The sequence below is a fragment of the Alligator mississippiensis genome, chromosome 6 (genome assembly GCF_030867095.1).
Source record: "Alligator mississippiensis isolate rAllMis1 chromosome 6, rAllMis1, whole genome shotgun sequence".
Taxonomy (NCBI): domain Eukaryota; kingdom Metazoa; phylum Chordata; order Crocodylia; family Alligatoridae; genus Alligator; species Alligator mississippiensis.
This window is the reverse complement of record NC_081829.1, coordinates 68,294,253-68,365,865: the sequence shown is the minus strand read 5'-3', so window position 1 is coordinate 68,365,865 and position 71,613 is coordinate 68,294,253. Positions and strand designations below refer to the sequence as shown.

Genomic DNA, 71,613 nt, shown 5'->3' with positions numbered 1-71,613 from the left:
AATTGGACAATTGGACCAAAAGAAATTTCATGAACTTCAACAAGGAGAAGTGCAAAGTCCTACGCTTAGGACAGAACTATCCCATGCACCAGTACAGGCTGGTGACTGACTACCTAAGCAGAAGCTCTCCAGTAAAGGACCTGGGGGTTACAGTGGACAATAAGCTGAATATGAGCCAAGAGTGTGTCCTTGTTGCCAAGAAGGCTAATGGCATACCAGGCTGCATTAATAGAAGCATTGCCAGCAGATCAATGGAAGTTATTTTTATTTTGCTTTGGTGAGGCCACATCTCGAATACTATGTCTAGTTTTGGGCTCCACACTACAGAAAAGACATGGAAAAATTGGAGATAGTTTATCAGAGGGCAACAAAAATGATTAGAGGGCTGGGGTACATGACTATTGAGGAGAGGCTGAGGGGACTGAGCTCATTTAGTCTTCATAAGAGAAGACTTGGGGGGGGGGGGGTGTTGATAGCAGCCTTCAACTACCTGAAAGATGGTTCCAAAGAGGATAGTTTCATAGTTTCATAGTTGGTAGGGTGGGAAGGGACCTAAGCAGATCATCAAGTCCGACCCCCTGCCATGGGCAGGAAAGGATGCTGGGGTCAAACAACCCCAGCTAGGTGGTTGTCTAGCCTCCTTTTGAGGACCCCCAGGGTAGGGGCGAGCACCACTTCCCTTGGAAGTTGGTTCCAGCTCCTAGCTGCCCTGACTGTGAAGTAGTGCCTCCTAATATCTAGCCTGAATATACTCTCAGTCAATTTATGGCCATTGTTCCTTGTTACTCCCGGTAGTGCTCTGGGGAACAGGGACTCTCGCATTACCTCCTGGTCCCCCGTGGCAAGCTTATAGGTGGCCACCAGATCTCCTCTCAGCCTTCTTTTGTGGAGGCTGAACAGGTTCAGGTCCCATAGCCTCTCCTCATAGGGCCTACCCTGCTGCCCCCTGATCATGTGAGTGGCCCTCCTCTGGACCCTCTCAATGCTATCCACATCCCTCCTGAAGTGCAGCGCCCAGAACTGTACACAGTACTCCAACTGTGGCCTGACCAATGTTCATAGAGGGGGAGGATCACCTCCTTGGACCTGCTCGTGATGCATCTATGGATGCATGACAAGGTGTGGTTAGCTTTCCTGACCACGTCCCCACACTGGTGGCCCATGTTCATCTTGGAATCAATAGTGATTCCAAGATCCTTTTCTGCCTCTGTGCTGAGGAGAAGGGAGTTCCCCAGCCTGTGGGTATGGTGCTGGTTCTTCCTCCCCAGGTGCAGCACCTTGCATTTGTCCGTATTGAAACTCATCCTATTCTCATCCGCCCACCCCTGTAACCTGTCCAGATCTAGTTGTAGCCTGTCCCTCTCTTCTAGCATGCTCACCTCTCCCCACATTTTAGTGTCATCTGCGAACTTGAACAAGGTGCTTTTCACCCCCTTGTCCAAGTTGCCATTGAAGTTATTGAACAGTGCAAGCCTGAGAACCAAGCCCTGGGGAACCCCACTGCCCACGTCCCTCCAGGTCAAAAATGACCCATCCACCACCACTCTCTGGGTGTGGCCCTCCAACCAATTTGCGACCCATCTGATTGTGTAGGCGTCGACACCACAGTCACCTCATTTTTTAATGAGGATGGGGTGAGAGATAGTGTTGAAGGCCTTCCTAAAGTCCAGAAAGACTATGTCCACCACGACACTTGCGTCAAAGGATTTTGTGACCTGGTTGTAGAAGGCCGCTAGGTTGGTCTGACAGGACCTGCTTCTAATGAACCCATGTTGATTGCCTCTAAGCATAATCTTCCCTGCTGGTCCCTTGCATATGTGCTCCTGTTTAATTTTCTCAAAATGCTTCCCCAGGCCCGAGGTAAGACTAATGGGCCTATAGATTCCTGGGTCCTCTTTCCTCCCTTTTTTAAAACTGGGGACCATGTTGGTCCTTTTCCAGTCCTCTGGCACCTCACCAGAGCACCATGAGCGCTCATAAAGATGTGCCAGGGGTCCTGCAATGACTTCTGCCAATTCCCTCAGCACTCTGGGGTGGAGATTGTTAGGACCTGCTGATTTGAACACATCTAGTCCCTCCAGAAGTTCCCTGACTAGGTCCTCACTGACCCTGGGCCCAGCTGCACCTCCCCTAGGTCCATCTGGAATCCCAGTGGTGGGGAATGTCCCTGTCCTTGCTCAGAAAAATGGAAGCAAAGAATCTGTTAAAGAGATTAGCTTTGTCATCTGGTGCTACCACCAGATTACCAAGCATGTCCTGCAGAGGCCCCACATTACTTGGTACCTTCTTTTTACCCCCTATGTATTTAAAAAAGGACTTGTTATCTTTGTTCTGGGTCACTAGTCCCAGTTCTATCTCTGCCTTAGCATTCTTAACAACCCCACTACAGTCTTGAGCAATGGAGGTATAGTCCTCCTTGGTGATGGCCCCTCCCTTCCATTAGGTGTATGCCTCCTTTTTGGCTTTGAGATGTTCCTGGGTGCTTTTGGTGAGCCATGGGGGCTTTTGAGCACTCTTGCCCACTTTGATCTGTGTGGGGATTGTCACCCTTTGGGCCTGGAGGATTGTCTCCTTAAGGAATGACCACTCTTCTTGGACTTCCAACTCCCCTCCCCTCCCCTCCCCTCCCCTCCCCTCCAGGACCTCAGTGCCTCCATGACTCGTCTCCTTACCTCAGTGAAATCCACCCTCCTGAAGTCCAGGGCTGCTGCCTTTCTGCAGGGCTTTGACACCTTGTGCTGGATGGTAAATTCCAGTAGGCGATGATCACTATCGCCCAAGTGGTCAAGCACCTGCAGTCTTCTTACCAGGTTGTCACCTTTTGGCCAGGACCAGGTCCAACAAGGCATTTCCCCTAGTGGGACTGTGCACCTCCTGGGTTAGATGGAGGTCCTGTAACTTGGCTAGGAACCTACGTGAGTGGTCAGACCTGGCTGACTGCTCTTCCTAGCAGATGTCTGGGTAGTTTAGGTCACCCATGATGACCACATCCCTTGACTTAACTGCCTCTGTGAGCTGACCTGAGAATTCCCGGTCTAGCTCTTCCCCCTGGTTAGGTGGCCTGTAGTAGACCCCCACCATTAGGTCTCTTTCCCCCCGGCCACCTTGTATTCTGACCCAGAGCACCTCAGTCTTCCCTATCTCAGACCCAGTGCTGTTTGCCGAGGATGTGCATTGCTCTTTAACGTAGAGCGCCACACCCCCACCTTTCTTCCCTGTTCTTTCCTGCCTATACAGCCTATAGCCCTTGATGTTTACCATCCAGTCGTGCATTGGATCCCACCAAGTTTCAATGAGCCCCACTATGTCTGGGTTTGTGTTAGCTAGCAGGAGGGTGAGTTCCTCCTGCTTGTTCCCCATACTATGAGCATTAGTGTAGAGGCATTTAAGGCCTCCTGATGGTGTATGCACCTCCCCCACAATCCCAGGACTATCCAGGCCCCGTCTCTGGATGGAGCTGGACTGTTCTCAGTGATGGCAGATGACACAACAAGGAGCAATTGTCTCAAGTTGCAGCAAGTGAAGTTAGGTTAGATATTAGGAAAAAGTCTCTCACGAGAAGGGTAGTAAAGCACTGGAACAGGTTACCCAGAGAGGTTGTAGAATCCCCGTCCTTAGAGGTTTTTAAGACCTGGCTAGACAAAGTTTTGGCTGGGATGATCTAGTTGAGGATGGTCCTCCTCTGAGCAGGGGGTTGGATTAGATGACCTCCTGAAGTTGTTTCCAACCCTAATTTTCTATTATTTTATAATTTAGTCAACTGACTCCCCTCAGCTGCCTGAATATTAAAGCCACTGTTGTGGAGAAGGAATCAAAGCTGGGTGCTCCTATCCCAAGCTGATGTAACAAACAATGAAATCACTTGACCTGAGACAACAAGGTTCCAGGGTGAGCTCAGCCAGGCAGCAGCATGGGCGAGGGGGGCTCCTCAGAGACCACGTGATACAGGCCAATGAAGCCCTCTCTGGAGGCAGCCATTTTAGAAAGGGGGAAATGGCTCCTCAGAGACCATGCAATAAGGGCAGATGAAGCCCGCTGTGGAGGCAACCATCTTGGGGAAAGGAAGAGCCTTGAGAGAAGCACAGAGGCTGAGGGAGAGCTGGGACCTGGCGTCTTGTCCTCACAGCTGCTGGAGCCTAGGAAAGTGCGGGCTGAGCTGTGGTCTGGGGGGTTGGGAAGTCCAGTGCAGTGCCTTGCTTGATCCCTTTCCCCTGGGAGCCCTGCCCGGATGAGCACCCGGCCCTTCTGGAGACCCCCAGTGAGGAGGACTCTCCTCCAGGCCCCCATGTGTCGTGAGGTGCACTAGGGGGGAGGGGGACCAGGGAGAGGTTGGTCTAGCTCCCCATAAGAGTTGGGTGGGGGGCAGAGCTGGGGGATGTAGAACCCCTTAAACAGGGCAGGAACCCCGTGAGGAAGAGCTAAGACCCAACGGAGGGAGTGAACTTTGACTGCCTGGCGAGCGGGGGTGGGCGGCGTGGGCAGGGGATTGCCAGAGTCTCCAGCTCCCTGTGTGTCAGGGGATGAGGGTCTGGGCAGGGTAAGCCATCTTACAGGGATTTCAGAGGAACACCCCCCTGCAGCACAGCCCCCCCCGGGGCACGTCTCATGAGACCCTCACAGCAAGGACCCACCCACGGTTCCCACAGGAAGGGCATGGAAGCAGCTCCACCTCCCAGGCATCTGGTCCAGGCTACCCGTGTACACAGATCATCTGAGGCCATCATCATGTACAACATTATTGACTGAGGGTGTGAATAAGTTTCTGACAGCTTATCAGTTGTGTATTAATTAGTTTCTTTTTCTTTAACCCTTTGTAAATAAAGTACACATTGTTGTGAATTGTGTGATGTCTAATTGGAGGTCCGGGGACACTAGGTGCCTGCCTGTGAAGGGAACGTCCCTCACTCCAGGAGAGTGGGGGGCTCTAGGCTGTGGGCACCTCCAGGGATCTAGAGTTGGGTTGTGACTTTGTGGGTAGACCCATAGCCATGGTTACACAGAAAATACATTCACCTCAATTTTGAGGGGTTGATTCAAGGGGAGAAGGGGAAGTGTTGTGTGTTGTAAAATACAATACTAGCACTATTGAGAAAATTGCCACCATGTGTCCCTGCCATTGGCAGCCAATACAGAAAAACAACATTTGTGTCTTCTTCTCCTATTCTGAAGACTCTATTTGTTGCCCTGTGGGGTCAGACCAATGCTCAGGATCTCAATATTGCACTGTTAGACAGGAGGGTTATGGTGTACAATTGCACATGAACACACTCAAAAATCAATTAGGCTCATACACACACACACACACTAGGCACATGCGCCCACAGACTACGGACTCAGGCACACCTCCTCCCCCCCCCCTCAAAATTACCAACCTAGGCACATACACACCAATTACCAATTCAAGCCCATACACACTATACACACTGAAAATTAGACAACAATCAATTGTCAATACCCACACACTGAGTATACATACACGGAACACTAATTCATGTATCACGCACATGATGACAAACATTATATAAATGTTATATATATATTCACCAGTTCACATACGTACCACCCACCTACACATACACACAGGTGAGTTCCTAACATGGATGGTACAGTGTGTGTATGTATGTGCTGGGAGTACCTAGGGGAAGGTTAAGGTGAGAGAGAGTTAAAGTGTAGGGAATGAAAGTTGCCAGAACCAGGATTAGAACTGGTAGACTAGAGAGAGAAGCTGGCTGAGGAACTGAGGCTTGGGGTTACTTTAGGTTAATTGACATCCAAAGATGCATCTCAAGCCGGTCCAGAGAGGTGATACTCCCCCTCTATGCGACATTGATCAGGCTGCAAGTGGAGTACTGCGTCCAGTACTGGGCGTTGCACTTTAAAAAGGATGTGGCCAGCCTGGAGAAAGTTCAGAGGAGGGCCACCCATTTGGTGAGAGGGCAGCAGGACAGGCCCTATAAGGAGAGACTAAGGGACCTGAACCTGTTCAGCCTCAGCAAGAGAAGGCTAAGGGGGGACATGGTGGCTGCCTACAAACTCATCAGGGGAGATCATCAGCAAATAAGTAGAGCCCTTTTCTCCCCAGCACCACCTGGGGTGACAAGGAACAAAGGTAATAAGGTGATAGAGAATAGGTTTAGGTTAGAGATCAGAAGACGATATTTGACAGGTAGGGTGGCCAGAATCTGGAACCAACTTCCCAGGGAAGTGGTCCTCACCCCTACCTTGGGCAAATTCAAAAAGAGTTTAGATGACCACCTGTCTGGGGTCTTGTGAACCCAGCATTCATTCCTGCCTGTGGCAGGGTGTCAGGCTAGATGATCTGTTCAGGTCCCTCCTGACCCTAGCTACTATGAAACTATGAAGTTATGACATTAATTGATTAAAGGACAAGGCCCAAAGCCTGCAGAATAGGGGAGCGATACTGGAGAGAAGCCAGCACACAGGCTGGAATCAGAGCTGGAGCAGCAGGGGAGCCAAAAGGTAGGTGAGGAGAGGGAAACTTGGACTGGGGGGAACTGGAGGGACTAAAGGGGAACTGGGAGCTGGCTCAGGGAGCTGTGGGTGCTGGAGAGGGACTGCCAGGGAGCACAAGAAGCTACATGGGGAGAGGCTGCTGGTGCTGGGAGCTGGAGAAGGGCTCCAGCTGCTGGGGAAACTGTGGGGCAGCCTGGAGGAGTTGCAGGGAAGTCGATGGCAGGCCAGAGGGCTGCAGGGCAAGCTGGAGAACAGAGGGTGAGAGAAAGGGCAGGAAAGGTTGGGAAGAGAAGGCAGAGAGAGATAGGGAGTGGGGAGGCAGAAAGGAATGGGGCCGGAAGCCTAAAGGTGGCAGAAATGGTGGGAAAGCAGGAGAGCCTGAGAGGTGGCAGAAAAGGGGATATGGAATTGAGAGGAGATTGGGAAATGGCGGGGTGGGAGGGGAGGGGAGGGGAGGGGAGGCTGGAGCCGAGAGAGAGAGATTGGAATTTAAGATTGGGAAGGGACCGGGATTCAGTAAAACACGACCTAACTTGGGGTTGTAAATGACAGTAGTTTTACTGAACAGGGGAGATAGTGACATAATATCTTATTGGTTCCTTTGCACCCCTGTCCCCCCTCACCACACGCACACACAATAGCTTGGTGCAGGAGCTGAAGTCCAGGAGGAGAGAGAGAGAGAGAGAGAGAGAGAGTCCAAATTGTAGGAGGAAGTGTGTGGGTAATATCTACCTATCCCAGGCTGAAATTTGGTCCTTGATGGCCAGACAGCATCTCCTTCAGCTCGGTGTTGTCCAGAGGCAAGGCCTCTGGGGTAGATAGGTGGCATGACATGGAGCTTGTCTGGTCTAGATGGAAAAAGGCATTCCCACTGGGTCTGTCTTCACTGCTCCCTTTTATAGGGGCAGACCTTCTATGACCCTAGTGGTTGGAGGCATGCCCAGGCAATGATCATCTCCTGGTGCACTGAGCATGTGCATTCCAGGTCAAGACATGCAGTTTCAGGTGTCTGTACTGGTGGGTTGGGTGGCTTCTGCAGCAGTCTTTGTCTTTCAAATTTTGAGCCAGGGAGGGTCAATGCAGGGTGATGTTTGGGTCGTTGAGTTGATGGTTTGGTCATTCAGAGGGACCTATGTTTAGACCTACTGCCATGGTCTCTCAAGCACCCTCATTTACCCCCATTCATTCAGGAACAAATTTACATAGGAGGGGTAGGTATGAGTCATAGGTTACAACATCAGGGGACACAAGATGGAGGCTTGACATTACAAGATGGAAACTTGACATTACAGACACAGGCCTAAACCATACAGTATTAACATAGAGACACTTAAGACACAATAACCATATGGTGTAATACATTATAGTAATCTGACACACACAGCAAAGCACTATTACAATAGCTCATGATTACTATAAAAGGAGACTTATGTACACAGGGTTTCAACTTAACTTATATATATAAGGAATAGAGGGGAGAGAAAAAGGCAGAAATGATGGGGGAAGGGGGATGTCATATTTTTAAGTAAATAAAAAAAAAGAAAAACCTGGGGGGTTTGTTACGTATTAATGTCTAAAATTAAAAACTTCCCCAGTCAAAAATGAGCGCATTTTTGTTTGTTTGTTTGTTTTTAACACATTCAATAAAATAACACATTCCGTACAATAAAAGCCCCTACACTTTGAGGTGCTGTCCCATTCACACGATATTCATGGATTGAACTAGAGCTATACATATGGAGAGGGACATAAATACATCCTCCACCAGTGACAAGCCAGGAGAGTACAAGGTATACATCATAGAGGAATGCAATAGAAGGACTAAGAATGTCTGTGGTCACTGCCCTCAGTAAATTACAGTTAGATCAAATGAAAATAAGACATTTTAATAAGAGCTTAACATGTGGGGTTAGAATAGATACAGCTGAAATGAAAAAAAAAACCAAAACCTATATTTATATCTATATATCTATTTATATCTATAGATATATAGATAGATATTCATAATTTTAACTCATTAATCAGGTGCTAGGATTTTTTAAATCTCATTTTGTTATTGGCCAATGGCACTGTCGAAAAATGATTGCTGGCACTATGGAACAAAGGGGGTTTTTCCAATGTCTTGAGACTTTCACAGTCAACAAATAAACACTGCCTTTATTTTATGCAAGCATTAATAGTTCTAGCACAGTACATTAATTTTCTTCAATTTTAGTCAGTTTGAGAATGACTACACTCAGATGCTTCAGTAGAGCAACTCTGAGAGAAACAGGCAGTAAGGATGATATATTTCTTGAGTTTCTTGCCAAATTTCTATTAGAAGCTTCTATACGCCTTGTATTAAAGAAGAAAAAAAGTAAAATTGCATCCATCTGTTTACCAGAAACCTTCCTCATCTTAGAAAGTACCGTATATATACACCTCAGAATATACTTTATACATACAACTGCTTTGATTTTGCTGCTGTCTAAAGGTTGAGTGATGCGTTTTAAAATTAAAATTTATTTCTCTGAAAGGCCAAGAAAAAATGAAGCATTAAATAAAGTGCAAAGTTGTTACAAATGTGGAACTTTTCCCATCCTCTTATGTAACATGCTTACAGATTTTTTTTATTACTTGTGGATAACACTGGAAGAATCATCTGAGTGCTTCATTCCAGCTTTGGGAATACAGGCAATGTGGTCTGAATTGGAAAGTGAATGGGGGGAGCTTTGCAGGTGCCAGATGAGAACCTCAGAGAAAAAGAAAAGGAATTCTACAATTCTTAGCATTTTGATCTTCATTTACCTAGAAATTCTGTCTTTAACAGGATCAAGGTAACAGTAATATCTTAAACTGCTGAACAGCTGGCAGGATTCATTCAGACGTTGTGTGCCAAATTTTGTGTTAAATCCTCAAATCTTAGAACTGCCTTTCTCCATATTTTCCTAGCAATGGGAAAACCTACTATTCTTCCTCACTTGAGCAGACAGTTACCATAAATATCAGAACTACTTAAGACCTCTATGTTATGTTCAATAATAAAGTTTCCTTTGTAAATGAAATGGCATCAGTTTCTAACAAGTTATTTTTAATTGTATTTCCAGATTAATTTACTGGCCAAGGCTGCAACTGAACTCCAGCTAGCTTTGAGCATCAAGAACAATAAAAAGTCCTTTTTCAGATATGTGGGGAGCCGGAGGAAAAGCAGGAGCAACGTTGGACCCCTGCTGAAACAGATGGGGCAACTGACAACTGACGCCCAGGAAAAAGCCAACCTATTAAATAGGTACTTTGCGTCGGTCTTTCATCAGCCTCATGGGACGCCCATGCCCTCTACAGGGCCGGGAAGTCCGGGTGAGGGTGATCCCCTGCCCTCCATTAATGCTGACTTCGTGAAGGAACATCTTGAGAAGCTGGATACCTTCAAGTCAGCTGGCCCTGACAATCTTCACCCCAGGGTACTCAAGGAGCTGGAGAGCATCATAGCCCAGCCTCTAGCGTGGATCTTTAAAAACTCTTGGCACTCTGGTGTAGTGCCCGAAGACTGGAAGAAGGCCAATGTGGTGCCTATCTTCAAGAAAGGGAGGAAAGTGGATCCGGCTAACTATAGGCCCATCAGCCTGACTTCTATCCCGGGGAAGATCTTAGAAAAGTTTATTAAGGAGGCCATCCTTAATGGACTGGCCGACGCCAACATCTTAAGGGATAGCCAGCACGGGTTTGTTGAGGGTAGGTCTTGCTTGACCAATCTCATTTCCTTCTATGACCAGGTGACCTATCACCTGGACAAGGGAGATGAGATTGATGTCATATATCTTGACTTCAAAAAAGCCTTCGATCTGGTGTCCCATGATCGTCTCTTGGAGAAACTGGCCAATTGTCGCCTTGGGTCCCCCATGATCCACTGGCTGGAAAATTGGCTCCGGGGTCGGACCCAGAGGGTAGTAATTGATGGAAGTCACTCATCGTGGTGTCCTGTGACCAGTGGGGTCCCCCAGGGCTCTGTCCTTGGACCCATACTGTTCAACATCTTCATTAATGATGTGGACACTGGAGTCAGAAGCGGACTGGCCAAGTTCGCCGATGACACCAAACTTTGGGGTAAAGCATCCACACCAGAAGACAGGCGGGTGATCCAGGCTGACCTGGACAGGCTCAGCAAGAGGGCGGACGAGAATCTGATGGTGTTCAACGCCGATAAATGCAAGGTTCTCCACCTTGGGAAAAAAAACCCGCAGCATCTTTATAGGCTCGGCAGTGCTATGTTGGCTAGCACTATGCAAGAATGAGACTTGGGGGTCATCATTGACCACAAAATGAACATGAGCCTGCAATGCGATGCTGTGGCTAGTAAAGCGACCAAAACGCTGGCTTGCATCCATAGATGCTTCTCAAGCAAATCCCGGGACGTCATTCTCCCCCTTGTACTCGGCCTTAGTGAGGCCGCAGCTGGAGTACTGTGTCCAGTTTTGGGCTCCACAATTCAAAAAGGATGTGGAGAAGCTTGAGAGAGTCCAGAGAAGAGCCACGCGCATGATCAGAGGTCAGGGAAGCAGACCCTACGATGACAGGCTGAGAGCCCTGGGGCTCTTTAGCCTGGAAAAGCGCAGGCTCAGGGGTGATCTGATGGCCACCTACAAGTTTATCAGGGGTGACCACCAGTATCTGGGGGAACGTTTGTTCACCAGAGCACCCCAAGGGATGATGAGGTCGAATGGTCACAAACTACTACAAGATCGTTTCAGGCTGGACGTAAGGAAGAATTTCTTTACTGTCCAAGCCCCCAAGGTCTGGAACAGCCTGCCACTGGAGGTGGTTCAAGCGCCTTCATTGAACATCTTCAAGATGAAACTGGATGCTTATCTTGCTGGGATCCTATGACCCCAGCTGACTTCCTGCCCTTTGGGCGGGGGGGCTGGACTCGATGATCTTCCGAGGTCCCTTCCAGCCCTAATGTCTATGAAATCTATGAAATCTCTTCCCCAGATATATACACTTCCCATAATTGCTACTATAAGACCTGAGGGCATGTCCATACATGCAGGCATGTGTGCTTGCAGAAGCTCAAATAAGAGCAGCACAAATTTGTGTTGGGGATTTTTGCCTCAGCACACATACCTGAACATGCACTTTGGTGAGGGGCAAGTTGTGCCACTTGAGGCAAACTGATTCTGCCCAGCTCCTCCCAGATCTGCAGCCAGGGGGAGCTGGAGGCCAATGGGAGAAAACACCTCTTCTGTAAGAAATCTCTACCTGGTCAAACCAGGTAGATATCTCCCCTCCTGCATTAACCTGAATAGCTGTACACTTATCACAGGTGTTGAAGACACTCAGTATCCCACGGTCCTTTCCCTCCCTGACAGTCTACCCAGTACTGTTCAACATCTTTATCAGCCATCTCTATGTGGGTGTGGAATGCACGCTGTCCAAATTTGCTGACAACACCAAGTTGTGAGGTGAGGTGAGCATGCTGGAGGGGAGGGACAGAATCCAGCTAGATCTAGACAAATTACAGAGGCGGGCGGATGAGAATAGGATGGAATTCAACACAGACAAATACAAGGTACTGCATCTAGGGAGAAGGAACCAGCAGCACACCTATAGGATGGGAAACACCCTTCTTGTCAACACAGTGACAGAAAGGGATCTTGGAGTCATTGTTGACTCCAGGATGAACATGAACCGCCAGTGCAAGGAAGCAGTCAGTAGGGTTAATCTCATCTTTTCATGCATCTACAGATGCATCACAAGCTGGTCCAGGGAGGTGATCCCTCTATGTGGCATTGGTCAGGCCACAGTTGGAGTACTGCATCCAGTTCTGGGTGCTTCACTTCAAGACAGGGTCTAGAGGAAGGCCACTCACATGGTCAAGGGGCAGTGGGGCAGGCCCTACGAAGAGAGGCTAAAGGGCCTGAACCCATTCAGCCTCCACAAGAGAAGGCTGAGAGGGGACCTGGTGGCCACTTACAAACTCACCACAGGGGACCAGTGAGAATTAGGGGAGGTTCTGTTTCCGTGGGCACCACCCGGGGTTACTAGGAATAACGGCCACAAATTGTTGGAGAGAAGGTTCAGGGTGGACATCAGGAGACATTACTTTACAGTTAGGGCTGCCAGGATCTGGAATGGGCTCCCAAGTGAGGTGGTACTCTCTTCTACCTTGGGGATCTTCCCCCAAGAGGAGGCTGGACAGATATTTGGCTCGGGTGATATGACCCTGGCACCCGTTTCTGCCTGGGGCAGGGGGTTGAACCATGATTTTTTTAGGTCCCTTCCAACCCTAAGCACTATGATTATGACTGGGGCTATAATGGGGTAGGGGTTCTGTTATAGCTGGAAAGTTGGGTTGGATGGTCATGGCTGTCCTTTCTGGCTTTGCAATCTGTAAATTAACATAGCCTGTATTGATTCATGTCTTTCTTTCATAAGTCATGGGAAGCATATGATCTCCTGCAGTCTTTCATACATCTACAATACATGCATGCACAATGGGCATACTCAAATCTCTTACTTCAGGTCATCAGACGATCATCTGAAGGGGCTAGAAAATAACTTTTTTTTTTTCTCAGTGCGAAATTGGACAAATGTATTCTGGAGCTGAATGCTTCTTTAAAAGCATCAGAGTTTAGTCACATCTGGAAGTGGGACACTAGCTCTTAAGTGGTACAATTTCCTGATTTGCCAGATTTTGGATTTGGAAGTAATGTTATTCCAGATCAAAATGACAAAAGGTATGGGGTTTTTTCACCTTCCTCTGAAGCATGTAGCATAGATCACTTGCCAGGATTATTTGGGCATATCTCATGTAATCAATTCTTTTATGACATGGTGGTACCTTTTAGGGTTGTGCAAAACTTCCATTCTGACATTTTGACAGAACAGTGTTTGGTTTTGAATTTCATTTTGTTTTGAAACCGCGGTTCCATTTCGTTTAGTTGAAACTGTTTCACTGTTTCAACGCTTCGCCCATAAGCTATAATGGGGAAACACGAAATTGCCTATAACTTTGCAATTTCTAGCCTGATTCAGAAACTTGTAGGGATGGTAGCCCCTTCTGAGGCCATGAAGCCTGCCAAGTTTCAAATAAATAGGTGCAGGGGTTTCTGGGAAACTGTACCTCAAGCTCCTGAGAAGCAAAACTCATGTCATGGGTGACACTGTGTGTGTGTTAAGGCGTAGCAGGGTGAAAACTGCAGGCATTCTAGCCCCTGCTGAGGCCATGAAGCCTGCCAGCTTTCAAGGAGATAGGTGCAGGGGTTTCTGCTGGACATCTGACTCCCCAGGTACCTCTCCACTTTTTCCTGTGCTGCTACATCCCCCTTCCCCACCCACCCCAACATGTCCCTCACCTCCTGAAGCCACCATTTCCATTTTCACTGATTGTCTTTCTTGCCTGCATTGTATGCCAGCCACTGGCATCTTTACCATTCCTTCCGTCGAGGAACAGCACACGCACCAATTGCAGGTGCTTCCTCAGCCTGACAAAGGGTTTTTCAACCCAAAAGCTGGCATAGCAGGCAGCTAAGATGAGCTCACCTGGAGCCTCACAACTCCACTGCAACCAGCAAGCCCCAGGCCTGTCAAAGATGTGACAGGTCTAGGCTTTCCCCAGTCAAGACTGTGTGCATGCGTCTGGTAGCTGGAGTTATGGCACCTCCTACCCACCTTTCACCAGGGGGATCCTCAGTGCTGGCATTTCCTGGGGCTGCCGTGTTGCCAGCATTCCCACCAGTCCTTCCTAAACCTGTCAGAGTGCAGTTTCAGTGGTCATGCCCAGGACTGGAGCCTCCTCCTTCCCCATAGCCCCAGCCCATACCTCCAAGTTCACCCTGGCATGGAAGATCAGCAGGGACATGATCTTCCCCTGCTGGCTCGTCATGTAGTGAGTGCCCCCTCCAGCTCTGAGGGTGGGCCACTAAATGTTTTTTTAAAAATGAAAAAAAGGAAATAAGTGCAGACAGAGTGAGAAGGGTGGCATTCAGTCTGTCTGCACCTGGAGCTTGGTGGATCCCCAGCAGTGGGAGGTCCACCCTCAGGAACACCAGCTGCTCCACCAAACCAGGATCCAAGGAGGTGCGGTGGGGTGTCACTACATCCCCAGCAATGCTGAACACCCTGTCATTTGAAACACTGGTCAGTGGACGGGACAGGTGTTCATGGGCAACTGTGGCCAGATCCAGCCACATTTGGCTGTGGCTTGCCCAGCAGGCCAAGGGGTCACACAGCAGCAGCTGCACATCCTTAGTGAGATAGGCAGCCACCAAGGGCAGAGCGCTACCTGCCTGATGGTGGGGTCTGGTGCCTCTGGACCCCACCATGGAAGCCATGCCCTTGGCCCACATTGGCAGCACTTGTGGTGGAGGAGGAGACTGGCTGGTGGATGGCATGCTAGCATGGGATAGTGGATTCCCATCTTCCACATCCCCCTGCCTTTGCTGTTCTGACTCCCTGACTGTCTTCACCAGCACCTCTATCTACTGATTCAGGCTTTGGCTGCTGCATACGCTGCCCTTCATGCTCAGGTCACACATGGCGGCCAGCACATGGACCGTACTGGACCGCAAGGGATCAAGCCATTTCCTCATGCCCTCCCTCAGCTGCCTCACCAGTGCCTGCACATCTAGTGACAGCGGCTTGCCCTAGCCAGGAATATTGATCCCCTGGAAGCTCTCCATTTGACTCTGAAGTTCCCTCACTACAAGGATCACCTGGCTAATGAGGACATCACCAGTGCTGAGGGTCTCAGTGGCCTTGGGTAAGGGCTTGAGGACCACCAAGATCTGGGAGATGGTATCCCACTCAGCTCTGTTAAGGGGGACACTGATCTCAACCTCACCAAGCAAGGCCATCTCATGGATGGCCTTCTGTTGCTCCACCAGCCTCTTGAGCATAAGGTATGTGGAGTTCCACCAAGTCTCCACATCCTGCATGATTTTGTGCTGTGGGATGTTCAGTTCTGCTTGTTTGTCCTGCAGCATCTTGCCCACCCTGATGCTCCGGTGGAAGTAGCCTGCCACCTTCCTGCACTTGGAAATGAGCTTGCTGGTGGTGCTGGCACCATCACCGGCAGCCCTGTCCCCCTCCAAGGTGTCCCTAACAATGAGGTGAAAGTTGTGTGCCACACACCTGATGTCAACAAAGTTATCATCATGGACTGCCTTGACCATATTGGCCCCATTGTCGGTGACCATGAACCCACAGGTGAGCTTGCCCTGCCTGAGCCACCCCTGCACCAAATGGTTCATGGTCCCCACGATCTCTGTTGCCGTGTGGGACTCATTCATCACCTTGGCTTGAAGGAGAGTCTACTGACAGCCTGACTGATTGCACCAGTTCCTCGTGAGGGAGAAGTAGGCGTGATCTCCACTCCAACTGTTCCAGATGTCTGAGGTGAAGTGTAAGACCATCTGCAGACCTGCCTTGCACAGCTCCTCCCTCAAGTACCCCCTGTATGATTCATACAGGGAGGGCACCACTGTCGTGCTGAAGGTGGTGCATGTGGGCACTTGGTAGAATGAAACCATGAGTGCCATGAGCCACCTGAACCCTAGCTGCTCAACTAAGGAGAAGGGCTGGCCATCGACAGCAAGCATCTCCCCAGTGCTCTGGACAATATCACTCATCTTTGCAATATGCCCCGCTTTCTGTTTGCCTTTCCCCCACTGTTGCAGGGTGGCCTGCGTCTGCTTTGGGGGGGACAGGGGCTTTGGAGCGAGAGGGGGACTTCCCTTTGGGCACACTTCCACTGTTGGCAGGCTTGGGAGGAGCAAGGGCAAAGGGGGTGGTGCCTGAGGAGATGCATCAGCATCCCTATGATGCTCATGTGTTTTGTTCCCTTGCCCCAGCTGGTTTTGGCTTGGCAGTGCAGGCAGATAACTTATGTGGGATTATCTGCCAGCTCAAAAGGATCCCAGACCACTCTACCCACTCACTTCTGGGGTGCGGGTGCATGCGTGGATGCTGCACTCTCCCCCTCCTCAGCTTGCAGAGGCACAGCAACAGGAGGAGTGGACTAAGCTGAGCTGCTTGCCTCTGCAGCCTCTACCTCAGCCTCCTGTGAAGTGCCTTTTGGGGAAGGAGACCTGGCTGTAGGGGAAACTTGAGGCGTGTGGAGCACAAACTCAGCTGATTCCCCCTCCTTCCCCAGAATTTCCCTTGCTAGGGCACTCGGATCCAGCTCCAGCTCTTCCTCTGGCACTGGAAGGCTCAGCATGGGAAATGAAATGGGGGTGGAGGAGACTGTCATGCTGGTGGTTGGGCGGGATTATGGCTGGTGCTCTTGGAGGGATGCAATCTCAGGCACAGTCAATGACACTGGTGCTGCTCCCCTCTCCTTGCTGCTTCTGGAAGCCTCATCCCTGCTAGTTGGAGGAAAAAGGCTGTGTCTGAGTTTGGGAGGGGAGGGGAGAGACTTACACCTCTCTCTCTCTACCCCCCTTACTTTCCACCCCTCCCTGAAGGCTTGCCACCTGCCTTTCCACCATGCTTCATGGTGTGTTTCATAGTGTCTTGCTTTTATACAAATATGTAAATGTATCCACATTCGTATATAAATTTTCTACGGTGTGTAGTCTTCTATGTCACCAGGTACAAATGTATAGAAATAAAATATAAATATATCTCCCTTCCTATATAAATTAAATTCTGTAGTATAATATCCTATCCAATATAATTATAAAATTGAAAAGAATAAGTCAATGAATATAATAATAAAATAAAAGCATCTAGAAAAAAGAAAAAGGTATTCTGGAATCCGTCTTGCTAGGCTGGGCTAGCAAGTAGGAAATCATTCAGATCAATGCTGGTAGTAGCCTTCGTTGTCTAATCCTCCTGAGCTGCTGGAAGATAGCTCAGTAACTGACCCCAAGGCAGAAAGCAGGTCAGTTCAAACAATGCCGCCTTTTATGCTGTTTTTCCATCCCTCCCCCAAAGCACTGGGATTGGAAGGGACTTCAGGGAAGGATCATAGTCACTGGCAGCTACACAGTTAATATGACAGCAGTCCTTCCCCCCTCTTCCAGCCCCCCTTACTTTCTGTTTCCCTGCAAGCAAACCCAGCTTGAGCTTTGAAATATTTCAACTGCCCTTGTTTTGTTTCAAGGCTGTTTCAAAACCCTCCATTTCATTTCGATTTCGCTGTTTCGAGCTTGAAATGAGTCAAAACAGTGTCAAAACAAAACAGATGGCACGTTTTCGCACAGCCCTAGTACCTTGGTCTCCTGTTCTCTGCCTGTGGTGCAAAACAGCTTAGTAACTTGACGACCGAAACATGTTAGTTTAACTAAAGCAAATAAAAATGATTGACATACAATATAGCAGAAGTCAGACTACATGATAGGAGATGGATCTTTAAACTCTATGAAATCTATTCAAGAAATGTATAAATAGTAAAATACAGTTCAGCTAAAGGGGTACATTCTAGAGACCATATGGCAAGAGCACTGGGAAAACGCAGTCTTGCTAGCTGATAAGAAGGGTAAGTGTGACTGTAGGCACAGAAATTCTTTGTAGTCAGCAGACAGACAGCATTGCCCTTGTGGTTCGCTTCATTATATCAAACTGTTAATTTGATTGCTCAATGTGAATTAGTTTCACTCAGTCATGCAGTAATGGTACCATAATACAATTCAAGAACTTTTAAAAAACCTCATAGTAGATGATGCAACTATGAATTCATGGCTATTTTGAGTCCTGACACCAGATGTCTGTGTTGTCAAGAGAAGACTCCTGACTGACACCAAGACTTTTATTCCTTTTTTAACAATCGGTCACAACACATGGAATTTTCTTACACATCCTCATTGTTGGTTTAATATAATTTGTTGTGCTATAATTCTGTTTAAACTAACTTCAAGTTCTTAATTGGCATAGGTTGTCATTGATTCTATGTTACCTGATATGAATCCCTGTAATAAGTAACCTTTACACAACTACATTATCAGTACACCTTTTTACTGATAACCCTTTAGGAAAAAGTATATGTGCTAGTGTGTTGGATAAAACAGGCCAGGATATATTGAATTCTGGTAGTATGTACACCTAGCAGCATGTCTCTTTTATGGTAAAAAATGCCAGTCTGTTAGATCATGAAATAACCATTTCCTGTCTCTTAAGTTAAGATAATAGATGAGAAAAATGCTGTTTAAAAATGTGATATATTGTAATTAAACATTATTTTGTGCATGTATGCATGCATTCATGCACATACAAAGACCTAAACAAACTAAATTACAATTAGCCAATAGGGCACTAATCCAGCATGAATAAACAAACAATGGTTAACTATTACTAGTGGTGTGTGTGTGGTATGTATATGTGTGTTGTATGTGTGTGTGGCATAGGCAGTGGAAGACCAGGGCTAACAAGGCTCAGCACCCCCAAACTTGGGGCAGCAGGTAGGGTCGCAAGGCAGCCTGTATGCAGGCTGTGGCAGCCGCCTCCACCCCAGACACAGATCATGTGGCCACATGCCCCCTGGGCATCTGCCAGGGTGTGTAGAGCGGCAGGAGCCCCCATGCACCCCTGGATGAGCTGCTCAGGCTCCGATTGTCTCATCACCCGGCCCAGCCAGGGCCCCATTCACCCCAGCCCCTGCCCCTGCCCCACTCCCTCCCTTACCACTGGAGCCTCAATCTGTTCCCCCTACAGCCCTTTTCCCTCCCCTCGATGCTTCCCCCACAGACTTAACTGCTGGGTGGGGGGGTGGGGGAGAGGAGAGGTACATGCTTCCTCAGCTTTCTGCCAGGTCCCCCGGGAGACTCTGTTTACCTATTTCAACAGGGTCTTCAACCTCCCAGTGGAAGCTGCAGCCCTATGGCCTGTGACCGTTGAAGCTCTGACCCCCAGCCCCACCGTAGAAGAGTCTGAGGACACCTTCACAGTGCAGGAGGTGGAGACCTGGCTCAAGAGAACCAGGGACACTACCCCCAGCAGGGACGGCATCAGGTACAGCCTCTTGAAGAAGCACGACCCAGGCTGCCTTATTCTCTCTTTTCTCTTCAACAGGTGCAGAGAGTTCCAGCACACACCCACTAACAGGAAGAGGACCACGACGGTCCACATCCACAAGAAGGAAGACCCGACTGACGTGGGAAACTGGAGACCCATCGCTCTGTGCTCCATCATCGTGAAACTGTATGCTAGCTGCTTGGTGGCCCATATCACCAGCTGGGCAGTGACCGACAGGGCTATCAGCTGGAACCAGAAGGGCTTCATGTCAAGACGGCTGCTACAAACACAACTTCACCCTCCAGATGGCCCTGGACAACACCCAGAGGACCAGGAAGCAGTGCACAGCGGCATGACTGGACATGTCCAATACCTTTAGCTCCATGCCCCACCACCACATCCTCTGCACCCTCCGTGAGCTTGGCCTACCACACAGCGTCATTAACCTAGTGTGGAAGCTCTACCGTGGCTGCACCAGAACTGTCCATACCACTGATGGAGATTCATAGATTCATAGATGCTTGGGTCGGAAGGGACCTCAATAGATCATCGAGTCCGACCCCCTGCATAGGCAGGAAAGAGTGCTGGGTTCAGATGACCCCAGCTAGATGCTTATCTAACCTCCTCTTGAAGACCCCCAGGGTAGGGGAGAGCACCACCTCTCTTGGGAGCCCATTCCAGACCCTGGCCACTCTAACTGTGAAGAAGTTCTTCCTAATATCTAGTCTAAATCTGCTCTCTGCTAGTTTATGGCCATTATTTCTTGTAACCCCCGGGGGTGCCTTGGTGAATAAAACGTCACCAATTCCCTTCTGTGCCCCTGTGATGAACTTATAGGCACCCACAAGGTCGCCTCTCAACCTTCTCTTGCGGAGGCTGAAGAGGTCCAGGTGCCCCAGTCTCTCCTCATAGGGCTTGGCCTGCAAGCCCTTAACCATACGAGTGGCCCTTCTCTGGACCCTCTCCAGGTTATCCACATCTCTCTTGAATTGCGGCGCCCAAAACTGCATGCAGCATTCCAACTGCGGTCTGACCAGCGCCCGATAGAGGGGAAGTATCACCTCCTTGGATCTATTCGTCATGCATCTGCTGATGCACGATAAAGTGCCATTAGCTTTTCTGATGGCTTTGTCACACTGCCAACTCATGTTCATCTTGGATTCCACTAGGACTCCAAGATCCCTTTCCACTTCCATGCCACCAAGCAGGTCATTCCCTAGGCAGTAGGTATGCTGGACATTTTTCCTCCCTAAGTGCAGCACTTTGCATTTCTCCATGTTGAATTGCATTCTGTTGTTTTCCGCCCATATGTCCAACCTGTCCAGGTCTGCTTGTAGTTGTTCCCTGCCCTCCGGCGTGTCCACTTCTCCCCACAATTTTGTGTCATCCGCAAACTTGGACAGAGTACACTTCACTCCCTCGTCCAAGTCACTGATGAAGATATTGAAAAGTATCGGTCCAAGGACCGAGCACTGCGGGACCCCACTGCCCACACCCTTCCAGGTCGATACCGACCCATCCACCACGACTCTCTGAGTGCGACCCTCTAGCCAATTCGCCACCCACCAGACTGTGTAGTCATCTAAGTCACAGCCTCTTAACTTGTTCACCAGTATGGTGTGGGATGCTGTATCGAAGGCCTTCCTGAAGTCTAAGTATACGACATCAACCCTTACTCCTGCGTCCAGGTATTTTGTAACTTGGTCATAAAAAGAGACTAGATTATTAGTCAGGCATGATCTACCTGCTATGAACCCATGCTGGTTGCCCCTCAGCATAATTTGTCCTGCCGGGCTCTCGCAAATATGAGCCTTGATAATTTTTTCAAAGACTTTGCCAAGGATGGAAGTGAGACTGACTGGCCTATAGTTGCCCGGGTCCTCTTTCCTCCCCTTCTTGAAAATGGGGACCACATTGGCCCTTTTCCAGTCCTCCGGGACCTGGCCCATGCGCCACGAGTGTTCAAATATTACTGCCAGTGGCTGTGCAACGATGTTAGCCAGTGCCTTCAGTACCCTCGGATGGAGCTCATCCGGGCCTGCCAACAAAGGCATCCAGTTCCTCCAAGTGACTCTACACCATCTCAGGGTCTACGCATGGCAGTCTGGTGCCTTGCTGCTACCTCTCTACAGTCCTAGTGAGAGCCTTGTCGTGCCCCTCACTTAGGAACACTGAGGCAAAGAACTCGTTGAGTTCAGCCTTGACCCCCCTGTCCGTCACCAATTGCTTCTGCCCATTTAGTAGGGGTCCTATTCCACCCTGGGCCTTCCTTTTACTCCCTATGTATCTAAAAAACAATTTTTGTTATCCTTTACTTGGGATGCCATCCTCAGCTCCATGGTAGCTTTGGCCCGTCTAACTGCCTCCCTGCAAGTGCGAGCAGAGGAGGTATACTCCCCGTTTGGTAATCTCTCCCCGTTTCCCCATTTTATATGCTCCCCTTTTAGTCCGCAGGCTGCCCTGGATTTCTCTGGTCAGCCAAGGAAGCCTCCTGGCCCCTTTCCCTCTTTTTCCTCGCATCGGGATCGTCTCCTTCTGTGCCCAAAGGATCATTTCCTTAAGGCACAGCCACCCTTCCTGGGCTCCCATCTCTTCAAAACTCCTACTCTGCAGTGCGTCGTTGACTAATCGCCTGAGTTCATTGAAATCAGCTTTCCTAAAGTCTAGTACTTTCACCCTACTAGTTACCTTACCCACTCGACGTCTTATGGTGAATTCTATTATTTGGTGATCACTGTCCCCCAGGTGACTACCAATTTGTAGGTCTCCTACCATATCATCCCCCGTTGCCAAGAGAGACTGACAAGATCCCCATCCAATTGGGGGTGAGACAGGGCTGACCCCTCAGCCCCATCATTTTCAACTTGGCCATGGAACCACTCTTTCAGGCTGTGGCAGGCAGCCCCAGCAGGCTCGACCTGTGTGCCTCCCTACACATTGATGGACAGTTGGTAAGCTCATTGTAGGAATGCTCAGAGCCTGGGACCCCAGCAACGCGAGTGTCCTGTGTGCCTGCTGTGTCTCCCACCGTTACGCCAAGCTGATGCGCCACCTCATAGTGTCCGACACCATCCATTGGTCCCATGACACCTACATTGAGCACATCACAGGCCATGGCCAATACACTAACCCCACCAGACCGGCCGCCGCTGGACCAGACCCAGAGGAGACCGCCTGAATCCCCCTCTGTACCTGATGGACTCTGAGAGGAACATTCAAAGATGGACCACTCCACTCCACTCCACTCCACCTGAAGAGGATCCCCATGATAAGACTCTATAGACTGAGAAGCTTTTTCAACCTACCCCCTACACCATTGTGAACCATTGTATGGGTTTGTGTGTATCTATCTTCTCTCTCTCTCAGCGTTGTGACCCCCTCCCCTTACCCCTGGGCTTAGTTGGCTAACATTGTATTTTCTGTAACTTAGTTGCATTCCCCTCCTCACCCCCATCCCTTTTATGTTTCAGAGTGTCCGACCAAGGGACTATTTCCCGTATGGCTTTGTCATCTTTTTGGGTTCGTGATTCTTAACATTTACTAATAAAATTCAATCACTTTTCAACAAATAAGTTTTCATACTAATCTATACTAAATTAGGAGTTGTAGAAAGACACAGAGAGTCATGGAAATGGCCTTGTAGAAGGCACATGGCTAGGGCTGTGCAAAACGGCACCATTCCATTTCACCTTGAGTTTTGATAGAACAGTATTCCATTTTGAATTTCATTTAGAGTCAAAACAGTTGTTTCATTCCATCAAAACAGAAAGGCTGTTTTGACATTTTGCTGGGGATGGGAAGTCAGCTGGGCTGACTTCCCATTCCCCGTGCTAGATCGTGCCGGGGGGTCGGAGGCAGCCCAGCTGGGCTGACTTCCCATCCCCAGTACTAGATCGCACCACAGGGTGGAAGGAACCTGGGCTGCCTTCCGGCCCCGGTGCAATCTAGTGTTGGGAATGAGAAAGCAGCCCAGCTGGGCTGCCTTCTTCCCCCTGCCCTGGTGCGATCTAGTGGCGCGGATGGGAAAGCAGCCCAGCTGAGCTGTCTTCCACCCCCAGTGCGATCTAGCACCAGGGATGGGGATCTAGTGCCCCCTGCCAGATCTTGCACTGGGGATGGGAAGTCAGCCCAGCTGGACTGACTTCCCATCCCCAGGCTATGGTCAAGATGTTTTGACTTAGCCTTGTTTTGTTTTGAGGCTATTTTGACAGTCTTTGTTTCATTCTGATTTTGCTGTTTTGACCTTGAAATTGGTCAAAACAGTGTCAAAACGAAATGGTCGGTGATATTTCACACAGCCACCATCTTTGAAAACAAGAGCCAAGAGCACAGGTTCTCAGTATAAATATAGCTTCAATATGATGACTGCATTGAAAACATGATAATATGCTTCATGCAACATGGAAATATCTTGTATATAATGTATAAACTTTTTTTTTCATTCTGCTAGAAACTATTTAATAGTTATTTAAAAATAAATCCTTACAACAGCCAAATATCTTCTCAAGGAGTAGCAAGGAATGTAACTACTACTTATTTCTACATCCTGTTGATTTTACTGCCCTTCATGCTTTTTGTTACAATCTTGGCTGTATTCAACTGACTCGCACATTGCAAACCTTTGCTCTGCCCATAGCAGTTTGACCTGTGCTCTCCAGAATTCCATTACACATGCCTATCACTGACCACCTGCTATTATTAACTTAAAGTAGATATGGGAAATCAGTGGTTGAAAGATGATTAAGTAACTGTAGTGCACCACTAGCTAATGGATAATTGTGCTACTTCCCCTAAAATTGGAAGATGGGGATTGTGCTAAGGACCTTGGCTCAAGTCTCAGCTAATATAAAACAATGTAACTTTTCTGATGCCAAGGGAACAACACAGACAAAATTATAGTTTCAATCATTAAACACCAACTGAATTCAGATTTTACACTCAGCCAGCCTTTGTTTAAATCTGTCATCCATTACTGCTATTCAGGCATCTTAAACATTACAAATATTTATTTTTCTCTATTCCCTCTAGTCATCAGGAGCTGGGCTTCTTAAAAAAATACTGACTGTGTTCATTTTCTGTGATGGTACCATAGGAAGTCTGAGTCAAAGTAGTAGGTTTTTCTCTACAGACTGATGGACAAACTCATTTGAGTTCCAGATCAGTGAACCAGTTTCAGGGAAGGCTCCATCTCCCTTGTCCTTCTAATTTAGGACTTTGCTTGCAGAGTTTCATATATCAAGCCCCTTTTAAAGAAATTAAATGTAAAGAAAAACCATGCTTCAAATGTAACAAGATGAGACAAGTTACAGTTTCTTAAGCTATTTTTTAACCATTCTGTCAACATGCCTAACATTTTCCTTCCCATGTCATTCTTCTACCAGCTTCTGCTGACTATGAGGAGGTGCATGTAACTGCAGATGTTAAAAGCTCAAAAGATTATTTCTCTAGTAAAATGTGGTCCACATTGTGAGAGTTTAAGAGTTCCTGGGCACATCTACATGTGCTATTCATGCATTTTAGGCTTACTGCACAGTAAGCCTTCCCAGGGAGCACATCTACATATGCACCCCGTTGTTCCCACTCTGCTCTGCCCCAGTGCAGTAGCCAGGGAAAGCTCTAGACTCCCCCAGATGCTAGTCTGGGGGCTGGCAAGGGACACAGGGGCCAGGGTGGGTGATGATGTGCATGGGGCTGGGAAGACAGCACCGTTGCAGCCAGCAGAGCTCTCCTGTCCCTGTGCACATCAGGACATACTGCTGCCAGCAATGCCCCCTCTCAGGCTGGGTTTCCCTGCCTGGGAGGGGGTTTACTGGGAGCTGTCCCAGGTGTGGGGCAACTGCTAGTGAGCCTCCTGCTAGGCAGGCCCCTCCACTCAGCATGGGGCTGGCCAGGAACTGTTCTGCAAGTGGGGCAGCTGCCAGTGAGCCTTGTGCAGTTCCTGAACAGCTTCCTGCCAAATCGGGGGGGGGGGGGGCACAGGGCTGACCAGCAGCTCCCTTGCTTAGGTTCCCAGTCCCTGCCTGCCCCCAGAGCAGCTTTGCACCACACAGAGCTGAGAACTCCAGAGAGTGAGCGGGGGCTAGAGTTCCTACCTCCACACCATGCAGAACTATGCCAGAGAGTGAGCAGGGCTGGGTTCCCAGCTCCCACTCACTCTCCAGAGCTCTCAGCTTTAGGCTGGGAGCTGGGATTGGGGAAGAGGGGAGAGAGAAGAGAGTTCCCTAGTTCTAGCACTGATCAGCTCCAGGCAGGAGCTGTGCAGCACCAGGACTGGAGACAGAGAGCTCATCCTCTGTGGCCCTCTGGTGCCTAGTTTGACCAGGAGCAAATTTGCTCTTGGTCAGAGTCTACAAGTGCAGTACTGCACAGTTAATTTAGTACCTGTATTTACAGGTACTAACTGTGTAGACTGTGGTGCTTTACTGCACAGATTAATCTACTTTGTAGCAAAATGTCTCATGTAGATGCACCCCATGTTATGTCAGTTACAAACAAGGCAAAGCCAAGCCAAGCTGGCTCCTGTTCTAGTAAACATAGAGCAGGAATACAAATGTATTTTGGAAGCAGATAATAATGCCATGTAGAAAATAACTCTTTTGGAATAACATATGGAGGTATTAGTATTTGGGAAAAGAATTTTAGAAAGGCTGTCCCACATACTCTGTTTTAGCTCTGGGGTTTACCTTCCAATGTCACAAATATTCTAATCAGTAAAGGAAGCACCTGATGTTCAGCTTTGTTTCAGCAAAAGGGAGAGCACAGGGTAGGTATAATGGTGCCTAGCAGATACATTTGAACATACTCGAATTACTAGTGGATAGTTTAGGAGAGGATGGGCACCTTGAAAGGTCAGCATCACAGACACCAATTTACATAAGTAGAGGAGCTTGCCCACATATGGTTTTTCATGGTCAGTAGAAGTTCCTTCTGTCTGCAAGTTCCTCTTTATTTAATATGTATCAGCCTTAATCCATTTGCTGACTAGGTTCTCTCTCTTCTCAAAGTCCCTCAGGCTCAAAAGGAAAATATTGCCTCTGAAAGCAGCAGTGATTTTACTTTTTCAGAAAGTAACTGGATATAATTTACTACTCTGTTTATGACTGGTGACGATTTCCAGGAAAAATGCAAAGCTAGCTGTTTTGAGATCTTATACTGATTGTAACTTATCAGGTCATAGGCCTTTTTAGCACTAGAGACATCATTCTGGTTTAGTAATCCCTTCAGAGAATTCCTTCCAACAAATATAGAAGAGTGCCATCATGATGAGAGAAAGCTTTTCCTCTAAACTGTTTACCATCCAAAAATAGATGGCAATGAAAAGAATGCCTTCCCAAAACTTAAGGGGTCATCCACTTATCAGAAAGACATTACCACAAGTACTCTAAATGGGTCACTTACCCTTTCCGGTGTCTCATAGTCATTTGAAAGTCAGTAAAAAAAAGATATAATGCAATATCAACAGACAGCTGTCCTAGTGGGCACTGGGAAGTTAGAATGACTAGCATTTCTGAGCTATGGTGTCACTGACAAAGGAATGATGATCTCACATTTCATACCAATTCACATATTCAGTGCGGTTAGACAGTGAGACTCAACCTAGCTCCCAACTGATGTCCCCCCTTCTCTCTTGACACTAGATCTGGCTAGTTAACACGCCTGGAATGAAAATGAACCTACCTCTGAGCTGGCAAATCCAAGGGGCATATCTGGTTTCCCAGGTTGGAAGATTATCTCACCCAAGCTAAGTTCCCCAAAGATATATAAGCTAAGATAGGCTGGTGGTCTCAGCAGAGCTGACTTGAGCACTGGGTGTCTTATCCATAAAGGAGTACAACTAACAACAACCAGCAAACATGATGATGCTGAAAGTGGAGGATCTGGTAGGTAAAAGCTGCCTTTGCTCCCTCTCAATTACTGTTATTTCACGATTTTTATTGTAATTAGTCAATAACAGTGTCTTTGTTCATTATTATTACAGGCATCTGTAGAGTGATTGTCACTGCTGAATCATACTATGCTGAAAAGAGCTTGCTTTAAATTGTCCTTGGGGTTTGGGTTTTCCATTAATCTAATGAAACGGTTGACTATATTTTGGATTGGCATACAATGAACCAGGCAATTAGGTGTATACCTTTGATTTACTTGCTTTATTTGCTCAGATGCTGTATTTGTTTACAATTATGCACATGTGTTAACACCCAGTAAAAGATGTATGTAGATGTAGGTATGCAAGATTATCTTAACTTTTAAACCAAAATTAAAAGTTGCTATCTGTTCCTATACAAACTGTTTTCCATGGCCTAATTGACTTCCTGAAAATTAATATCTTAGGCAACAGATAGCTTGAATATTCTTCTTAGTGTTCATCTTAGTCAAATTGGATTGGATCAATAAACTAAGCAAATGTGACAAACTCAAAAGAACACTGGAATGTTGTTTGGAAATTTTTCTTCCTCCCAGAAGAATATGTTAGGATGAAAATGCCATACAGCATAACCAGTTAATGCTAGTTTTAAATTCTTTGGCAAGACCCTTCTGATTTCTACAGTGCTAAATTCTCCACCGCCAAAGTTGTACAACAGCATTTGATATCAAAAACATTCTGGATTGTATAATTTCTGTGAAATATATCCCCAAATGCACTGTGCCTTCACATAACTTTAACATACTCTCTTAATGGAGGTATGTAATCAACCGCAGGAAACATTTTTAGAAACTATGCCTACGCCTTGTGGCATTAGATCATTAGCTAAGGCAGCGTAGCCAACCTGTGGCATCGATGCCACAAGTGGCATGGACAAGCAGATGGGGGAGAAGACAGGCAGCAGAGCAGGAGATAGGGCAGGAAGCAGAAGCAAACCAGAAAATTGGGCAGGGAGCATAAAGCAGAGCAGTAGTTTGGGCAAAGGAAGGGCACCGGAGTGGCACCTGGAGAAGTTTCAGGGCTCATTTGTGCATGCCTGCCAAAAAGGTTGGTTCCCATTAATTTATTTGGGTTACAAAAAGCTACTTCATTCACAGGCAATATGGAACAACTTTTTACTGAGAGGGAGATACCCAAGGTGGGCGAGGGGTACCAAGTCTTTCTACCTTTTACTCCAATGAGTTTATGGAGAGTAGTACACAAGATAAATTAAAAAGGTAAGGTAGAGAAATAAACAGCAAAAAACAAACAAACAAAAGATCAAAAACCCAAACCCTGATTCCAGTTTTATAATGAGACTTATTCTGATATTGTTATTATAGTAGCAAGCAGAACCTAGCCAGAAAGACAATTTATGGCATGCTCTCTTATAGTAGGCCTGATCCACTCAGTGAGAGCTTCTCCATTGACTTCCGAAGTGTTGGGTCAACTTGTGAGTTAGTCCTTTATGACAACTGTCGTAACAGTTTAATTTGGCTTCAGAGTTTGTGAAAGTGTTGGGTCCCCAAGTGCCACATACACTCTTATGTGGGGACAGACAGACCACTTTCAAACAATAAGATGTTCATGTTTTTGCAGTTGGTGGATACTTATGATTCTGTACTGTAGGTTGCATAATATTTCATTCTCTTTTGCAGGTGACGGGGAAGAAGAGTAACAGCAATGAGACTGGAGGTTTCCTACCAGAAGACTTCAAACATGGAGAGTATGAAGCTACTGTGAGATTAGAGAAACAAGAGGATCTCAAGACACTCCCTGAAAACTTACTGGCCCAAAGAGATCTTACCTACAAAAAGGAGAAAAAGCTAGAGGCAGAGGTAGGCTCTTTGGTTTTGTGCTCATTTTTTATCATTATGTGGCAGCTGTACCTGTGAAGCCCTAAAAACTGTCCATGTCTTTTGTTCTGTTCTAACCAATGTATCTTTAATGGTGAGTCTAAAAAATAAAACCTTGACAAACCTCCACCCAGGGAGAACAGAGTACCTGACACTGAGTCCACTTAACCAACAGAAATCATCTCATTGACTTAAAACAGGCTTTCAATCATGTTGCGCTGAAAACAGCATTAGATGCTGCTTCATTTTTCACTTCTAATTAAAGAACCAGAAATTTCTTATCTTCCTGTGGCTAGCTGTACAGTAAGCAAAGGCCTGGCATATCCAATTTGTAAACTTAATAATCATCGCTGGCATCAACCAAACAAATAGCAATTGCAGTTTGGATCTCTCACCATTCCCCAGCATAGATTTAAGAGCATAGTTCTTTCCTGAGGTCCTTTTACCAACCCCAGCCCCCACAGCATGCTTTCTATCACACCATGCAGAAGTAGTAGCCATTAAAATGACTCCTGTCAAAACAAAATGAACAAGTACCTTTTTTGGGATATAGCAGCTTTTCATTCCCCCCCCGTTTGTTTACTTCCTGTTTCACAAAGCACTACAACAGGTCTCCCATTCATCAATGTAAATTAGCAACCTGCCACACTCAACACTTACAGCAGTTCAATTACATTAGAAAAATCCTACTTATTGAGAAAGAATCAGCAGTTTAAACAAAATAGTAGAAACAAGGCTTTTATTTACAAAGGAGGGGTATGTATATGAATATAAAAATATTCATAAGCCCAGAAATTACCCAATTTAACTAAGAGATTATCACTAACCAGAGAATTAATATTTTCAAACTCACTTATTGATGGAGTATTCACAAACATAATTATCAAACAGTTCTTGGGAATTTGATGCCTGACCCATGGCCTACTGAAAGTAGTAGGAAACTTTCCATTGACTGAAGTAGCCCACAAATCTACATTTTTAGTTAGTTAACAGAATGTAATACTGTTGAGTCAAACTAAAACTGGCATGAATCAGGCTAATTTAAGGATATATTTTCCTTGAGCAGAGTTAAGTTAAAGCTACAAGCTACACAAAAAAGCAGGAGGAGGGACAAAGTATCCTGAAAGGTGCTTAGGACATGAAGCTTGTATTGAAATCAAAATGAATTACAAATGCTTGTCACTTGTATTTGGCTATACTGAAATGGCCATAAAATGTTATAGGTTGTAAGGCTGGAAGGGAGAATCATGTCTATTTAGGTTGACTCCCTACAAGACACAGGCAACAGAATTTCATTCCTACCATCTATGGTTGAACTTCAGCACGTTTTAGAAAGAGGTCCAATTCTGAATAAAGTTCACAAGTGCTGTAGAATTCACTCTCTCTCTTACAAATAAATTGTATTATTTTATTAACTAATTAAGTTAACTAAATTTAAAGTTAATTAAATTTTATTATTAATTAATCCCAATTTTATTAATCATCCCAATGCTGTTCATAAACTGCACCATATTTCCAGTCTGTACTTCACTAATCTCAAATGAGGGAATAAACTGCATTGGTGTTTTAAAAAGGAAGGCGTTTTATGTTTTGTCTGGACTCATCATTATCCTCTGCTTGATTCATTCAGCTCAAGAAGAAAAAGCTAGAGGAGAGACCAAAACTTGAAAACTTGCAGGATCTAGAAAAAATTATTCAGCTGAAGAAAAGGAAAAAATGCAAGAAAGTGAAAGTGCCCATTTTAAAGGAACCTGAACCTGAAGTAATTGTGAGTTCTGTTTCATCAGCATGTACATTCTTCTGGGAAAGATTGGATGGGATTTCTAGAATACTGTACAGCTGTAACCCATATTTATAGTCTGTATATTTCTTTCTATCAGATAGAATCAGTGGATGTACCAACCTTTTTAAAAGCAGCGCTGGAGAATAAGTTGCCAGTAATTGAAAAATACTTGTCAGATAAAGGGGATCCAGATGCTTGTGACGAGGTACATTTATATTCTTACTTCAAAGCCAACTACAAGAGAGATCACTATGTGCAATTAAGCAAAATCTCAGTATCCATTACATTTTGTAGGTTCCTGAGGTTTTGTAGTGTAAAATAAGATGATAAACTTAGGGAATTACAATTTATTAGGTTTTCTTGCTTTAAAGGAATCCCTGGAAGTATAGGAAGTATATTTTACCTACAGAAGTATGCGTGTTTAATGGAAACTTGTTGGTGGCCAGGAAACCCTGATTTCCTTTGACAAAAAGCCTTTCAGTACTATCGGATTCAATGTCAGTGAGCTGCAAGACAGAAACCTTTCTGCTTAGCTATAAAAACTTGATTCTTTTGTTCTTAGCAACACAGCTTTTTGTTTTTGGTTATCCACTTTTGCCATATTCCCAGATGAGAAGAGACTATCCGTCTCTTAGGCTATATCCTGCGTAAAATTGCATGAGGTTCAGAATATTTTTAACTTGAATGCCACATTGCAGACATTACTCATGCCCTTTAAAATATGCTGGGTAGGCAGCTCTCATCTGGTAGGATGCTATTAAAATTTAGCAGATTTAAAGTCTCAAAAGTATAAGCGCTTGAAAATGAATAAGCATAAAGTATGTTGTTTCCATCATCTGGGCTACGAGCGGGAAAAGGATTTTATTTTAAACAAATCTCTTTGTACCCTCACTTAGTATTTGACTTATCACTATTTTAATTAACAGTACAAAAGGACTGCACTACACAGGGCCTGCTCAGAAGGACATCTAGAGGTGGTGAAAAAGCTAGTGGAAGCTGGAGCCCAATTTGAATTCCAAGATATGGTATACACATCTATATATGGATTTTCTTCTTTAAGAACCTGCTGTGTTTTGAATATGTCAATTTTCAAAAAGACCCATACATGTGAGATCAAAATTACTAACCTGTCACCACTGATTCTAGCAGCTTGTAAGAGTTTACCTCTAAAACAGGTCTAATGGAGAAAAGGTGTCTGGTGCTTCTCCTTAGTCCCATGAACATAACTTCTGGAAGATGCAAGATGAACAGATTGCCTAGCATGTAACTTGTGTTGCTACTTCACAGTAGGCCCTGCCCAAGAGCCTACAATCAGGCCACCACTCTAATCTATCACCCCCAGGTGGTGGTGGAGATACCACAGCCTGATCTCTTTACAGCATGCTTATCGCTATACATCCTCTCCACCCCAATGTGCTAGAACAGGATTTCTCTACTGGGCAAAGGTGAGAACAGTGCACTCCTGGAATGCTCTTCAAGGGTAGCCAAGTATCAACAGCTTTTGCAGCTGTTTCTGTGCTTCTCCATTCCCAGCGCTTTGACTCATTGCTACACAGCAGGGATTGGAAAAGCCTCTCGTCGCCTTGCTTAACACTCCAAAGACTGCTGATGGGAGGGGTAAGAATGTAAAAAGATCTGCAAAGGCAGAAGGATGCCTCTGAAGGGCACTGGGGAAGGGAGAAGAAGATGGTCCCTCCCCTGAAAAGGCAGAGGCAATAACTAAAATTGGAACTTTGGCTGGGGGAGAGGAAGAACAACAGAAGAGGTGTCTAATCCACTTTTTAAAACCTGAAAAAGACCTTGAAGGAACACAACTCCTTTTCTGTTAAGTTTTGAATTTTCCTGATTTTTTTTTGGAGTTCAAAAGGCATGAGAGTCAAAACAACTGTGGTTCAATTTTTGGCATCTAAACACAGGAATTCTCATCCCTGCCCACCAACAACTGTGCTTCTAAACCCATAGTAGGCACCAAAACATCCAAAGCTTTGTGCTCATGTGCCCTGATCACCCACCATTTGCCTGACCCCATTAGGATTTGGGGTTGCTTAGCTCTTCTGTAGGATTAGATCATTCAGGGAGCAGACACATGGATTCAGAAGTCTAACTGCAGGCAGCCACATGTTAAGATTTGGAACCTCTTCTTGTAAATTACTATGTAGAAAACCAAACTGCAGTTTGACTAAAACTGTCTTATAAAAGTCTTAACTTAAGTTGCTTTGGTCCAGATCCTCAAAGATGTACCAAACTTGGACTGATGACTACACACCTTTAAGGATCTGGGCCATTGCAAACGAGGCCTAAATAGACCTTGCTGCCTCAAGCACAACATGCAATGGTTGTGAAGGATGATATATCTGTGGTACTAGGGACAATAGGGCCTAATAAAAATGCTGCTAATAGCTACAGCCAATTTGTTTTAGGTCAGACTGCATCAGAACAAACTAGTTTTCATTAATTTTAGAACTTCTATCAGAATTGTCCCATTTGCTATTTTGGGGGGTCAGTAATTTTCTATTTGTTTTTCTTGGTGTAGCTTGAATCTACTGCTATTCACTGGGCATGTCGTGGGGGAAACTTGGAAGTTCTGAAGTTCTTGCTAGACAAAGGAATAAACAGAAATGCTAGAGACAAGGTAGGTTCTTGTGTGATGCAAAAGCACTTTTTAAGCCTGTCTGAAGAATTGGTCCTTACGCCAAATTATAACTGCCTGGTGGCAGTTCTCAGAATGTTCTGCCTCTTAGGAAAGTTAATTATCAAAGGCAAAAAAACCTACACCCACTGATTTTTTCCCCCTCCCATTTACCAGCTGCTAAGTACACCTCTGCACGTAGCTGTGAGGACGGGTCGGTATGACTGTGGTGAACACCTTATTGCTTGTGAAGCAGATCTTAATGCCAGAGACAGAGTAAGTAACATATTTACCTAACATACAGTATTTGTTACTTCTCAATTATAATCTCACAGGGAGCCAAACACACCTTTGTAATTCCACTTGATTGTAAAATTACTATCTGATATTCAGCCTAGAATGCTGTCCTAGAACTGCAGGCTCTAACCTGTAATCAATCTTGTTCTTTTTCAGGAAGGAGATACACCTATGCATGATGCAGTGAGGCTGAATCGTTATAAAATGATTAGACTCCTGATTCTTTATGGAGCAGATCTAAATATAAAGAATGCTGTAAGTATTAACAAAATGTTACATTAAAATGTTTTTTTTGTTGAAATCTATGAAATTATTCTAAGGCCAAAAGGGATGCTTATGCTCATCTAATCTGAACTTTTTGAGAATCACTCGGAGTCAATTAATAAATGGTGAATGTATTCTTGGACATTTCAGGTTTTTTTTCAGATTGTCAAAATTGTACCAGCAATAACTTAACATTTTATTCCACATATCTTTACTACCAAATGACAGATTTTAAAAGACCCCAAACACTTGATTCTTTGTTACACACTCTCGCACTCACATTGTATAACCAAGTACCATTTAAAACCCTCACTGAAACAGCATCTTGTTGAACGGATGACTGGTTAATTATTATCCTGACTGGTTGGCCACATTAAGTCAATCAGGGGAGATCTCAGGCTAAACTGAATTTTAATTTAGGAAGAAACTGACCTTTTGTTGTTAGAAAGTCTGCCAGTGGCAGCTGTGGAACAGGCAGAGGTCTGCAACCAGTTGCTAAAATACAGCAAATAAAACCCTGGCAGGTTGGAAAGTGACCTTTATTGCCATCAACCAATGATTTTTACAATGAGCAATTGGAGGGTAAGAAAATTAATCTGTTTTGCTACCTAGTTTAACACCTTGCTAACACTGCCAGATGCTTCCTTCAGTTCACTATTTAGTCTTTATAACAGTGTCACTGATAGCAATATTAGCATATGCACAGAGACTGAGGGTCAGACTTTGTCTACAAAATGAAACTTGCTCATGTTTGACATAAGCTATTATTTTTTAGACCGGTTTAAAATGGTGAAAATTCTTATGTAGGTATTCTTCAGTTTCAAAGTGGCTGAGTGCACTTAGTGTCAACACATTCCTAATCAGTTTAAGCTAAAACAAAATAATCTGCTGTAAATTTAACATTTAGCTAGTTATTTTGAAGATGGAATTTAAATAGCTAATATAGCCTGATCCCACTGAAGCTAGTAGAAAGTTTGTGATCAACTGGTTATCTGCCCTGGATCAACACCCCAATACTATAGTGATACGTAGCCATTAGGAACCAAAGTCCATACATTTTATATCTGTGCTACCCACACCTAAGAGAGAACAAGAATAGTAGATTTATTTCTGAATTCACCTCTTGAAATTAAACCTGTTTTTTCCTCTCTCTATTAAATAGGAAGGAAAAACTCCTATGGATCTTGTACTTCAGTGGCAGAATGGCGCCAAAGAAATATTCAACAGCCTTAAAGACAAATCCTATAAGAGCTCACAAATAGATACATTCTGAAGAGGAAAAAAACCTCGGTCTCTTCTTTAGCAGTTGTAAAATGGGATTTTAAAAGGTACCATAACCAGCCTGATGAAAAATAGCCCTGAACATACTGTTTTTACCAACTACAAATTGCTGGTCCTACTCTATTATTTATACATGCCTTTGTTGGAATACTGTAGGAAAACGCAGAAAAAGAATCAAAAAGACTGTTTAAGTGTTCCAATTCCACTGGAAGTAAAATTGCTTTATTTATTCTTATTTATTTTTTATTTTGTAAGTTTTTTCTTGCTGTCCTTCAGTGGCTATCCACTGTTCATCTCGATCACAAGTAATGTTACTACTACTTTTAAATGGAGTTTCAATTACTAATTGTGGTCACCTCAGTCAGCAATATTAACCCTCTTGGGCCTCTCCGTCTTCTTTTAAATCTTTACAGCATTTCCAAGTATACTAGTGGCTTCACATCTTAAGTCTTTCAGTAGATCTAAAGAGCTAATATTTGTAACTGTTATTCCATCTTTGCCAAATTGTCTGTATTAGAATAAGCTGTTAAACAAGTGGCAATATGTGGAAGGCAATAGGTTTAGAAATGCCAAGTGGAATTAAAGGAGCAGTTCATAATTGGGTTTACACACTGGACAATCTACTGACAAGGAAGCTCAAGCACTGATGTCAGATGTTAATTGGTTGGACCACTGGGTTCAAATGTCACGTGATGAAAGTAAGAGAATAAGAGTGGAAGAAACATGCACCTCAGAAGTTCTAGGCATAGCAATGCACAGCCTGATAATTGGAGAATGAAATACAGATGATGTATATTTGTAAAATTTGTACCGCTTTTTATGTACATTTTGTATTGATCCTATTTAAGATTTAATAAACTGTGTGGCTCTTTTTATCTGTTTGAGTAGATCCTGCTTATGCAGTAGTGCAGAAGAAGCCCTGTTTTTGTCAACTACCTTAGATCAGGGCTGTCCAACTGGTGGCTTGCAAGGGGCTAAATTGCACCCCTCAGATTTCTACCTGGGCAACACTCCCTCATCCATCTGCCTGCAGAAGCAGCCAGGGTCTCTGGGCCCTCTTTCCCTGCAGCTTCCACTTCCCCACCACAAGGGCAGGTTGGTGCAGCCCAAGATCCTGTAGTGTGTAAGCTGGGGGAGCCAGCATCCCAAAGCACAGAAAGCACCATGCAGCAGGGGAGCTGGGAATATTAGGGTGAGGGCAGCACCTGGTACAGTGTGGGGAAGATTTTCTGTGCCTAGTGCAGCCAGGGGTGGGGAAGGGCACCCAGTGGACTGGGAACACCCAGGCATGTAGTGCAGCTGGGGGTGGGGGCATGAGTTATACAGGCCTGAGAGCCTATGGCTCTCACTGGTGCAGTCCCTGCAGATGTGGGCTGTGTGGCATGTGGTCCCAGGCCACTTAGAAGTTGGCCAGCTTTGTGTTAAGATACCTTTACTCATTTGCCTAGAAATGCCAGCAATAAATCACCCCCTTTGTCACTTAGCTAAATGCCTTCTCAATTTTGGCAAATAGAACAGAGCCATGCTCTGTCCTGTACCCTACCCCCTACAGTTGCACCAGTGTTGGGAGCTCAAGACCCTCTTTTCTAAAGCAGCACTCCTAGTGTTGTGGTTCAGTGGTAGAATCCTCTTCTGCCATGCAGGAAACCTGGGTTTGATTTCTGGATGCACATGTAACTTCCATGCACTGTAAGTCCAAACTTGGTCTTGACTTTGGATTCTCTTTCAGTGGCCTGAAGGGGGGATGGAAGGTCTGGGCAGTCTCCACTCCTCCATATTCCTGCCTAGGAGCATGCGTCAAAGGTCTTGGTGACCTCTCACAAATACACCATGGCCCAAAAGATCCATAGTTCCTTACTACACAGGCCACATACTACCGTCCAACTCTTAAATGGGAGAAATGCTAATGCCCTTTGCGCCCATGCTCTCCACTTCAGACAGACTCCAGCCAGCAACCATTACCAAGAGACTTAAGGCCTCACAAAACAGTGATGATGATGATTTTAAGAACTAGCTCTATTTAGATTGGCACAAAGAGGGATGCGTATAGATTACAAAAGTGGGATCACTGCAAGAGCGAATACAAATAAATGGGACAAGACAGCGTGCACACAGAACATCCACAAACACAGAAAATTCTTTGGCAGAGCTGTCCCTGAGGGATGGAACACAATTCAACAGCTGATCCTCTCCTCACTAAGGCATTTTCAAAGCATCACCTAATTAAATCTAGCCCACTCTCTGCAATACCTTACAAACATATATGGACATTATTTATAATGGCCTGCTCTCTACTGGAAGTCATGAGACTAGTTCCCTGTCACTGCCCTTGCCTGTGGGCTGCAGCTTCTCTGCTCTCTTTTGTGCAACCAAACAGCTCACTACAAAGAGCCAGACACAGAACTTGCTGGCAATCTATTGTGAAATATGCAAACCAAAGTAACATCAGAGCCTTTATAACTGGTAAATACTGACAGGCCACAAAGTGCTTAAGGGGATACAGAAAGATTTCAGAAGCTTAAAGAAAAGAAAAATGGGGTGAAACAACATTTTTAACCAATGCCTGAGGCCTCACATTTTCTTAAAGGCCAAAAAAGAGAGACCGTTAGAAAAGGTCTCATTCATTTGATCTCAATTAAATGCTAATAAGCAATGCAACATTGCTTGCTTTGACTTCTTGGCTCTCTCTACCTCACACTCAGCAAACAATTTCTCACTCCCAGTACATACACTTGTGGCAAAGGCAAGATACAGCAAAGCAATGCCCTGCTCCTTTCTAGGTAGTAATCAGTTGCGTTTGGTTTCCTTTTTTTTTGAGCATAAGGCCAGAACACGTATGATATATATCTAAATGATAAAATGGTATATTATCAGCAAGGATCCTGGTTTTCTCTGATTAAAAAAAATGCCCAATTTTTGGATTTAAAAAAGTAATCCAAAATCCACATTTTTCTGTGATTAATATGAAACACTGCTGTATATATATCTATATATTAGTGGTGTTTCATTTTAATTATGGAAAAATGTGGATTTTGGGTTATTTTTTAAATCCAAAAATTGGGCATTTTTTTCATCAGAGAAAACCAGGATCCCCGATTATCAGCTACATCCTGCGACTGAGATGAAATGAACTTGATCACAAAACTCAGAAGTGACAATAATAAAGGCAAATATTCCATCCTATGTACCTCAAAGTAAAAATCTTACAGTGAGTATTGCCGGCCATTGCCTAAAGTATTAGTAAGACTGACTTTTGCTTTAAAACAATTCTGCTCAGTTCAGTCCTGAGTCACACTGAGGATCAACTGCAAAAAGATTTCTGCAATCACTTACATACTATTACTTGCATTTCTCACCTTGTTGCCTGAGGAAGTCACTGTTTGCAGCCCATGAGTCCAAGAGCCCATTACGAGCTTGTATATGCCTTATAAAATTTAAAGCTTTAACTAGGACTTGAAAGAGTCCTAAAAAAAGACTGGCAGCAGGAGAGAATTGATTAGAAGAGAACTGCAATTTGCAGGCAGCAGGACAGGGGAAAGGACTAGAGGAAGGAAGCGGGCAGCAGAATGGACACTCTTGCATACATACTGATCCTGACATATGGTCTTATTTAGCTTTGCCTTTTTTGGATAAGGTGGAGGTTGTTTAGATGAGATAGCTGTTGTACCGTTGTAGTGGCTCATCATACTGATCACATGGTGTTACTTTGGGCCCTTGCAGTCCATCTGCTGTATGCACCTATTACCCCAAATTATAAATTTTCAGCACGCCTACCAAATGAAGCACAGGACATTACAGACTACTGTAACATGAACTTAGATTTCTTTGCAATTCAGAGATGTTGGAATGTCCTTTTCAGCTGATGATCATAATGATGCAAAATTAGGCAGTGCTATTTTGCACTGTGCAACTGTCTTTCGTAGACCAGCTCCAGGAGCAGGCTGTATCAAATTGCAGTTGTAAGATGAAGTATATGGAAACTTCTTAAGCCTCAAAGAGAAGTACCAGCCAGGTTTTTAAAAGGGCTCATTGGAAAATTATTTTAATATAGAAAGAAACAAAGTCATACAACTTGTAGTAACATTTTTAAATTCTAATACTGCAACATTTCTTTCCCCCATGACTGAGGATAGGGCTGGGAGTAGACCATGGCTCTAATAAACAGGAGAAGCAGCTTAGCCGTCTGAAACCAAAAAAAAGAGCTTTTGGCTTCTGTGAAGCATTGTTAATATATCAGCCCTATTCCTGCATCTCTTTTACTTAAACACATATATAAAAATGGAAATACTCCATTCTGAACAGTGAAGTAGTGAATCCAGGAAGGGGTTGAGAGGAAGGTGAGAGGAAGTGCCTTCTGGTTTTGATCCTCATACTTGAGTCTTGGCTCTTTTGCATGCTGGAAGGGTCTCTTCTTCCTCCTCAACTGGTTGAGGTTTCTTCATGGTGTATACCACACCACAGGCTGTCTTCCTGGTTTCTGGAATTTAAATGTGAAAACCACATGAAAGCTTAGAATAGCTGAGGTATGACAATGCTAGTATCTGAAGAATTCACTTGCAGAACCCACCTCCATGCCCCTACAAATACTGGATTGTTTTCTGCCAATCCCAATCCCCCCCCCACCCCATCCCTGTGTTTGTAAGGGGTGTCATCCCTCTCCCTTGCTCCTACAGTAGGAGACTAATGTATTCACATAAACTCCAGAATGTGAAAAAGATGTTCAAAAACAGCAGCAGCAGGACAGCAATGTTCAAATATTAAAGTTATTTCAGTCTGGTGGGCTCCCGGTGAGGTCTCTCCAGTCTTGTTCTGGATATGCTATATTGGGGAAAAATTAAGCTACTATAATTTACGCTGGCAAGTATTTTGTACTGTGAATAGGCACAGTCCAAAATTTCTGACCCTATTGGCAAAGGAGGACTGAAAGACCTGGTCCACGCAGGACTGGGGGCATCTGCAGGCTTGATGCTAATGAAGCAAACCCTATCGGGGGGAGCTGCACAAGTGTAGCATGTTTACGCTAGGGTTCCCACTGGCACAATTATGTGCAAAGGCCTTATTTAGACTAGGCACTAGAGGTGTCATCAACATCAGGCAAAAGAGAATAAGTGGTGTACAAATACCACGTGCACAATCTGAGAAAGGCTGAGTATAGAAAAAGGATTAATGGGCACTTTTTGTATAAGATGAACAAGAAGCTAAAGCTGGCTCTCCAAACTTTACAGCCTCCTGATGTGGGAGGCCACAAGATGCTGACTGAGAACAAATTGTCCACTGATGCTGATGTAATAAGAAAAAAACAAAAACAAAAAACAAAAAAACAAACCCAGTGTAGGAAGAAGTCAGAAAGGGTTTGTTTACACCTTTAAAAAAAAAAAAAAACAACAAAAATTCAGGGTTCTCTCTAGCCTGAAGACTACTACACCCTGAAAATTAATTGAAATAAACTTCACAAAAAGCAGTAGAGAAACATGCACAGATTTTTATCAGATTATTCAAAACCTCTTATATGATCAAGGGACTAATTAACATTTTGGAAAAAGGCTATTTCTGGTAAACATCTTACTCTCCACTTCCACAAAAAGGTATGCAAGCTCGTAGTAGCCATTCCCAAGTAGGTGCTCCCAGCAAACATGCTCTTGATGACTGAAGTACAGTACCTTCCAGGATTTATGTATAAAGCAGCAGCTAAAATTGTCAAACCCACATTAATAAACAATGCCCACACCACTGAAAAAAACTCCCCCTGCCCCTCTACAAAGCTGTTAGTAGTATGATCACAGCTTTGCATCAGCCAGTAAGCATTTGGTTACAGCCCCAGCGTTAATAAACCCCACATTCATTTCTCTTCACTGCAATTTCCCCTCTGTAACATATCAACATACTAGAAGTTCACTGGAGATAAACTCACTGTGGGGACAAAACAGCTCATTTTGTGATGCTCTAGAGCAGTGGTTCTCAACCTTTTTTGTACCAGGATCCATTTGTAAACACTGATGGCCAGTCCTGACCCACAGCCCGCTGGCCCAGCCAGTGCCCCTCAACTCCAAGCCACAGATTACTGGCCCTGTTGGTGCTCTCACTCCCAACCCAGAGTCCTTTGCCCCCTGGGCCATGATGGTGCCCCTCACTACCAATCTGCAGCTCCCTGCCCCCCCCAGCCATGCCAGAGAGGGCCCCCAGCTGCCCCCATCCCATTTGGGCTGGAGCGTGGTGGCTGCAACAACTCTGGCTTATGAGGGTGGTAGCAGGGCAAGTCGAGTCATGGCATGGGGTAAAGGGAGAAGAGGCCTGTGGCACCCCCCCCCCCCCCCCCCCCCCAATCTTAGGCTGCGTCACACCAGGCAGCCTGGTCACAGCCCCACCTGCCCCCCAAGCACCATCTCCCAGGTTCCCCAGTACAGGCACAATCCCTAGTGCCATTTGGGCTAGTCACACAGCTGCTCTCTCAACCCCTAAAGGACCCCCCCACAAGGATAGGCGCCTTCTCCCCCGCCATGACGCAGCCTGGGCACTCAGCCATCTTCCCCCAATGCCACTAGGCACCATCCCTGCCCGCCACACCCATCCCTTCCACACCCATCCGATAACCCATGCCTGGACAGTCCACAACCCCTGGACCTCCAACCCCCATTCCCCATACACTTACATGCATCCAGCTGCTGGGGCTGCTCCCACAACCCTGCCTGGCTGAATGCCAGCCATGTCCACGTGCACGCACAGATGTACATTCGCCCACTGCCTCTAATTGCCCCAAGCAGCTCCTTGCTGGCTGGAATGCTGCCAGCTTGCAAAGGGAAACCCATGCTTTCCCCTGTTTTTCTGGGATTTGCTCACAACCCTTGCAAATATTCTTGTGACCCACTTTTGGGTTGTGACCCACAGGTTGAAAAAACACTGCTCTAGGCCACGGGTTCTCAAACTTTGTGATACCACGACCCTGAGTGCTGGATGGCAGTGGTGCATGATGGAGAGCTCGCACACGGTAGCCACTCCCACCATCCACCACTCTGTGCCACTGCCGCATCCCCATGCTGCCACGCATACCACCTGGGAAGTTTACGGCCCCCTTTTAAGTTGCTTGCGACCCACAGTTTGAGAACCCCTGCTCTAGGCCATAGAACAGCCCACAGGAGAGATGCTCATGCAACCTTCAGTTCTGGCTGACAATGAGGGATGGAATAAAGATGGACAGATGAAGGATAAAGCATTAGATTTCCAGCTAAAGCAAGTGTTGAACCCCCAAGCAGGTCTGGCCCATGGTCCCATTTTATCCAGCCTGTAGGATTACCTATAGTCTGGGAATTTGGTGGTGGGAGGGCAGTAGCTCATGGGGAGCCCTGGGCCCTACACTAGATCAGGTGCCCAATCCCAATGTGCAGGGCTGGGCTAGGGTGGCGCTGAGTCCCAGGGCCCCCCAGGGTCTAATCCCACTGTGTGGGGAGGAGGTGGTGCCAGGCTGCCAGGGCCCCATCCCAATGGCTGGGGAAAGTGCCCAACCCTTAGGGTACAATCCTGGCCATGCAGGTGGGAGTGGATAGCGCTGGGCCCCCAGGACCAATTCTGGTGGGAGAGGGTGGTGCTGGGCCGCAGGGTCCAATCCCAGCATGCATGGGTGGGATGGGGCAGTGCCTGGCTCCTGGAGCCGGACACCCACCCTGGAACCGAGTAGGGATATTTAGCATCTGACATTTAGGCCTCTGACACTTACATTTAAGATGAGATTAGCAGGTTAATCGCACCTTAAATAGTAACTCGGCCACACATTTAAGTTAATTTAAGGCAGGGGGCAGAACCAGTCCAAGGACTATGGACCCCTGCTAATGCCAGTTTTCAACTTGCTGGTGCAGGGGTCCCCCTGCACTTACAAGTAAGGCATGATTGGAATCTAATCTCCAATCTTAAAATTGCATGTCCTAACATACATGTAGCATAGCAGGAGGTATGACTGTTGGGATCATGGAGCAGATGCCATCATGCCTTAAAGAGAATGTCTGTCAGCAGCCTCTCTCTGGCCCTGTCTAAGGAAATTGGAGAGTTTAAGGCAAATGAACTGACAGCTTGAATACAATGTGCATACCAAAAAGCATATTAACCTGATGAGAGGCACAGATACTCTCAGGAGGAAAGTGGGCTTGACCTCTAAGAAGGGTTAAGCTACAGCAACATAAGGCCTCTTTACTCCCAAATAAGAACATCAACATGGGAATTTTAATGTGCAGTAATTTCACACCTGTGCAGCTGATGCGCATTAACTGGTCAGTCACAGGAATTAACTGCCATCCATTTGTATGCATGACAGATTTCTCTTACAATGAGAACAATCCAAGCAGGAACAGACACAAATTAAAATCAGGCATCTTTACAAGGCAGCAGAGCTTTTGGGGCATGTGAAAACTGAAAACTAAAATATTGAAAAACTAACCTACGGCACAGGCTTAGCTAGCTGATTCTGTGCTCCAGTGAACATGGTATAGTACAATTAGAAAAATGTTTATTTCAACTGTAGTAGAGAAATACCTCTTGGTCTAAATAATAAAATATTGTATAGAAGCAGATAGGAAGGAACTGCAGAGTTTGTGTTATGTGAAGTGTTACACAGACTTCTGTGCTGAAAACACAAGGACACTTCAGTTTTCTGAAAAAACTGCAGAACATCTGCCTATGCGGTAGCATTTCTTGCCCAGCAGTTTGATTTCATATCAGGATTTTTCATATCAGATGTGAAATGGTCACAGAGCTCAAAGCTCCCACAGGTAAGATCCATGTCAAGACCAGGATCTGGCCCTTCATGAATCAAATGTTATTTTGCTACATAATGTAATAGAATAGCCTGCAATTTGATTGTGCAATCTGTGCTTTTTCAGAAAAGTCCCTTAAGTGCTATTATGAAGTACTCAAATAAAATTGCCACTACCAATAGGATCATTAATTTGCCTCTTACTCCAGGCAGAAAGACAAGGCAATAAGGGAGAGGAAAAACAAAACCTGAAGAAGCAGCACACATAGATGACCAGAAAAAGCAGAATTCACAATGATTCTCTCTTGATGGTGTTACTAAAAGGGCTGAGTTATTAAAACTAAAAAGCAAGCAATACACATGGAAGTTAATATAAAAACAGAATATAGCTACATTATTCACTCACCTCCATGGAGAAGGATGGCTCTGCAGTTGGTTGAAACAGCTGCCTTGGCATCACTTTCAGACAGGCCAAACAATAAGCCTCTGCCACCTTTGTTAAGGATCTTAATCTGCTTGCTCTTTTTTGCATGTTAAGTGGTTCTTTCCCCATGCATAGATGTGGTCACTTGACAATAGACTGGGAACTATTAAAGCTACAATTCAAAATGGTTTCGCATACCCTTACTTAGAAGTGAAGGAGGACATTCAGTCCCCTTGCAGAAACTCTGCAAAAGCCTGCCTGGAAGGCCCCCTGTCAATTCTGCTTTCTTTCAGGCAGGTATTATCATTTTGAAAAATCAAAGTTCTTCCAACATAAACAATTTTCCCTTTGGAAAATTTTCCAGGAAGGATATTTTCTGACAGAAAATCATTGTGAGAGAAGGCTCCAGATCAGATCCAGAGGAACCACACCAAGTTAGGTAAACTATGTCTATTTCTTTTCGGGCTCCCCCCGCCCCCCACACCTTTTCTTTTTTTAGTATTTTTAGGAGAAAAGTTTCTGTACATTTATTGTGTCACATGGCAGCGCCCAGAATCTAAAACTCTATCAAACCACACATCTCTAACCCTGCGATAGAGGTATACCATTTCCATTCCAGACATACATTTCTGAAGACAGACATAACCTGCATCTTTTTTCCCCCAAAACTAGCTGGGTAAAATTGGGGTGTGTACTACATGCAAGAAAAAGGGAAATTTGAGTAGTGGGTAGGGGAAGAGGGAAGGGGTGAAGGTGTATCCTAGACTCAGTGCGTAGGGTCAGACCTAGCATGCTAGCTCCAGAGCCATGTGGTCCTAGACTTGGTGTGTACCCCCACAGACAGTGGGCATGGCTGGAGCCAGTGGGCAGCCCCAGACCCGACACACAATCCCAGACAATCCCAGCTCTAGATCCAAGAGGCACGGTTGGACTTTGGCACGCAGCCCTGGAGCCAGTGGGCCAGGCTGGATCCGTCTGTGAGCCTATCAATCATGCAGGGCTGACAGCACGCTTGGCTCCCTAGCTGCTGCTGCTGCTAACTTAACCTCAATCAATGTTTTTTTCCCTTCAGGCTCCTCTTCATAATGAAGGTGTGTGCTATATAGTAGAGAATATGGTATGTGGAAACATTTCCAAAGTTAACTCTTCAGAATATCTTCCCACTCTCGGGAGTTCTGTTATAACAATCACAAACTCCAACAAGCTTATTTCCAAGTCAAGAACTTTTAAAAAACATTAGAGGGAGAAGGAAAGAGATATAGGAATACTTCAAAGTTAACTGGATGTTTTGTACGTTCTTCTTAATGATCAGATTTGACTTGCAAAAGGATACAGATTAGCTACATCATAGGGACCTCGCAGTTCTAAAGGCTAGAATGGAAAACAGAAGGCTGGATAAATACATGCCGACTGTAGAACAGCAGTGCTCTCAACCTTCAGCCTGAAGCTGTGTCCTCTGGCCCATAGGGCATCCCACAGGTCTGGATGATATGACCCCATGCATGGGCATGCAGGGTTGCTCCACAGCCAGATCTGGCGCCTGGGGTTGGGCCAGACTATACCTACAGACTGACCCCGTGAGCTCAAGTCATGCAGGATCCCACTTGCAGACTGTCCCCACACACCTCATCTGGCCCACGGGGCTGGAAGCTTAAGCCTCACCTGCTGTAGTCAGTTTGTACAAATGTCATGCTGCAGATCATTAGCCATAACTGTCTGTTTAAATTTTACATAACCGTGAGATTCCAGAATTTTTGGTGATGCCAATGCAGATTCAAGACAATGACTATCACTTAGGGAAAGCAGAAAGCTCTCCAAGGTGGGAAATTTCATGAGTCAGGGGGCCCCCAGGCCTCATCCAAAAAAAAAAGATAGAAACTCCCAAAAACTCCCCTCACTTTCCCCACAGGATTCTTTAATAAAGCAGACCCCAGAAGAAAATATAAGAAACATAAAAGGGTAATTACATTGATGCTTTCACTTACAGCAAGAATTAATCAAAAGTTGTACTTACATTAAAAAGAAAAAAACCTGACTTACCCGTTCAGCCGCACTAGATATAATTACATTCTAGAGAACGAAAGAAAAACAAACATTAATCTTTGATAACTTATCAAAAATAGTGAATATTCCTTGTGCAAACTTGAAAGCAAAACTCCTATGAGCATCATTTGAAGTTAGGGCCCATTGCCCAAAATAATTAATTTGAACCAGTAAAAGCAGCTTTTGGGCCAGGGAGAATTCCAGAAGGATCTTTACTTCTTGGAAAGAATAAAGTTGCAAGCTTACTGGGTCAAGGAAATCAATACAAAAGCACCACAAATATGACCCTTTGCTTATGGAATCTACAGGGGTGAACCAAAGCCTCTCTCTCAGCATTTGTTTAGAGCAACCAAACCCCACCCCCTCCACCTCAAATATTTTAAAAAGAGTTTTGTTTGAAGAGTGTAGAAAAAAATAGAGGTCAAGTCTTATTAACACTGATAAAAGGCAAATGCAAGATGTCAAGTGAAGCTTTGCTGAGTATTATTTTACAGGTTTAATAGAGAATGCTCAGGTCAGCTCAGAGACAATTTTGGAAGAGAGAAGTTCCAGCACAGTACAAATAAGCATCCTAGACAAGGCACTTCTGGGGGATGCCAAGTGACAAGGAGTTTGGTGGTGTAAGCATGAAACTCTCTGGCTATTTGGGGGGAAACAAACATTGCCCTACTTCATTTTGCGCTGCCTTAATTTTTAAGGCAGCATAGATGCTGAGCAAATAAATGTCCTTATCCTTTGTTGTGCCACATGACAGGAAAATAAGTGGCTCAAAAAAAGGCAGTAATAGTCTGTCACTTTATTGCAGCAGATGTCTATTACTTTGTGACACTATCTCCACCCAGCCATCCCTGCAGAGCTAGCTGAGCAGGGAAGAAACCCTTGCTGCCCCAGACCTATGGCATGGGTCTGGGGCTGCACAGAAAGCAGGAAGATCACATCGCCCCTTGTCCTGCACCATCAAGGGTTGTACAAGGGATGATATGCATTTTGCCCAGTGAAGCAGACCAGCTGTGCCATGATAGTGACACAGATGAATCGCTCCATTCAGAGACTTCTGTTTCTAGCCTTTGACTCCTGCTGTGTTCAAAGAAGCAGGACTAAGTCCATCCTTGTAAACAAGCAGAATTACATCAAAGGACAGAGAAATTGTAGGAGTCAAGCTTCTCACTAAAACAAATCTTCAAGACTGAACTTTTTGGTTGGCCACTCAGGCCAAACATGTAAACACACCCCACATCTAACAACACTACTTTGACAGTGAAGAGAGTAAGTTTTCAGCACAGATATGGGCCCCAATTAGTCTACATTAGTTGACAAGAAGACTGAAATCAGCCTGCAAGTGCTCAGTTACTAGATTTCCACCTCCACTATTACTGACTGGCTCAATATCATGGTTCAAGGACCTCTAGGAAAATGGCACCGCAAGGAGAAGCACAAGTTTCCCTTTTGCTCCCCAACTGGGCTGTGGCAGCAGGTGCCTATTTGGGGACTCACGTGTGCCATATAGCTCTCTGCCACAGCTCCTTTACTGTGGAATACCAAACTCCCGATTCCAGTGACGTTAGATGCAGTGTTCATGGAGACTTACCTTTGGATTCTGATGCCTTAAAGTCTCCTGCACCATGTTAAAATGAAGATATAGCTCTGGGAATTCCTCCCACATGAAAAAGTGGACAACTGGAGCTCTGAAGCCTCTACAGACCTTTCCCTCTGCAACACTGCTGCTACCCACCTAGCATATACAGATCTTTATTCCTTCTCTGCTTTACTTGTCCTTCAAACTTTCCCAGTGCAAAGAGAGGGGGGGGGTATGGATTTGAGAAGACTGTGTGCACTGAGCTTATGTTCAAACTGTAGCAAAGCTATTTACATTTCTATGGTAATGACCTTGCTGTATCCCCACTACACACAGGATATCCTCAGGTGCTGAGGAAAGGATGCTACACCTTTGGAAAGCCAGAAGCAGAAATCACTCACACACACGCATCACGAGGGAGCTTGAGATCTCTCTTCATAGTTCACCCTTAAAAAGGCTGTACTGTGGATCCCATAGGTGCCTTCGAGCTTCAGAAGTGCTGCCTGCCAGGGCCTAATGGGAAAAATTAAGTCCACTGCTTTGAACTGTGGCAGCCAATACCCATCCTTCCAGGCACAGAAAAGCTCCCAGAACAACTGTGCAAATAGTCTCCTCTGAAGTACCATAAGAGCCAGTGCAGGATCCTGGTTCTTACTCTGGCTCCTGGTCTCAAAAGACAACTTCATCAAAGGATGAGGCAGTAAGGGAGCAAGAAGCAAGGGCAGACAATAAGTAAACTGCTGGGTAATGATGGGGAAGCAGACAGAAATGGGATATCTGCCCATAGAAGGATAAAGGGGAGGACTAATGTGAAGTATGACCATAGTGAGGAACAAACTGCTCAGCTGATTTCTATTTGTGCCAGGCCTCTAGCCAGCTTGTCTCCTGCTTCTTCTGTTTACGGAAGCCCCTGGTCCTTCCTGGTTTAATTCTCCCACTTTATTCCATGTGTAGGAGAAAAGTGAGTAGTCTTCCTGGGTGTCCACCCCATAGGTCTTCCCTCTCCCAAACTCAGGAATTTGGGGCTGGGGTAAGTGCCGTTTGGCTACTTCTCTGTCCCACTGAAAACATTTTCTAAGAAAGGGAAACAGCCTGAAATGTCCAGGTGGTGGCAACATCATAGTTCCTTACAATGAGCATCTTCTACATCCCTATAAAGATACCCTCACAAGAAGTACAGCTCTAGTCCTATCTTTATTATGTCAGTCATCTGCTTGCTTAAACCCCAAGAATAGAGTTGAGAGTGATGGGAACAGCAGGTGCTCCCGTTCCTGCTCTATCAGTAGAACTCAGCCACAAAGAGTACCCCGAATCCTAGGACATAATGGACACCATGTCTGATGTAAAAACACAAATATTTCTAGCCACTCCTCCAAATTCCTGCATTTGACTTCAGTCTAGACTTACTGGCATGTGTAAGAAGTGGCTGCCCAAGAGAAACAGCTAGGAGGCTGGCTGTCTTGGACAGACAGACACTGTTACAAAATAGGAGGGACAACTGTGGAACTCAGTCTTTTTCTGAAAAGACTTAATAGATTTCATAGACATTAGGGCTGGAAGGGACCTTGGAAGATCATTGAGTCCAGCCCCCCAAAGGGCAGGAAGTCAGCTGAGGTCATAGGATGCCAGCAAGAAAAACATCCAGGTTTCTCTTGAAGGTGTTCAGTGTAGGTGCTTGAACCACCTCCGGTGGCAGGCCATTCCAGACCTTGGGGGCTCGGACAGTAAAGAAGTTCTTCCTTATGTCCAGCCTGGAACGGTCTTGCAGGAGTTTATAACCGTTTGACCTTGTCATCCCGTGGGGCGCTCTGGTGAACAAAAGTTCCCCCAGATACTGGTGGTCACCCCTGATAAACTTATAGGTGGCCATTAGATCGCCCCTGAGCCTGTGCTTTTCCAGGCTGAAGAGCCCCAGGGCTCTCAGCCTGTCATCGTAGGGTCTGCTTCCCTGACCTCTAATCATGCGCGTGGCTCTCCTCTGGACTCTCTCAAGCTTCTCCACATGCTTTGTGAATTGTGGGGCTCATAACTGGATGCAGTACTCCAGCTGCGGCCTCACCAAGGCCGAGTATAAGGGGAGAATGACGTCCCGGGATTTGCTTGAGAAAAATCTGTGGATGCAAGCCAGTGTTTTGGTCGCTTTACTAGCCGCAGCATCACATTGCAGGCTCACGTTCATCTTGCAGTCAATCCTGGCCCCCAAGTCGCTCTTGTCCGTAGTGATAGCCAGCGTAGCACTGCCGAGCCTATAGACATGCTGCAGGTTTTTCCTCCCAAGGTGGAGAACCTTGCATTTTTCAGTGTTAAACACCATCAGGTTCTCATCCGCCCATTTACTGAGCCTGTCAAGGTCAGCCTGGATTACTGCCCTGTCCTGAGGTGTGGATGCTTTACCCCAGGGGTGTCCAACTTTTTTGAATGTGGGGCCAGATCACGAACTTTTTATCACCCAGTGGGCCGGTGAGCCATATTCAAAGACCTCACAGGAAGCAGTATCACATCAGGAAGTGATGTCATGTGATCTTTGACACCAATGAAGTTGCAGGAAGTGACAATGAAATGGGTCTAACCAGTTCAAAACTCTCCCTCTAAATGACTCATTTCCTGGATCTCAGCAAGCTGGAGTTCTCAGATAATCTGCAAGAGTCACAGAGCCGTTAATGTCACAGTCCATCAGTCCAGTTGCCTTGTGCTTTAGAGTCCCAGTGAAGACATTAGCACTATTTCTGGCTGTGCAATGTTTGAGCATCCCCAGTGGAGGGAAGCCATCCCACTACAATTCATTCATTTTACCCAATAACATATATCAAGTCCTTCTAGGGAAACATCTATTTCATTCCACCAACCCGGCCTACCAGGAACTCTTCTCCCCTTTGCTACACGCCTCCAACATCGAGGGGCTGTGGGGTCTGGTGGGTCTCTGCCCCCTGAAGAAGCTCTCTCACTGCTAGAGACTATTGGGGAGGGCCCGACCCCCCCCCCACCAAACCGCAGCTAGCCATAGTTTTCCTTTAGCTAAAGTTTCGGGGCCGCACCTGGCACCATGCAAATGCCTGGGCATTCCAATGCAGGGAGGCAAGGAGGAACCACTGGGGCCGGCGCAGAAGAGAAGCGTGGCCATGCACGTGGAGCCTGGAGTCCACGCAAGGGCCCGCAGAAGCGCTCAGGCCCCACGCCTGTAAATGGAGCAGGATTTGGCCCGAGGGGTTAGGGCGCCTCTTGGCGCTGAACCAACGCTCTGTGAGCAGCACATCCCTGGGCCGCTCCGTGCCTGACCGCGCCGGACTCTTCCGTGGCCCGGCCCCACAGCTGCCCCGCGCCAGGCACGGAGCTACGAGAAACCTCACCAGGGCGGGCCCCGACCCGCTGGGGGATCCTGGAGCCCAGCAGGGGCAGTGTGGTGGGAGACGTGGTGAGGAGAGTGGAAGGGCGGCTTCAGCTGCACGCTGCTTTTCCTGGCCGGTGCTGACCCGGCTGGGTCCGTTCCATCCAGAGCAGCATACGGCTGAAGCCAGCTTCCCGTGTGCTGCTGGGGACGGGAGGAGGCAGGCCAGGTCAGCTCCGGCCGGCAGAAGTGGCGGCGGAGCCATGTGCCGCTTGGGAAGGGACGAGCCCAGTCGGAGCAACAGGGGCTCAGCTGCATTTTCCTCCTACCTGCACCAGTGAGTCCTGAGTGGCACATGGCTCCACCGCCGCTTCTGCTGGCCGGTGCCGACCTGGACAGGCTTCTCCCGTCCCCAGCAGCACGTGGGAATCCGGCTTCAGCCGCATGCTGCTCCAGATGGGACAGACCCGCCCGGGTCAGCACCAGCCAGCAAAGGCGGTGGCGGAGCCATGTGCCACTTGGGACTAACCAGCGCAGGTAGGGGGAAAGTGCAGCTGAGCCCCCTGCTGCTCCGGCTGGGCTCATCCTGTCCTGAGAGGCACATGGCTACTCCTCTTCCCACACGCACTGCGTCAGCAACGTCAAGCTGATGCGGTGCGTGTGGGAACCTTGTCCCTTCCTCAGCCCTTCAGCAGCCATTAGGAAGCTGCTGAGGGGCTGGGGCAGGGACAAGGGCAAGAACGAAAGTAAACTGTGTTTACTTTTGTTTCCCGTGACAGCACCATGAGCCACAGAAAATGCCTTGGCAGGCCGCATGTTGGACAAGCCTGCTTTACCCCAAAGTTTGGTATCATTGGCAAACTTGGCCAGTCCACTTTTGACTCCAATGTCCACATCATTAATGAAGAGGTTGAACAAAATAGGTCCAAGGACAGAGCCTTGAGGGACCCCACTGGTCACAGGGCACCATGACGATTGACTTCTGTCAACCACCACTCTCTGGGTCCGACCATGGAGCCAATTCCCCAGCCAGCGGATCATGGTGGACCCGAGGCCGCAGTTGGCCAGTTTTGCCAAAAGGTGATCATGGGATACCAGATTGAAGGCTTTTTTAAAGTTGAGATGTATGACATCAATCTCTTCCCCCTTGTCCAGGTGACAGGTCACCTGGTCGTAAAAGGAAATGAGATTGGTCAAGCATGACCTACCTGCAACAAACCCATGCTGGCTGTTCCTCAGGCTGCTGCCATCGGCCAGTCCATTAAGGATGGTCTCCTTGATGATTTTTCCTAAGACCTTCCCCAAGATAAAGGTCAGGCTGATGGGCCTGTAGTTTGCCAGATCCACTTTCCTCCCTTTCTTGAAGATAGGCACCACATTGGCCTTCTTCCAATCATCGGGCACTCCACCAGAGCACCAGGAGCTCTCGAAGATCCGTGCCAGGGGCTGAGCTATGATGCTTGCCAGCTCCTTGAGTACTCTGGGGTATAAATTGTCAGGGCCGGCTAACTTGAAGGTGTCCAGCTGTTCCTTCACAGGGTCGGCAATGATGGAAGGCAAGGAACCACTCTCACTTAGGCGTCCCTGTCCCGTAATGGGCAGTGGCGTCCCATGGGACTTGTGAAAGACTGATGCAACGTACCCATTTTGCAAGTTGGCTTTTTCTGGGCATCGGTCGTCAGTTCCCCCTTTTGGTTTAGCAGGGGTCTAATGTTGCCCTTGCTTTTCCTCCAGCTCCCCACATATCTAAAAAAGGACTTTTTATTGTCCTTGATATTCGTAGCCAGTTGGAGTTCCATGGCAGCCTTAGCTTTCCTGGTTTGCTCTCTGCAGATTCGGACCAGGGCAGAGTATTTCTCCTTGGAGGTAGATCCCGTCCTCCATCCTTTGTAGATCTGTTTTTTTAGACGCAGGAGGATCGCCAGTTCCCTGGAGAGCCAGGGGGGCTGCTATGCCCTCCTGCTGCCTTTCCTCTGAGACGGAATAGCCTTAGCTTGTGCATCTGGGATCACTCCCTTGAGGAGCAACCACTCTTCCAGGACTCCCCTCCCTTTGGGGTCATGATCCCTTAGGGCCTCACCGACAAGTCTCCCGAGCTTGTCAGAGTCAGCCCTCCTGAAGTCGAGGACCTCTGTACTGCTGACTGACTTGACAGCTTTTCGGCAGATGGCAAAGGTGATCAGCTCATGGTCGCTGTCACCCAGCTTCCCTTCAATTGTTGGTCGAAGAGAGGAGGAAAAGAAAAATAGGACACCTCTCTACAGTGGAGACTGGTAACCTGCGTGTCTGCTACACAAATGACAGGTTGGCTGTCTTGGGAGGAAGCAACATGAGAGTAGGTAGGGGGTCTAGGATCTTCAGATATCAAGCTGTCTTTACTCCTCCATTTCAGAATCAGGAACAGAAGAAAGAACTACCCAAACTAGAAATCTGGCCTGTGACCAGCCAGTAAGTACGAGTTAATTTTGTGCAATGAAAGTTTACTGATCTGCTTAAGGTGGTTGTTGTTGGGGTTTTTTTTAATTCTGCAATTTCATCTACTTTTCTATGCAATGGGATACTGCCACAAATTAATTAGGGACCTAGATCTATGAGATGTATTTCTGGTCAGAGAGATGCACTGCCAGATCATTCCTGGCTAACCTTAAATCTCTAACACTGCTGTTTTAACAGTCTCGAGTCTTCGCAGCTTCATAGCTGCAACAACTAGCATACCATCTTGAAAAAAAGCTTGTGGCTTAAAAATAAAGCACAAGGTAGTCCACAGCTAGGGGTGTTTGTAGTCAGAACAACTGCTTCCGAACATTGTCAGGCAAAGGTTTAGGCATAACTTCAGAAATTATACAGTCAAACTCCTCTGAAACTGTTCAGCCTACACCACTCCAAAACGAGTTAAAACCAACAAATTCAGCTTCTCATTTTTACATAGAGGGCTTACCTTTCCTTTGCAGATCTGCACCAGACTGAGTGCATTTGAAATTGTGTATCTTCTCATTGTGGAGTCTTTGATGGCTGGGGTGTAAAGGACTTCAAAGTAAATGCCTCGATCTATTGCCTTCACATGAAAGAAAGAAAATAGTCAAAAAATCAAAACCAGAGTGGTATAACAATCTGACAAGTACTGTCTATTATTCATGTCTTTTCTTTCCAGTTCTACTGTTTTACATATGAATCAAATACAAGGCAAGAAGAAATACGCTGCATTATAAAAAGTGAAAATAAAGAACTATATGTGTAGTATATATATATATGCACTTAAGACCGCCCAGTAATTAAGGCTTACTCAAAAAGCTTTCCCCCTTCCCCCTCCTCTCGTTAGGCTACAAATCGTTTCCACAAACTTAGAAATGGAAAAGGCAAAGGCAATCACAGCTGATTAGCAGAAAATCTGTATACCTCCACTCAAGGGAGAAAGAGCAGATGGAATTATTTTCTATCGAGATAAAATTTATTTAGGGCATGTCTACGTCACCTCTGTCATGTCTAGGAGCAATGGCACAAAGCTTGCCTAGTCCACTCATTCCCCTTCTCCATGCTCCAACTCCCCCAAATGCAGCAAAGTAGCCACCTTTAAGAGTGCTGACCTTGTGCCAATAACCCTGCTTAAGACAGACATTAGGGACACTGTTAAAATTCTCTAACGCAACTTCACTGCCTCATTTGGGCACCTGGCATGTATTAAATGATCAGCAGGATGTGCTGAGTGAACAAGATGCAGCAGAGGTGGTATACGCATGCCCTTGCTCACCTAGCCTTGGCACCAAGTCTACACATCTGACCAGTTACTGCACCACCTCGTTCAAGGACAGCCATGCACTTCAGAAATGCCAAAGACCCTCCTTCTTCCTTAAAGAGCTTATGAATACAACAGTCAAGTGCTTGCTGATGGAAGAGTTATCCTGGGAGAAAAGGAAGATTAACAAGGTTTCCTTCTCCCCTAACCCCAGAATACTGTACTACTTGGGATAATTTTCATAGAGCAGTTTCACTGTGTAGTTTACCAGCAATGGTATTTAAAAAAAAAAAACTTACCTGCAGAGCATTCCCATAAAGCATATTATAGTCTCATTTTTGCAGATGGGAAGAGAGATTAACGACCTACTTCAAGCTATACAGTAAATTAGTGAAGCTATAATTGAAACTCAGGTTCCTAGCTCTGTAGTCTGTTCATGATGTAATATTTTCTTACTGCTAACTTTAAAGAAGAAACTACAGTATTAGGAAATAAAGTTATTTATTTGATTGATTCAATTAACTTTCAATCCTGTTTTCTGTACTCATGCAAGCATGAGATTTATAAATACGAAGGGTCATAAACCGAATGCATTTGTATGGTCTATGCTGATTTCACTTACTGAAGCACGTGTATACCCAGGTGGGAATTCAGCATGGGCATTCAAGTGCAAAAAACCAGCAGAGAAGATATTTTCCAGGAAAAGAAAAAAACCCACCACTCTGCAATATCAAGAATAAAAAAAAGGGAAAGACAATTGTTTAAACTCAAAATTTAACAGCTAACTCAACAGCTAAAAAAAAAGCGTCAGACACAAATGTACCATGTTAACAGGTGGTCTTCGGAAGTAGAATGGCAGCTTTTCTGTTACACTTATGCAGATGAGATCCACATCTAAATTTGTGCAAGCGACCTACACCAAAAAATTAAATACAGACAGTTATAAAGCATCAATAAACATGCTACTAGCCTCATGCAAGCAGGTGTTCTTTGCTTAAAGATATTGCCAATGTTGATTTTAAACGCAAGAGCTGCAACATCTTTCAGGTACCCCAAGATAGCAATAGTGCCATTTTTAATGCATTTTAAACCATTATCCAGACTTGGGAAAGCAATTTTTCCATTAAAATAAATGGACAATTTAAGAGAGGGATTGATCAGTTTGCTCCCAGTTGGTTACAGGACACCAGAGGTAGCCTTAGTGAAGTGATCCAACCTCCCCAAGACATGCTGCTAATGAAAAAGAGCTTTTTTAGACAACAATGGTCAAGGAATTCCCTCTACCCAAGCAGCTCTTACATTCCAGAGTGCTGATTTTGTGTTTGAGGTAAAGCAGCATTGCAGATAGTGTCAGTTAAACATGAGGTTTTCAAAGTGACTAATGATTCTGGGCTCCTAAACTGAGACCACTTAAAGGGGCCCAATTTTCTAAGGACCAATACTGCACATTTTCTGAAAAATCCATTTGAGCAGCCAAATAAATTTTTAGGCCTAAAACTAGTTTTTTCCAAGGCAAGAAGAGAAAGGTGAGCTCGCCAACAAATCTAGTTAACTACACTCGATTTACAGACAGTCCCTTTTACTCAAGACATTAATTGTACGTACTGGTCTTGTGGAAGATACACCTGCAAAAATGGTAAAGATGGCAAAAATGGGCTGAAACTCTCCCATCCAAGGCCACTTACTACCTATCTGTTCAAGTAGCCAAAATTGGCTGCAGAGATTTTCCCAGTGCAGGAAAATTCTTTGTCAACACAAATCCAGGAAAGGCTGCTCTGCCCCAGCCATCCATCATTCCTTTCCTCCCATGGAAGGGCAAAAAGGGATAACGGGGTGGGTGACCGTGTGGCAAAACAAACCTCCACTACACTTCATCTTTCACTGATGTAAGGCCCCCCAAGGGCCTCAAGCTAGGATCCCATGGCTCCAAAATAGGAGACTGCAAATGACTCCATGAATTAGTCCACTTGGTTTACATGCAACTGGGAAGGAGCAGAGAATCAGTCCATGGATTGCCACCAGGCAAGTTGTAAAGCAACGCACAGCATGGCTCCCCAGTTAGTGGCTCTTATGGAGTCCACAGACTATTTCAAAGCTCCAAATCCTGTTCTGTTTCTCTTTTCTTTTTTTTTAAATTAGCAACAACGCCCCCCCCCCCCATCAGAAACCTCACTAAATTCTTTAGAGGCCATGAATTGCTGCACGTAAGGCTGACAGTGACTGCTTCCCCGTGCCTAGGGACTTACCGAATTCACAGCGGAACAGGGCTATGTGGCAGGTCCTTTAATCTTGCAGATTCCCCCGCACATCCCCACCCCCAACCAGGGCAGAGGGGCCCTGGTGAGCCTGTTGTTTGCTGCTCACCAGCCAGGAGGCAAAAAAGGCGCTATATTTAAAACTGCAATTTTCACTTCCCTGCCAATCTGTCAAATGGGCATGGGGTGAGGGGTGCAGAGGAACCTACGATATTAAAACAGTTGCTGCACAGCCCACTTCCGCTGCGAATTTGGTAGGTCCCTACCCATGCCCCATAACTCTTACTAGCCCTGTGTGAACTTGCTGCTCCAGCACTGAAAAGAGCTCCTCAGGAACCTCTAGAAAAGGGAACCGGCTGGGACCAGCCTCTGAAATCCAGGACTGTCCCGGCTAAAACGGGTCATTTTGTTGGATGTGGTCCATAACACGAGATCCCTCTTCAGCATGCGCACACTGGTCAGAGGTGGGAAGGCTCTAGAATAGCTGAACTTTCCACCTTGATGATGTCAGTGACCCACTTGCACCTGGGGAGCCTCGCAGTAGCGTGTGGTCCAGTCGAGTGCCGTGTGCTGCACCCGAGTGCCGAGAGCACAAGAGTAGGGCGTCGTGTGCACGAGTGTGATTGGTGAGAAGAACAACTGGCACATGGTGTGATTTTGGTGAGTATTTAAGGAATCCTGAGGCATGATTCGGCGCACAAATGGCATATGGATGTTTGAGAGTACATGAGGTTTGAATGGTGCACGAGTTTACTTGGTTGGAGATCATACCTGCATATCTGAGGCATATGTGCAGTGACTGTAGCAGTGAGAGAGAGGTGACCTATCGCACTGGATTATAATTGGATACTTACCTGTAAAAGTGTTACTGGATCAGGACCTAGATCATCCATTGGACTGGTAATTATCACTCTTCCCTCAATCTCGGTCCAAGACCCTCCGAGGGAAAGGACTGAGGGCCTGACTGTCACGGGAGCTCGGTGAGCCTGTGAAGGCCCCGACGCTCCCCTTCGCTGGCCCCTGGCAGGTCTGGTTATGGTTCACTTGCAGTTAACCAGTGTATATAGTTCATGCTTGATGTCATGTACATTTCCTACTGTTAATCTTGTTTTTGTCGTGATCGTGACTTTATAATATACTTTTGAACTTTATTGGAGCCTCTGCGTATTTATAGGGTATGCGAGGGTGAGGTGTATGTGTATCCCTGACCCGCAAATCCACCCCTAATAGAGACAACACACAAAAGGCCCTGCTGTCTGAGGAGGCCTCTCCGCCCCTTAGGTTTCTCAGAGGTGGTCAGCATCCAGGACACCAGGCAGCATCCACCTTTCAATATGGTCTCCCTACATATACAAGACGACTACCAGACACGATGAGGAGGACTACTGGCGTTTCCAAGTTTAGGCTCTATCTGGCCTGTTCTTGAAACAAAGTTTAAACAAAAACAGCTTAACTGTAGTTCTAGCTTAGCCAGTTTCCAATTGGTCAGTCAAATGACTACCAACTCATTTAGCTGAAATATTGTCTTGGCTGAGTTTAAATATAGCTCCTAACCTTGATTATAGCATGGACATTTAAGTCTCCTATATCCATGGAACAATGCTATCCAGTGGGAGATGGCAACTGATGTTAGATCTACAGGGAATTGAAATGATCACCTGAGCTCTCTTTAGCTGCTTTGAAAACGTCATTTGATACTAACACGCCAGCTAATAAGCTATCATCAGGATACTGGCAAAGATTTAATTTGTAAATGCTAACACTGACACGTGCATCCTGCAAAGCGGGCTATGAATCATGCCCTACATGAGATATTAGTAAGGGTGCAGGAAACGTAGAGAGAAAGCCTCAAACAAATGAAAACAGAAGTCAGAGTACAAGTCACGTTGTGGGATGGGGGTGGGAAACAGACTTTCCACTCATACTTCTTCAGATTTTCTAGGTATTTTATTTGATGAATTTGCTACAAATACCCAAATTCCAAGACATAAATCAGGATACAAGGATGTGACATAAGAAGCCAAAAAGAAAAGAGAACTACAAGGTAGTGGAGGGTTTCTCCTTGAATGAAGAAGTTCTAAGCTGCTGTGAAATGTTGGAATATCAAATGAGATTTGCTCTACTGCAGTTATCACTTCACCTTTGGTTGCCAAGCATGTTATACAGTCTGGGTGCTCAGTTTGCTTAAAGAATTTCAAGTACAACAATTCAGTGCAGAAGAAAAAGCACCAACTAGGAGGGCTGAGAGAAATTTTGCCCAGGGTTTCAGTTCAAAGCTGTTTCAATGCATTTCAAGCTCGATACACCAAAATTGAAACGAAACACAAAAGCCTTTGAAATAGCTTTGAAACGAAACACGGGAACTAGAAACATTTCGAGTTTCAAAGCCAGGCCTACTGGCTTAAGCGCTGGTCCCAGCTAGCAGCACCTGCCTCCCGTTATCCAGCAGGCAGATTGGGGGCTCGCCTGCACCCCTGGGAGGACTGCGTGGGCTGTGCCAGACTCTTCCTGGGGGTGAGGCCCCCTGGCAGTCATCTGCCTGCCAGATGACAGACTGGTGCTGGGCATCGGTGCTGGGCAGATTGGTGCTGCTGCTGGCCCCAGGTGGCAGCACCTGCCTCCTGTCATCTGGCAGGCAGATTGGAGGCCCGCACCCCTGGGAGGACTCCAGCACAGCCCCCACAGCCCTCCCAGGGGTGCAGACAGACCTCTGATCTGCCTGCCTGCTACCTTTTATGATTCCCCATTATAACGTATGGGCAAAACAGCGTCAAAACAGGGAAACAGTGCCAATGAAACAGAACAGTGTTTTTGAAATGACATACTGTTCTGTCGAAACAGAAGTCGAAGCAGAACAATGCTGTTTCACACAGCCCTACCAATTAGTCACAAAGCACTGATTGCATTCTGCACTCTCAAGAGAGGTAGCAGTGCCATCTGGTGGAAAACAAAGGAGACAATTGTAACATGCATAGGTTAAAGCTCTTGAAGTTCCTGAAGCCAAAAAACTGTGGCAGATGCATCTGGCAAAGTAGGCTATCACCTACAAAAGCTTACAGCTCTCTGAACCAGATGGTTTCTGAGGTGCTCCCTGCCTGGCTGGCAGATGTGTGCACAACTGATGAAATAGACAGGATTTCATTAACTCTAAAAGCGATACTTCAGAGGATGATTTTGTAGGGGTTAGTAAAGTGCTAACTGCCTGCAACTATAGGACAGTCAGGGCTCTAAAAATGAAGCACTGCTCCAATTTTTTTGCACAACTGTCATTTAATCATTTGAATAATAATAATACAAGATAATCTGCAATTATTTAGGCACCCACAGCAACAGTTCTGATAGAAAGATAGTTTTTTGGAGAATTGTGGCATGTCTTTCAATGAGACACTAACATTATGCATGTTGTGCATGGAGTCCATTAGGCTATGTTAAAATAGTGTCTGCCTCCTGGATGTGTTTTGAAGAATTTTTGCTGTTGTTTAATTTAAAATATTTCTTCTCAAACGTGGCGAGGAAACTGATGCTCCAAGGAGAACAAACTACATCCCCAGTTTTGGTGGATGGAGCTGTTTAGCTAGTTTTTAATTTACAGTATGTAGTAAATGTTAAAATGTGAAGTTCATCTGTGAGGCAAGATCACTCTTGAAGAACTTCAGGCCCAAAGAAGAATTTTAGTGGAAGCTATTATAAAAAGCAGGGGGCTTAACCTGAGATCCCATTCATAACAGCACCTACCATGTTAGTTCTGTGTGATCTCATCTGCCACAATAAGCAATGTAGGTCTCAACACAGAAAATGGGAAGCCTGGAGACTCATAACTTTTTTTTTTTTTTTTTAAAGATATATAGAAGTGTCTGTATATCTTAATCATAAGAGTTCTTTCTGCCAAGCACCCATTTGCTGGATGAGCAATGGGATCCCTTCTCCAGATAAAAAAAAGTTGCCAACTACAGAAGTCGAGGTGTGCTCTTGCACAGGATGGGTTGCCTCCTTCCTAGCAAATTGTAAGCCAAGAAAATAGACTAAAATCTTAATACCAGTTTCACAGAGTTCCCAATGCTTCATGAAAGGTTCCTGAGAGCTGCCTCGGAAAATTTCCTTGGCATCTATTTGCCTCTTTCAAACTCTAGAAAAGAAGCTGGAAGACGCAGCAAAGCGGGTCAATAATCTTGCTAAAAGGACATTCAAGTAAAGAAGTCAATCAGTTCTATTAACCTACAGTTGTTCCTGGTAAGAATTAAGTTTGCTATGGCTGGAAGAACAGGACACACGCAACTTCTTATCCAGTTTGTCCACTTCATATTGCTAAATTTGGACATTCTAATTCCGTTAATTTCTTTTTGGTGCTTTTGTGATTCTCATAAGGAAGAAAACAAGGGTAAGAGATTAGGAGAATATATATTTGTTAAAACAGGCTATGGTGGGAGGTATTAAGGGCTATTGTAGTTCCTGAAAAGAGTTTAATTTAAACTCAAATTTCAAAGTGAACAGAGTGCCTTTGAAAATAAATTCTGGTACTCCTACAAAGAGAATCAAGTTTGCCATTTATTAGTTTGTTGCCTTCTGCATTAAAGATCAATCTGTTCACTGCCAAGAAGGCCAACAAGAAGGATGCTAGCACAAAATGGTTGCAATTGGGCAGCTAGTGTAGAGGAATGATGAGTTTCCCACATTGCAGCCACGTGACAACTGTTTTTGCAAGAAACAGATTTCTAACCAATACTGCTTTTATTCGATTCTTACTTCGATTGGTGCACCCACCCCTATCTGCCTGTGTATTCCAAATCAATTTAAATCCATGTGACAGGGACAGCAGGATGCAGTCAATGTTTACTACTGAACCTCATGTAGGATCTCCATCCTTTCCAGAAACCCCACAAAGTTCAAAACTCTTCCAAAGCCTAGTAGCTCATTGGACTAGCATGGTTAAGTTACACCAGTTTCTATACCCAATGACATATACGGAAGCAATGTTCCCCTGCCCATTTACAGGTGAGGGGTGTGGCCTTCAGCATGAGGCCAGAGTAAGGCTTAAACTCACAAGAGTGAATCTAACACTTAATTCTTTTGCTACTCTACCCATATCATCCTACAGCAGAGGCTGTTCAAAAACAGGTAAGTTTTGGCAGTGGAAAGCAGAAAAAGTTAAGATGCAATATAGTATCCAATATGATCATTATTAATTGGCTGAAGTATTAGTGCATATTAAATAACAACATCAGTAAAACATTTAAAGACATGATCCCCAAAAAGAATTGCTGGCTGAATAGCTCTGAAAAGATATGGTGCTGCAAAGAAAAAAAAAAAAAAAATATATATATATATAAATTGTATATTAATTCATTTCCCTAATAAGAAAGGAGATTCTCCTCTGTTGAGTGCTAAAACCAAGTCAAGCAGGCTTGTGTTCAAACACAATGATCACTTTCTGCTGTTGTCTGTTTGCAAGAATGACAATTCATTTTTGTTTAGACATGGATAAAAGTATCTGCATTGTTATTCTTGGCAATCAAAGCAGGTCTCTTCTTGCTTAAATTGAATTGCAGGGATAGCATTTGTATTCACAAAAAGTAAAAAATTAAGGGAAAATTGTACCTCTGCTTACTTCAATTTCATACAACTTAAGTCCTTGGCAGCAAAAGTAAAACACAGAAATGGTAAAATTATGTAAGGTAGTCCCTGACTTCACTACTGCTGACCTTTCTGTGCTTATATTTGGCAAGAACAGTCACACACTGCCAAGAGGCATTTACAAATATGATAAGAACATTCTCCCATGTTTGGAGAAGGTCAAGACTTCCAGAGCAAATGTTTTCCCCTCCTCCATCCACTTCTCTTAAAAAAAAAAAAACCCAAGAAAGCTGCTTTTTCTCATTGGATTTTCAGTAAGAGCCACGAGTTTTGTGGGTGTTAAATCAACGAGAGAGACAGAGAGAATAACCCATAAAATCCCACTACAGACATCTTACCTTCCATCAGTCAACACAGCCCCAATCAGTCCTGAGTTCTGAAACAACTGCTGCTCATTGAAAAAGCAAAACATATGCTGGGGAAGATGTTAGAATTTGGAAAGTTCCTGTTTGATGCAGGCAGACAAGGTTCCTTGGGTGAATTTGATACCTTTTATTAGACCAACCCAAATGGCTGAAGAATAGTTATTAAGCAAGCTTTCAGGTTCAAAAACCCTTCATCAGGCTAAGGAAGCTTCAGCAGTTGGAGTGTGCTCTTCCTGGATGGAATGAAAAGTCTATTCTCCAACCATTTGGGTTGGTCTAATAAAAGATATCAAATTCACCCAAGGAACCTTGTCTGCCTATGTTTAGTCCATGATTTTTAGTATCCAGGAGGTTGATGAAATGGAGCTCATAGGCTCGTCTCTGGGAAGTGTTGTGCAAGTTTCCCTTGAGGATCAGGACTGAGAGACTGGAGAGAGAGTGGCCCTCCTGTGAGAAATGTGCCCCCACTGGTATTTCTGTCTTTGATAGATTTCCGGTGTGCGTTCGTTCTGGTGCGCAGTTGTTTTTTGGTCTCTCCTACGTATTTTCCATCAGGGCATTTGGTGCATTGGATGAGGTATATTACATTTCTGGAGGTGCAGCTGTAAGATCCTGGGATGCTGATGGCTCTGTTGTGGGGTGTAGTAATAGTGGGGGTGGTGGAGATGTGTTGGCAGGTTTTGCATTTCTTGTCATGGCACGGTCTGGATCCTTTTGGTGTGTTCTGGGCTTGAGGAAGTTTGCTTCTGGTGATGAGGTTGGCGAGGTTCGGTGCTTGTTTGAAGGCTAGGATGGGTGGCTCTGGGAAGATCTTTTTAAGAACAGGGTCTCTTTCTAGTATGGGTTGCAATTTTTTGAGGATTTTCTGTACAGGTTCAAGGGAGAGGTGATATGTCATAACCAGCGGTGTGCGATTTGTGGGGGGTTTTCTTCTGTACTGCAGCAGTTCTTCACGTGGTATCTTTCAAACGTGTGATCTCTCTCTCTGGACGAGTGTCCTTGCTGGGTGAAAGCCTTTTTAAGATTGGTGAGGTGGCAATCCCGGGTGTTCTCTTCAGTACAAATGCGGTGGTATCGGAGGGCTTGGCTGTATATCGCAGCTTTTTTGGTGTGTTTCGGGTGATTGCTGGTTCTGTGCAGATGTGTGCTGGTCTGTGGGTTTCTTGTATACTGTGGTCTGTATTTTACCCTTCTGGATACTGATCATTGTGTCTAAAAAGATGTTGGTGCTGGAGTATTCTAAAGAAAGTCGGATGGAGAGATGGCGATTGTTGAATTTCTGATGGAACTCAATCACAGATTATACGTTTTCAGTCTAAATGATGAAGATGTCATTGATGTATCTTAAGTATAGCAAGGGTTTGATAGTGCAGTTCTTGAAGAAGCCTTCTTCCAGGTGGCTCATAAAAAGGTTGGCATACTGTGGGGCCATTTTAGTGCCCATAGCTGTTCCCATCATCTGGAGGAAGTGTTGATTATTAAAAGTGAAATTGTTGTGTGTGAGGATGAAGTGTATAAGGTCAGTAATATCTTTGGGCCTGTATTCTGAGTTGTGATCTTGTTCCTGTAGATATGTAAGGCAGGCTTGGATGCCATCCTGGTGTGGGATGTTGATATATAGGCTGGTAACATCCATGGTGGCTAGGAGTGTGTTGCTGGGAAGGTGGTCTATGTTTTTAAGTTTCTGTAGAAAGTCTGTAGTGTCTTGTACAAAACTTGCTCTGTGGGTGACAAGCGGTTTTAGGATCGATTCAACAAAACCTAATATTTCCTCAGTTAGGGTCCCATGGTTGGATATGATAGGGCTGCCAGGGTTCCCTTGTTTGTGGATTTTAGGGAGCATGTAAAAAGTCCCTGGGTTAGGTAGCGGGGGGATCAAGGTCTGTAGTTTTTCTTGTAGTCTTGATGGAAATTATTTGATGGTATTGTTGAGTTTTTTGGTGAAAAGGGGAGTAGGATCTTCTTGTAGTTCTTTGTAGTAGGTGGTGTCAGAGAGCTGTCTCAAGGAACCTTGTCTGCCTATGTCCTTAGACCAACACGGCTACAACCTACACCCTTGTTTGATGCAGACTTTTTAAATTCTTATGCCTTAATACAGCAAAATGGAGGTCTACTCCACACCACCAGTTATGCTGCAAGCATGCCCAAAAAGCATATGGGAAATTTTGAGATGAAATCCAAGCAACACATTCATCCACTCAAAACCATCAAACATTATTTCAACATTTACAGTTGTAATCGCAATTTAGAGAAAACTTATCTACTTACATGAAATAGTTTCTCTGTCTTTGGAAACACTGCTATGATGTCATATAACCTTATATTTGAAGATGTTGCTCTCTAACAAAAAAAGGAAGAAATAATGGCTTAAATTATGACAGGTAGTGGAGACATGCACTGGCATAACTTCAAAAATAACAAATAGGTAATAAAAGAAAAAAAATCCCCAACTATGAGATAAAGTATTAATAGGAATAACTTGTTTTAACTGCTGCTGTTAACAAAGTAAACTTAGATTCATGAAAGCTTGCTTTCATATACATCTTATTTAGCTATTCTGTAAAGGTGGGTCTCTATCCTGCCTTCCAAGCATTTTACTGCCGTTATTCTGGATGTCATCCCATTCACAAGTACAGTGGTAGGGCAGGTTTGCCTCGCAAGTCATCGGTATCTCCTTATATTACTGTTACTATACTTTGTAAGTCTTCTTCCCACCCAAGATAAGAACACCTAGCAAACCTCCCCCAATTCAACATGGCATTTTTCAACAGCAAAAGGAGAGGCTTTGAAATTTAAGCTGAACAAAGTTAAGCAAAATCAGTCTTACTGGTATTATGCCAAAACTGAACTAAAGAGCAGGAGTGATTATTTCATGTTTAAACACTTCTTCACCCACTCTACCAGAAGGATTTGCAACAGCATTCTAGCATCTGCTACAGGCTGAGAACTCAAAAGTAAGAGCCTGGGAATAGAATCAAATCATCTTGGCAGCAGCCTATGCCCTTAGTAAAAAATCGCCAGTGCACAGCATATTCTGGTTTACTAAAGTGGTATCGTTAGAGAGCAATGTAATCATAAGATGTCAATCTCAGAAAAATTTAGTGCAATGTTTTCCATGAAAAACATAAAGTTTCTGTAAAATATCAAAAGTTACATTATTTCATTGTGAAAATAAATAAATAGGTTGCAAACTATAAAATTATATAGAGAGTTTTTAATACTTACCAACACATTGCAGTGAGAAGGATCAGAAACTACAAGCGTTAGTCGGGTTACAATTTTAATTGGTTTCAATTTTCCCTGTAAGCAAAATATGTCTAAGTGACTATTGAAAAGGGACACAACAAAGATGTAGCCGATTGATTTTTCATTCCCATTACTGTAAACAGAATGGTACTTTGTTCATTTCTTGCCTATACTCATTTATTTCTCATTTGTAACTAAACCAACATATTTTTACCTTTCTAATTTTAATATTTTGTTTCCATACTCTGTGGTGCTCTTAGAAATTGATGACTTCTTACATTCCTTTGAACTTTATTTCTGTTTTAAACATCACACAGCAGAATAACTGAGCATATTCTGGTACCCAGGTAGGACTGTGCAAAATTTCGGCAGCCGTTTCGTTTCGGAGGTGTTTTGGGCCATTTCAGTGCCCAAAACACCAAATCTGAATCGAAACGGAAGGCTCCAAAATGAACCGGATGGCTCCAATTCCTTTTGGAACGTTTCGGAGTCGGGCTTGCAGGGAAACAAAAACTAAGAAGAGGGAGGGGAAAGAGGTGGGGAAATGACTGCTCTGATATTGATATCTAGCTCCCAATTCAATTCCCCAGCTCTCCGATCGTTTCCCTAGCTATTCTCAGCAGGCACGGGCTCTCGATCTGTGCGTGAGGTTTCAGCAGACTGCCACTGAAGGCTGGGGCAAGCGGCAGCCACTTGGCACACTCTGCGCCAAGCGTCAGGAAAACTGTGGTGTTGCCATTGGCCCCAGCCTTCAGAGGCAGCCTGCTGAAACCCAGCGTGCGGATCTGGGGGCCCACGACCCCCGGGAAGAGCTGGGGGAATGATCAGAGAGCTGGGAATCAAACCGGGGGCTGGGGAATCGCTGCCCCATGACCTGACTCTGCAGGGAGCAGAGATCCACACTGGGGTCTCCTTGCCACCGCTACCCACCCCGCACAGCCCCATGTTGCCGGGGCAGCGCAGATTGAGCAGCAGCAGCAAGGAGACCCCCAGAGCGGATCTCTGTTCCCTGTGGAGCTGAGTCGCGCAGCAGGGACCAGCAGGCTTGCTCGCCGCTCTGCGCTGCTTCCCTGCCCCGTGACCTGGCGTGAGAGGTATCAGATCCGTGCAGGGGTCTCCTCATCTGCTCAGAGGGTAGTGGCCCTCCCCTGTATGAGCCGCCCATGGTCCTGTCCTGCTCTCCACTGGGGCCCCAAGCCCTGCCCGGCTGGGTAGGGCTGTGCGAAGCTTCCCTTGCACAGATTCAGCTGAAACAAAACAGGACTGTGAGCCGAAACACTGAAACGAATCACTGTCCTCCGAAATGGTATCAAAATGCAGCCATTTTGTACAGCCCTATATCCTGTTGCCACAGGTCAGAATGATCACTGTACTACAGATAAGAGTTGTTTTTGTTTTTTTAATTAAAGTACTCTATGGATTTAAAAGAATGTTTGATAATTTAACTTGGGAAATCATCCCTAAAACTCAAGCTCTTAAAATGTCAACTATAGAAACGTTTAACTAGAAGTAGCTTCCAAGTTCAGCCTGAGCACAATGTTTGTTCCCATATCATATAAACTGTATGATGAAGAACATATTAGAATGTACTGTACGTTAGACTGTATTGGTTTTCTGTTGCTGCAGAGTTATTTTAGTAAATCAGACAATCAATCTCTCCAACTCAGGCCTGATATGAGAACTGTATACACAAACACACTAGAATACAAATATATTCCATAGACCATTATACGCAGATGGCATTTAAACTGACATACCGGTATTATAGGCAAAGACGGAAGCAGTTCTGAAGGAGAGATTGGTTTAGGAATTTCCTGAAAATGAAAAGCAAAACAAAAGTAAGTGTTTAAAAACTTAATGGGCCAACTTCTCAATATAAATAAAAGCTGCATACATTTTTCTAAACAGGAACCTGCCCTTCAAACAAATGAAACTAGAACTTTATGGACAGCTCATGCAGTGTACTGAATTTATGGGAAGTAAAATTTAAGTCCAAGCAAAAGGACTAGTAGAAAGATGGAGTTCTAAACTGGACCTTTGTAATGAATAAAAAGTTTTGTATATACATGTAGATGAGTACTCTAAAAGAGGAGACAATTTGAGGACAAGTAATTATGAAGTATGTTAAGTGGAAAAATAAAAAAAGAATAAATACCAAAACAAACTTTTACCTGTTTCTTTTCTTTAAAATCAATGACATGGTTAATTGCAACAGTTGAGTATCCCACTAGAAAATATAAACACATTATAAAATCTGAATCAAATTGCAAAATATTAACAATTTAATAGAAAGAAATCAAAGTAGAAACATTTTAAGATTCACATACATTTAGCATTTTGATTGTACAAGGATGATTGGGACATATTCTCATTTCTGGAAACAAAAATTAAAAAAAAAAAAAAATTACAGGGCATGAACACCCCATGTCAGCCAGTGAGGCAAGTGCTACTGCAATAACATGACCTACCCCATTTTCTCGTTACCTAGCTTAGTGGTTCTCAACCTTTTCGATACCAGGACACATTTGTAAACATCAATGGCCAGTCCCGACCCAGTGTCCCTCGCTCCCAACCTGCTGCCCCCAGGACCCAGCCCTCCCAGTGTGTGGGGCAGGGGGGTGGGTGTGAGGGGCATAGGGGGGACCTCACAGGCTGGAACTCTGCCAGCCTGCAAGGGAAAATTGTCATAGTTTTCCCACATTTTTCTCCTTTAAAGAAGAATCCATTTTTCAAGTTTGATGGCGACCTTTTCATCTCTTCTTGTGACCCACTTTTGGGTCACAACTCACGGGCTGAGAAATGCTGACCTAGCTGTTTTGGGCACATCATAGAGTACCACGTTAGTGGCAACTACATGATGCTTTTTCAGCCTGTAGTACATATGGAGTGGGAGAGGCGTAGTCTCATGGCAGCACTCTACTACGTCCAATGCAGCGCTAACATGTCCACGATGCCTCAAAATGAAACATTCTACTTGCTGCCAAATACAAGTAGAACTAAAGCTTAAGCTCAGGCCTCTAAGACTCATTCAGAAACCAAACCTGGAAAACGCATAGTCCCATATAAGTCAGATCACTCAAACTTTCTGGAATCCTTGCATAAGAACAAACGCCTGTGAGATTCTCATATATGGGACTCAAACAAAACAACTTTTGAGACTTTCTCCCCCCATGAATACAAGTGATGTAGCTGGGGACACGATGCCACTCAAACCACCCAACTGTGCCTATAATGACCTGGGTGGCCCTGCACTTAGACAGAATCCTCCTTGCTTCCCATAACTTCCATTTCCGTGTACTGGCTTCTCCCAAATGCAGAAGTTCATTTAAAAATTAAAATAAAAGTAAACCCTAGTCAAGACTGAGGACTGCTCTGGGGCAAGCAGAGGGCTTCAGAGCAGGTCTCACCTCCCATCTGCTTCCAGCAGAAACGTGGAGTGGCTTTTGCTGTCCCCCTGCTACTGCTTTTAAGGACACATATTGGACACCCTGCACAAGCCTCGGTCCTGCTCCGTTTCCTGCCTCGCCTGCAATTGCCTGGCCCTTCTGAATACAACAGCCACGTATGTATCTGCCACGCTACCTGCCAGCACTGCAAAGCCCAATGCTCAGCCAGAAAGGACCTCAGTGCTCCAGGCCCATCCTAGCAAATTCATAAAATCATAGAAAATGAGGCTGGCGGGGACCTCAGAGGTCCCATCTAGTCCAACTCCCTGCTCAAAACAGGCCCATCCCCAACTAGATCATCCCCCCCCCCGGGACTGGCCTGGCTCAGCCCTTCTGGGGGCAGCAGCAGGGCCCCGCCCCGCGCGGCACAGCCCGATCCGAGCGGGGACACTGAAAGGCGCCGCCTGGAGCCCTGGTGGCCGCGGACGCCCTGTCTACACCACGGCCGCGCTCTTACGGGCGGGGGGGAGGGGTCTGCCCCGGGCGAGCAGGAGGCGGAGCCCCCAGGGCCGGGCCGCTACTCACGCCGCGCCGCCGCCTCCAGCACGGCCCGCAGCGCCTTCCTGTCCGCCAGCGCCAGCAAGTTGAGCTCCGCGAACCCCGCCATGCCGCGAGGCCGGCCACACCGCGCATGCGCCCTGGAGCCCCGAGGCATGCTGGGATTTGTAGTTTCTGGTCTCTGGGGAGGGGGGCGGGGACTTGCGCGCTGCCTGGACTCGCCCTTCGCCCCGGGGGCCTGGGGCGGCCGCTGGACGTGCTGACGTCACGAGTCGGGGCCCACCCCTGTTCCGTGCTGGGGCCGGGGTCCTGGGCGGAGCTTCGTGCTCGGGGCCGGTGCAGCGACCACGGTCTGTCTGCAAGGCCGTGCCATGAGCTTGGCCGAGAGCGCTTCTAATCAGAACAGGGCTGCCTGCACAGGGGCGATGTGGTGTAGCTGCAGTAGTGCTCCCAGCGCATCATAGAAAATAAAATGTGGGTCGGAAGGGACCTCAGGAGGTCACTTCTAGTCCAACCCCAAAGCAGCACCATCCACAGCTAGATCATCCCAGCCAGGGCTTTGTCTAGCCGGGTCTTACAAACCTCCAAGGATGGAGAGTCCACAACCTCTCTAGTAACTCATTCCAGTGCTTCATCACCCTCCTTGTGAGAGCTTTTCCCTATATCTCACTGAAACTTCCCTTGCTGAAGCTTGAGACTGTTGTTCCTTGTTATGTCGTCTGTCACCACTGAGAACAGTCCAGCTCCGTTCTCTATAACCACACTTCAGGTAGTTGAAGGCTGCTATTAAATCCCCTCTCAGTCTCCTCTTTTGTAGACTAAATAACCCCAGTTCCCTCAGCCTGTCCTCAGAAGCCACGTGCCCCCGTCCCCAAACTATTTGCATTGCTCTCCGCTAGACATTGACATCATTG

General features: G+C 45.6%; 2 protein-coding genes across 2 annotated transcripts; one reads left to right on the top strand and one right to left on the bottom strand.

Annotated features, from left to right (window-relative positions):
* Positions 1-27,199: 27,199 nt before the first annotated feature.
* ANKRD1 (ankyrin repeat domain 1) lies at positions 27,200-36,274 on the top strand. Its single transcript, XM_006268664.4, has 9 exons — positions 27,200-27,284; positions 28,966-29,145; positions 30,794-30,931; positions 31,044-31,151; positions 31,873-31,971; positions 33,480-33,578; positions 33,753-33,851; positions 34,029-34,127; positions 35,299-36,274. Exons 1-9 carry the CDS (start codon positions 27,258-27,260, stop codon positions 35,407-35,409), a joined length of 960 nt encoding a protein of 319 aa, XP_006268726.1. The 5' UTR covers positions 27,200-27,257; the 3' UTR covers positions 35,410-36,274.
* Positions 36,275-39,443: 3,169 nt separating this feature from the next.
* On the bottom strand, positions 39,444-70,842 carry RPP30 (ribonuclease P/MRP subunit p30). The gene is made up of 11 exons (XM_006268665.4): positions 70,727-70,842; positions 68,927-68,982; positions 68,513-68,569; positions 66,735-66,809; positions 65,778-65,849; positions 56,082-56,171; positions 54,464-54,580; positions 46,622-46,651; positions 45,915-45,952; positions 44,564-44,643; positions 39,444-39,894 (listed from the first exon to the last, which is right to left on the bottom strand). The coding sequence occupies exons 1-11, from the start codon at positions 70,806-70,808 to the stop codon at positions 39,785-39,787; spliced, it is 807 nt and encodes a 268-aa protein (XP_006268727.1). The 5' UTR covers positions 70,809-70,842; the 3' UTR covers positions 39,444-39,784.
* Between the last annotated feature and the right edge of the window lie 771 nt (positions 70,843-71,613).

Coding starts and splice junctions, on each gene's coding strand:
- ANKRD1 (XM_006268664.4), top strand. CDS start 27,258: ATGATGATGCTGAAAGTGGAGGATCTG. Junction 30,932..31,043: donor AACCTGAACCTGAAGTAATT/GTGAGTTCTGTT, acceptor TCTTTCTATCAG/ATAGAATCAGTGGATGTACC. Junction 31,152..31,872: donor ATCCAGATGCTTGTGACGAG/GTACATTTATAT, acceptor TTTAATTAACAG/TACAAAAGGACTGCACTACA.
- RPP30 (XM_006268665.4), bottom strand. CDS start 70,808: ATGGCGGGGTTCGCGGAGCTCAACTTGCTGGCGCTGGCGGACAGGAAG. Junction 68,983..70,726: donor GCTGGAGGCGGCGGCGCGGC/GTGAGTAGCGGC, acceptor TATATTTTCTAG/TGGGATACTCAACTGTTGCA. Junction 66,810..68,512: donor CGTCTTTGCCTATAATACCG/GTATGTCAGTTT, acceptor TTTTGCTTACAG/GGAAAATTGAAACCAATTAA.